This window comes from Chionomys nivalis, chromosome 9, assembly GCF_950005125.1.
Source record: "Chionomys nivalis chromosome 9, mChiNiv1.1, whole genome shotgun sequence".
Taxonomy (NCBI): domain Eukaryota; kingdom Metazoa; phylum Chordata; class Mammalia; order Rodentia; family Cricetidae; genus Chionomys; species Chionomys nivalis.
The window spans coordinates 13,966,615-14,036,356 of NC_080094.1; the positions used below are offsets into that span (position 1 = coordinate 13,966,615).

Sequence of the window (69,742 nt, forward strand, 5' to 3'; positions counted from 1 at the left end):
AGCCTGGGGAGCCCTTCTGTCCCCAGTCCTTGCTTCTGAGTAGGCACCTAGTATAGCCATTTGCTCTTACTGTAAGGGATACAGCTATGTGAGAACAAACAGAAGCCACAAGCAGGGACTCCACACTGCCATTTTCATGACACTCTTGTCCTTGGGGATAACACTGGTGGTTGGGGACACACTTCAGCGTTTATACCTTGCAGACGCCTCGGTATCCCCTTTGGTTTGCCTAAGACCAATTTGGATCCTGCGGAATCACACCAGGAAGAACATGTTGAGAAGCCAGCACTGGCCTAGGCTTAAAGTGGGAATACAAAGTGAATGAGACCTTGTGTGTGGCTTTAGCCCAAACTGAAACACTTAAATAGAATAGACAGGCACATGCCTACTTGCTGGTCCCCCCCAGACGCCTTTCCTATCTGCACTTTCCCGCAAACCCTGCTTTATTCTTCATAACACCTGTGCTGTTATCTGTCTCCTTTGCTGGACCTGGGTGTGGAGATTCCCTGTGTCATTCATAGCCCAGTCCCCAATACCTAGAACAATGCTTAGCATACAGTCAAGGCTAGATGAAGTGTTTGTTGACTGCATAAAGAATGGATAGGGGCCATGCAATTGTGGGGCACACCTTTAATCCCAGCACTTGAGAGGCAGAAGCAGCTGGATCTCTGTGAGTTCGAGGACAGCCTGGTCTACAGAGCCAGTTCCAGGACAGCCAGGGCTACACAAAGAAGCTCTCGGAAAAACAGAACAACAATGAAAGATTGGATAGAGCCAGGTGGTGGTGGTAGCTGCGCACACCTTTACTCCCAGAACTCAGGAGGCAGAGGCAGACGAATCTCTGAGTTCGAGGTCAGCATGTTCCAGGGTGGCCATGACTACACAGAGAAACTCTGTCTTGAAACACGCCAAAAGAATGGATAGGAAAAAGAAATACAGAAATATTGTAGCACCCGTGCAACTATGGGATGGTACGTGAGCCAGGAACTAAACTGGAGACTTAAAAACATATGCACACAGATGACATGGGTCATCCTTGATATAAGAATGCCAAGTTTATTGTGCTCCAGGGAAGCTTATGTTGGGTTCTTTAATGGAGAGCCATGCCCCAGCTCTCCAGATCTTTAAGCTGCAGGCCTCACCAGAACCTACTCCCCTGCCATCAGGGTCTCATGCTCAGAGCAGCTACAGGCACAGGTAAATAAGTTGTTTTGCTCAGTTCACTCCAGCAGGCAAAGGGGCTGAGGCAGGCAAAGAAAGTCAAGGGGCCAGGGGTCTGCAGCCCCCAACAAAATATGAGCAGGGGAGTGAAGTGATTATTGTGTGACTGTAGAAGCCCAGGTGGAGATGGGACGCTAAAGGAGTGGGAAGGGCCAGTGAAGGCTTCGTGAACGTAGAACAAAACGAGCCAGGCACTGGAGGCGAGAGCACAGGCGCAGTCAGGGACTCTGGAAATATGAGATAATCTAAGCAAGGTGGTTCCGCCCTTCCTCCCTCTCCTACCCTTCCTGCTCCAGGCAGGGGCTCTGCCTCAACCCAGACTTCTGTGCCTCCTGTTCTGTGGTGCTGTGGATGCAAAGAGTTCTTTCCTGGACCAGGACAAGGCCTCCCAGACCATAGTTGCTCCCTGTGAGCCCTTCTAAGAGCACCTAGTCTAATGGGGGCAGCTGTGGTCAGCTGCCAGCCTCTCGGGTCAGTTCTCCGTGCTGCCTTCTGAGCAGATGGGCCTCCTAGCTCAACAGTCTCAACTATCCGCAAGGGCAGTCATTCACCTTCTGTTCCACCAAGGTCACTTCCCCAAAGGGTCACCACGTGAGCACCGGTCACAAATCAGGCCATCTGAGCTCTAATACCTGTCTCATCCCTCACAGATTATGGGTCCTTAAGCCCTTAGGTTCATCTGTAAACAAATGTAAAGCCGCCTGGGATTGTTATGAAGACAAAGTTACATGTAAAGTCCTTAGCCCAGGACCTGGCCACCGGCTGCTCAAGAAGAGGCATGAGTCTTACCTGTTGACTCCCCTGGCCTGGCAGCTGACTTCCTCCAAGGTGCAGAGTGTGTAACACAGAATTCCCTAGTGTTTGCTTGGCTTTGAACTAATACTTATATTCTTCATGCTGGGGGAGGGGGGAAAGGGGTGCTGGGCTAGCAGTGACAGAGTTCCCTGAACTCCTATAATCCACAAAGTACCCACTTTGCATCCTGCAAGAGTCCTGGCAGGCATGTAATAAACGCCCATGTCTAATAGCAGGGCGGTGTTTACTGGACAATGCTGGAAGCTGTGACCGGCTTCCACCAGCTACTTCCTACCTGCAGGCTCCTCGCTCCCGATTTCCCTAGGAGTTCTCAGGGATAGAAGCACTTTCCTTCATCCTCCCAGCCACCCCATCTTACACCCCAAGGGGCTGACTGGGCACCTCCAGCTCTTTCCCCAGATGCCATTGCCTTGTGTCAACTCTGTTGGAGAAGGACCACCGTCAGTCCCACAGCAGAAGCCATGGTGAGCTTACAGGAAATGCTCTTGTCCCACGCGCAGGGATAAATGGTTGTCCCAGTTTGGGCAGAGCAGGAATGCCAGGCGGCGTGTGCGGCTCAGCTTGGTCCTGACTGTACAACGATGGAATGAGGAAAGAGCAGACACACATACACAAATGCAGCCAACCACAGCAACCAAAACCTCAGCCTGGTTTATGTGCAGGGAGCAGTTGGGGTGCACTCCTCTCAGCAGGGGAGAAGTCTCAGGTTGCAGTCCTCTGGCGGGAGGGAGCTGCCGCTGCTAGGTTTTGCACGGGTGAGTCCTCGCCACTCTGGAGCAGAAAAAGGCTTTGCCACTGGCCACCAGCCTGAGGCATTTATGGCCCTCATCAGTGATACACTTGCAAGCAGGACTTCACCCGCTCCTTCCACAGTCACTCAAGGCTTCCCACACACCAAGACCCAGAAGCCTGACTTGCTTAGCAGGGAGCTTTCTGTGTGGCCGCGGGTCACTCACATTCCTCCACCCTTGAGAATGCAGACGCCATCCAGGTACTGCGGGCACGAGAGAAATTACTGTTCTCATATGCGAGAGGCAGCCAGGCTGGAGAGGAAAACCAACAGGAAAAGAATAAGCTTGGGGCTTAAGGAGCTAGAAATAGGGTGTAGCCAGGAACGCCCCTTAGAAAACCTGATAGTGGAGGGAAAAAGGGCGCTGGAAGGCTGAGAGATGGCTCCCCTGGTAAAGGCCATACTGTGTTGGCACCCCTAGAACACATGGAAAACAGGCACAGGGACATGTTTATGTAATCCCAGTGCCGGGGAGATGGGGTTTGCTCCTAGGAGGGATGGCTCAGGGGTTAAAAGCACTGGCTGTTCTCTGAGAGGACCTGGCTTTCATTCCCAGCACCCACACGGTGGCTCACAATCATCTGTAACTCATCACGGGGGATATGACACCCTCCTCTGGTCTCTGTGGGCACTAACTGTACGCATGTGATGCACAGACATACGTGCAGGCAGAACACTCATGCACACGAAAACAACTTAAATAAGAGAGTACGAGATGTCGCTGGCGTTGACATCCAGCTTAAATGTGCACCCATTCGCATAAAGGCGTCAGATTCTGAATTCATTTAGAAGGTGCATACTGGATGTGGAGGCGGAGATCAAAGATGACTCAAAGGGTTGGACAGATGGAAAGAGGGCAAAAGGCACTGACATATGGGGGGGCTTCGGGGGAACACATCTGGAGTGGAAGGGAATGAGAAATTCAGCTACAGGGATCCTCGCCATCCAAGCGGGAGAAGGCAGGTGGATGAAGGTAGCTGGGGAAATGAACCCTGGGAGAGACGAACAAGACGTGCAGGTGCTGTCAGCATGCAGGGGTCATTTCTAGCTGACTTGCTGGCCTGCTTCACGTTCTGATTTAGCCACCATCCCACACTACTTGGCTGCCAAGGCCATTTAGTTTTGGAAAGTCATCCGCCTACACTTGTTTTGTTTTCTTGTTTGAGACAAGGTCTCATTATGTAGCTCTGGCTGTCCTGAAATTTACTATATAGACCAGGCTGGCTTCAAACTCAGGAGATCTACTTGTCTCTGCCTCCCTAGTGCTTGGATAAAAGGTGTGTTCCAATATGCCAGCCTTTGTTCCTTTCTTCATTTCCTAAAGATGGGGTCTACATATCCCAATTGAGCCTTGAATTCACAATCCTAACTCCAGCCTGAAGCACTGAATTACAGGTTGTGGGCATGGTTCCTGGACCAGCTACACTCAGGCCCTTCACAGCTTGCATCTGGCCCAGACCAGAATTCACCTAGATGCTTTTGCTGCTGACTGAATGCCAGCAGAATGTCCTGATGGGCCACGTTCTCCTGAAAGACCTATGCAGCAAGCACTGTGTAATGGAAGTCAACAGGCATGAGTGGAAAACATGGGACAAGATAAGTGCAAGGGTCTGTGGGAGGACAGGCAGAGGGCACCAATGACATCCTGGTATGCCACAGACTTCCCAAAGGAAGCAATGTCTTATTTGGCTTTGGAAGAGAGTGAACCAGGCAGTTAAGGGGTGTGTGCTTGGTGAACAGTGCATTTATACCACGTAGAGAGAAAAATGTGGGGTAGGGTGGAAGGAACAAGTTAACTTAATGTGCTGAAGGAAAAGCGGGAGGCTTATTGCCTAAGGACCCGTTCTACAGGAACCCAGAGTGTAGTAAGGAGGACGCTAGTTTGTTCTCGGCCACTTAGCCCCGAAATAATCACACAGAAACTGTATTAATTAAATCACTGCTTGGCCCATTAGCTCTAGTTTCTTATTGGCTAACTCTTATATTAATATAACCCATTTCTATTAATCTGTATATCACCACGTGGCTGTGGGTTACTGGGTAAAGTTCCCAGGGGCTCCATGGCATCTCTCTGACTCCGCCCTTCTTTCTCCCAGCATACAGCCTGGCTTTCCCCACCTAGTTCTGTTTTTCCCTGCCATAGGCTCAAAGCAGTTCTTTATTCATTAACCAATAAAAAGCAACACACAGACAGAAGAACCTCCCTCAGCACCAGAGTTCTCTAACAAGGGGAGGTAGGTAGGGGGCAGTTTTGGAGCCAATGGCCTGACTTCAGAGCTTGTGGGCAGTCTGAGTGATCCTTGATATCAAAAATTTCCAAGCGCCAGAGTGAGCCCCAGCCATTCTGACACTGCAGTTAGCCACTCCTACCTCTGTTCTTGCTGACAGGATTCATTTTCATGATCACAGATTATATTTACAGAAAAATTCCCAGCCAAACCCAGAGTTGGAGAATTACTTTGAGAAGGGTGGGGAGAATACACAAGACCAGGAATTTCTGGCAGGAGTGGGCAGAGCACTCATCACACAAGCTTCTGCTGGGAACTCTTCCCAGGCCTCAAGGAGGAAGAAATGACCTAGGAAGGCAGCCACTTTATTACAACGGTAATCTCGACCCACCACACAGTACCGCGAGCTCTGGTGCATTCCATTACCTGAGCCATCAGACACCCTGCAATGATAGGAACGTCGTCAGGCTGTCCAGGGTGCAGCAGCGCCAGCCACTGCGGGCCACAAGTGTGGCTGCTGCAGGCGAAGAAGGGAAACATGAATCCCCACACTACGTCTGCTTGAGGCCACCATACCGGACACCACAGTTCTGACCCCGGCCAGGCCTAGCAGGAGCTTGTTTCAAAAGCTAACTCTGGGGACAGAGGAGTGTCCCGTCCCTGCTCCCTTGGACAGGGGTGAGTGGGTAGGGGATGCAGCTATAGCTGCTGAAGAGGAGTGTTAGAGAGGGGGGACACCACGGGCACGCCTGATGAGGTTAGCCAGTCTCTTGGCCAGGCCACCCGATTTGGGCTCCTCAATGTGGAAGGTTCGGGTGAGAAGATTATAGAAGGAACCATAGCACACGGCCACCACAGTGCATGTGAGGCAGATCACATTGTAGGGCATGCTGAAGTCAGGTGTAGGCAGGTTTACTAGCAAGGGCTCTGTGTAGAGTCGCACAAAGTAGCTGGAGCCATCAGACACTGGGAACCTGGGGATGGGAGAGAGTGGTGAGATGGGACTGGCTGTTTCTCTGTCCTTCCCAGTCTTCCCCAATTGAGCTGCAGTTTGTGCTGCCTCCAGAGCAGCTTCCAGAGTTCTAGTCTTGAAACCTTGTAAAGAAGCATGCCATAGGAAAGTGCATGCATGTGTGTGCATGCACATGCCTGATCAAAGGAAACCCACCAGTACTGAAGGAAAGGGCCTGCCTTGTCTACTGCCTTAGCCTAGTCTTCATAAAAATAAGTAACCCACTACATACCACCACAACCACCAAAACCACCACCAAACCCAAACCACCACCACCCAGATCTGCAACAGTCTGCCCCTTGAGCTGTGAGCACGGGGGAACAGGCCAGGTTGTATACTGGCGCTTTCTGGAGTGCATGGCTCTGCTGCTGTTGAGGTCACTGGGCACACACTACTGTCTCACCTCTCTACAAGTTCCAGAAGTAGAAACGGGGAAGCCTTTTTTACAGTCTTCACACATTTCACACTAGGATTTTCACAAGGGCTGAAGATGCCCAGTTGACAGCTGAGGACCTAACCGCAGGAGGGTGTGGTCACACTTACAAGGTGTTGAAGAGAGGACTCCCTTCCCAGTCTACTGGTTTGGCTGCCACCACACTGGGCACCAGAGCACTGAGGACAGACGGGCTGCGGAGAAGCAGACAGAGGGGCTATGTTCTTTACTGGCTCCTCCCACCATAGAGCAAGAGCAGAAGTGGGGGCAGTCTTTTGGGGTAGACCCCACCTGACATAGAAGCCATGGTTGGGGTCTGGTGTGTACTCGGTCCACTTGAGCAGGGCCCGCTCAAACTGGATGGAGACCTTGGTGACGGAGTTGGCTGGCAGCTGAATCAGCATCTCCAGGAGGTGGGGCTGCTGCCGGTCCTGGGCAGGTTGGTAGTGGATGTAACCTGGATGGAGGAAAGAACCCATAGACTCCATTCCTAAAATCACACTACCCACACCTCCTCCCCTGCCTTGGGACCAAAAGGAAGTCAAGCTAGGAAAAAAATGGTCTCAAAAAATGAAGACCACGGCACCAGGCAGCAATCCCAGGATACAGTCAAGGGAGGCTGCCGTGGATGCTGCAGACCATCAGTCTTCGTATCGCTAAAACTGGGGCATCTTGGCTGGCGAGGTGGCTAATGGGTTAACACCTGCTGCGGAGCCTGGCCATCCTGCCTGTTTTGATCCCTGGGACCCAGTGAAGGAGAGAATCACTTCCTGCAAGCTGTCCTCTGACCTCTTCACATGCGCCCCACAAAAAATACTCCTCCCATAGATAGATAGATAAATAATTAATAAATAATTAATTAAACCAGGGCACCAGCCATCACTGTCTGATGTAATCCAAGAGGAAGTCCACAGAGTCATTTGGGAATTCTTGCCAAAAATATAGGACATAAATCTAATCAAGTTTCTAAATCTAATACCAGCTCACATTAGACAGTAGCACAAGGACAAACCCAGAACGTCAAACATTCCTTACACACATTATATAACAGATGACCCAGTTTTAGCAATAGCACTTTTTAAAAAGTATGTATGAGAGAGCCATAAGAAAACCTGTTACTTTGTAAGCAAATTAAAAAAATAAAATTAAAACAAAAAGCTGTGAACTGTTACCAAGCATGAGGTTCTGGGATCAGTCTCTAGCAAAATCATATTTTTAATTATTATTTTTTGCTTTATGTTTATATATGTCTGTGAGTGGGTATGTGCACATGAGTGCAGTACCCAAAAAGGCCAAAGAGGTGTCAGAGTTCCCTGGGAGCTGGAGTAAGAGGTGAACCACCTGATGTGGATAATAGGAACCAAATGAGGTCCTCTAGAAGAGCAGTGAGTGCTCTTAACCTGCTAAGTCATCTCTCCAGTCACCTCTACCACCAGCATCAATATTTAAAAAAAGAAAAAGCTGGGAGGTGGGGGAAGCACACTTTAATTCCAACACTCTGGAGGCAGACGGAGGTGGATCTATGTGAGTTTGAGACCAGCCTAGTCTACAGAGCAAGTTCTAGGACAGCCAGAGAGAGAGAAATCCTTTATAGAAAACCAAAACAACAACAAAAAAAGGTGTGTGTGTGGGGGGATTGGCAACTGAGCTCAGTTGTGAGTGCTTACCTCACACATACACGGCCTGGGCTGACCCCAGTGATGCTGGGGGATGGGAGACAAGCACACAAGCAACATGTGAAGAACAGAACTGAGTGCAAAGAACACATGATCTCTGAACTTCTTGCTTAACTTCTGCAGGCCTAAAACTCTCCTTAAAAAGCCCACAAAGAGTGACGCTCAAGAAGTACAGTGTAAGAGCTCGCTAGAGGCAACAGGACAGATGAGATACAGACAAACCAAACAGCAGATAAAGGAGTGTAGGCGGAGGCTGCTTATTTATTTCCCAGCCGCCCAGACCCAAAATAATTACACAGAAATCATATTATTTAAAACAGTTTGGCCAATAGCTTAAGCATATTGCTAGCTAGCTTTTATATCTTAAATTAATCATTTTGAATAATCTGTGCATCACCATGAGGTCGTGGCCTAGCAGGGCTCTGTCCAGCATCTCCTGTGGAGGCTACATGGGTCTCCCTGACTCTGCCTTCTTTCCTCCTCTATCTGCTTGGAATTCCCACTTTGCTCTATTCTGCTAAGCCACTGGCCAAAACAGCTTTATTCATTAACCATTTTGTTGTTGTTGGTTTTTTTTTTTTTTTTTTTGGTTTTTTGAGACAGGGTTTCTCTGTGGTTTTGGAGCCTGTCCTGGAACTAGCTCTTGTAGACCAGGCTGGTCTCGAACTCACAGAGATCCGTCTGCCTCTGCCTCCTGAGTGCTGGGATTAAAGGCTTGTATTCATTAACCATTTAAAGCCACATGTAGACAGAAGGACTTCCTACACCAGATGAGAGTACAAACCAAACACAAAAAGCTATTGCTAGGGCCCTGAGAGACGCTAAGTGAAAACGTACGAAGATGCTGCTATGAAACCAAATGTGTTGTATGCTAACCCGGAAATAGAGCGATGATGGCTTGATTTTATCTATTAAGAATATATTCTGAAATATTTAAAGTCAAATTGATATAATGTTTTAAGGGTTACCTTTAAATATTCAAGAAAAAAGACAAAGCAACCAAAGCAAGTGAAGAGAGACAAAGAGACAGATAAAATGGTAAACTGAGAGGAAGCTGGAGACCTCTAAAGGTGAGCTAGGCAGGTGGGAACCTGTTGTGCTTGGGTGTGTTCAGAATTCCCCAGGGTCAAAGATTAAACACAGCTGAGAGTGAAAGAACAGGCCTGTGTTCCTAACTGCTTGGGAGGTTGAGGCAAGCAGATGGACGAAAGTTCAAGGCCAGCCTGGGCAACTTCATAAGCCCCTGTTTCTAAGTGTAAAAGTCAGATAAAAGCTGAGCACAAAAGCAAATAACAGTGATCCAGTAAGCCAGCCAAGGCTATGTAGAAAGACCTATCTCAAATAAAACAAAAACACAAAAACAACCAACAAAAAACAAAACAAAGAGGGCTAGGGTATAATTTAACAGAGAGCACTTGTCTACACTTGTCTAGCATGTACAAGGCCCTAGGTTAAAATTCAATTCCCAATACCCTAGTAGAAAAAAAAGGCACAAAATTCACCCCGAGGAATGTATAAAATATACCCACATGGTGTGTCTGAAAAAGTTTTGAACAGTACCAAAACAGCCAAAATATTAACCACAGGTTTGAAAACATGGGAAACATGACTTAGAAGTTCTTCAGTTTGTCCTGACACGGATGTTATCCTTTCTTCACCATCGGGGCTTCTCATACCAAAGAAAACCAAGTGCTTTGGTTTGGTGCTATGCCAGGTACCCAGTAGGAAAGCATCAGCAAATGTCAATGCTTCTTTAAAAACAACATTTCTTTCTTTTTCTTTTATGGTTTTTTTTTTTGGTTTTTTTCGAGACAGGGTTTCTCTGTAGCTTTGGTTCCTGTCCTGGAACTCCCTTTGTAGACCAGGCTGGCCTCGAACTCACAGAGATCTGCCTGCCTCTGCCTCCCGAGTTCTGGGATTAAAGGCGTGCGCCACCATCGCCCGGCTTCCTTTTCTTTCTTTTCTGTTTTTCAAGACAGGGTTTCTCTGTAGCTTTGGAGCCTGTCCTGGAACTAGCTCTTGTAAACCAGGCTGGCCTTGAACTCACAGAGATCCGCCTGCCTCTGCCTCCCAAATGCTGGGATTAAAGGCATGTGCCACCACCACCCGGCCTAAAATTTCTTTTTTTTAAATTTTTTACTTGGGGTCAAGGGTTTCTCTGGAACTCACTCTGGAGAACAGGTTTGCTTCAAACTCAGCGATCTGCTTGTCTGAGCCTGTTAAGTGCTAAGATTAAAGGTATGTGTCACCACACCTGGAACAAAAAGGAACAAATTCTAAACTTTACCCCTGTGCTGGCTTTATGTCAACTTGGCACAAACTAGAGTTACCTGAAAGTAGGGAACCTTAAATGAGAAAATGTTTCCATAAGAACGGGCTACAGGGCATTTTCTTAATTAGTGATTGACGGTGGAGGACCCAGCCCATTGTGGGCCGGTCATCCTGGATTCTATAGAAAAGCAGGCTGAGCAAGTCATGAGGACCAAGCCAGTAAGCAGCAGCCTTCCATGGCCTCTGCATCAGCTCCTGCCTCCAGGCTCTGCCCTGTTTGAGTTCCTGTGCTGACTCCCTCAGTGAGGAAGAGCGATGTGGAAGTGTGAGCCAAGTAAGTCCTTGCACCCCCAACCTGCTTTTGGCCAGTGTTCCTCACAGCAACAGAAACCCTAACTGGGACAGAAGTTTGTGTCAGGAGTTGGGTGTTGCTGTGACAGACGTGACCAATATTTAGGGAGGATAGTAGAAGGACTTTGGGCAGTGGGCTGTTCTGTAGGAGCTCGGAAGATACGAATGTTGAGACCAGTGCAGGCAATGGAGGCCTGGCTTGTGGAGTTTCAGAGGGAAGCAAAGACTCTACCAGGCCAACTGTGTGAAGAATCTGCGTGTCTGCTCAGCTGGAGCTGAAGAATCAGCTGTGAGTAACAAGGGAGCAGAACCACTGAGGTAAAACCTTTGCTTTTCTGGGACAACAAATGCTGTCATCTGGGGTTGAAGAACTAGCCGTGATTAAGAAGAAAACAGCATCAATGAGGTGAAGTCTTCTGGGAAGTGTTTTCTTAGAGTCAGCAAACAGAAGCTGTGGTCCAGGGGCCAAGGCAGCACCTTGTGCTGGGTAACTAAATTTGGTCATAAAGTGTCACCTAGGTAGTGCTGGTTTTGAGGGTATAAAGGTCATAGAGAGCACATGAGACTTTGCACTGTCTGGCAGGGTTGGAGTCCCTAAAGAGAGCCCAAGAAAGGCTATTGGTGAAAGCATAGCTGAGGGTCAGCAGAAGACCCCATATTTGGAGATGCCAGTACCATGAAATGGTCACCAAGAACGGCAGCAGCCGAGGAGTGGAAGCAATGGAGCCTAGACGACAAGCTGTATGTGTACAGAGGGCGGAGCCAGAGAAGCGACCCAAGTCCTTTGGAAGAGCCCAGAAGGCCACAAGTGAATCCTAGACAATGGATATTGAGTTATTTACACTGCTGGAGTTTGGTTTTGCTTTGCTCATACTGTGACTATGCCTGGTTATTTCCTCTTGAAGTGAGAAGTATTTAATTTATTTCTGATTTTACAGGAGCCCATAGCTGAAAGACTTTGAATTATTTTCCCCCAAGACAGGATTTCTCTGTGTAGACCAGGTTGGTCTCAAACTCTGAAGGTGTGTGCCACAACTGCCTGGCTAAGACTTTGAAATTTAAAAGAATCTAGCTATTTTAGAGAGATGGGATTTTGGGATTTCTTTTTCTTTCTTTTTTTGTTTTTTCAAGACAGGGTTTCTCTGTGTAGCTTTGGAGCCTGTCCTGGAACTTGCTCTGAAGACCAGGCTGTCCTCGAACTCACAGAGATCCATCGGCCTGCCTCTGCCTCCTGAGTGCTGGGATTAAAGGTGTGTGCCACCACCGACTGCCGTCTGCTGCATTTTTTAAAGCCGTCCCTAAGCCCCTCTTTCCCTCTTCAGAGCCCTTCAGGTGTCCAGGAACTATGGAGACGGGAGTCTGGAGGCTCTAAAGAGAGAAGGAGCTGAGGTGAACGGGGATCTGCCTGCGACTCAGCTCCTTACTTGGTTTGTTCTCCTTGCCCTTGGAGGTAATGGTGAGGGTGTGCACATACAGCCGCAGGTACCAGGGCACGGCATCCAGCAGCAGCACAGGGAAGGCCCGGTAAGGATGGGAGTTGTACAGCAGTGTGCTCAGCTCTCCCTTCTGCAGCCCGTAGCCACTCACATACCGCTGCGCATGCAGGAAGGGCACAGGCAAGGCCTCTGCTAAGGGAAAGAAGAATCAACACTAAATCACTCTTAAAGGAGAGTCACTTTCCACCCCAACTCCCTGAGCCATACGCAGAGCCCCAGATCAGAGAACGGGGGCGGGGGGGGGGGCTGTGCCATAAGAACTGGGGCATGTGGGCTCTGGGATCATCCAATTTCCTCCGATCACAAGGATAAAATGATGACTATTACTATTACAGTGCTCATGTGACTAACACTGTGTCCCCTCCTGCCCGCAGCAGCACTCTCAGGATGTTCCTCCCTTTCCTTGGGTAACAATAATGTACCTATGCTACTCTCTCACAGCGTCTGAGCCATAAATAAGACTATGTACCACTCTATGCTTACAGCGTGTCACAAATTCAAAACTATCTGAACACGAATGAGCTCTATTTTACATTAATTATGACAGCCCATCCACTAGGTATTAGTGCTGTCTGTTATAGACACTAAGGCTCAGTGGAGGTAGAAACCTGCCCAGTCATAAAGCTGGAAGAAGTGAATTTAGAACCAGCAACATGGACACAGAAGACATAAAATTGAGGGTCTGCTGTCCTCCTCCACCCCTCATCCACTCACCATTATCTGGAGGTCTCTTCCATTTGAGCTGGATGTTGAGGTTGCGGGAGTTATTGATCATGGCTGTGTCAAACAAGTCATAGACAGCATAGGTCTTCCGCGTGCCCAAGATGACATCCTGGTATGTGGAGCTGGGAGCAGGGCTCACCTCCAGTGTTCCATTGTCCTGGCAACACAAGGGTAGCATTCAGAGACAAGCAGAGGGACAGGCTGATGTTGGGGGAGAAGGGTATGTGTGCAGCTAAACACCTTGGTACCTGGCCGTAGCCTGTGATGTCCACGTAAACCAGGCTCTGCGATGCCAGTGGGCAGGCCTCTGTGAGTGTCCGGGAGAACATGCGGAAGAGGGACCAGTCTGAGAAGAAAGAATAGGGCTGAGCAAGGGCTGGGGAGTTGGGTCCAGACAGAGAGAGCAGGCCAGCGACAGGTGGACAGAGATGAGGTACCAGGGCAGGCAGCTTACCTTTCTTCCCTTGTCCTGTGATGAAGGCATCAAATACAACCGAAAGGGTCTGCCTCAGTTCCCAGGAGACGCTGGTGCAATGAGCATTCTGCCATAAAGACCAGATGGTAGCAGTCAAGGCCTCACTCTTATCCAGCCCACACCCCAAGAACTAACTTGGACATAATCCCCATCTGTTTATGCATCTCCACTTCTACTGACTTGCTACCGTTCCCTTCGGAGCACTTGACCCTGAGCCAGATCCCATGTCAACAGCGTTATGTGCATCAGTGTGATGAGCCATTACAACCACCCCCAAGATAGACTCTATTATTCTCATGTGACAGATGAGAGAATGAAGTGCAAGGAAATGAAATGATTTCCTCAAGGTCACGCCAGCTGGCAAGCGACTGAGCCAGCAGCTGTACTCACATGGCTGCTGTTCCTGATTTTGTGCTCCACAATAAAGATTTATTGAGTGCTTCCCAGCCAACCGCTCAGTTACCCTGGTGCACAGCCAGTGCCCCACATAATGAGCATCACTTCTGCTTCTACTGCTCACTCGGCTAGAATCACACAGATTTACCGGCACTGTCTCTCACAGCCTCTGGATGACCCCCACCCGACTCCCCCTGGCTTACTCTGCAGATAGGACGGATATGCACCGCCTGGGAGTGGTAACTGGTGTGGAACAAGCGATCTGCCTTCAATAGCACAGAGAGACCTGCCTGGAGGAGACAGAAGCGATACAGGGACAGTTAGTACCCTGCATGGGGCACCTGACACGGGGCACAGCTTCTCTGAAACACACCCTGGCCGCCTGGCCATGAAGGGACATCTGCCAACTCCCTTCCCTTTGTGGGGCTCCCACCCACACTCACCTTGGAACTACAAGGCAAGAGCTTCTTCCATGGAGTGAGGTTCTCAGTGCAGACAACCTCCCGAGGTAGCACAGCATAGCGCAGGAAGTAGTGATCGGTGTCTGAGGGAGACAGAGGTTTAGTGAGAGTGTACCTGGGCCCTACCTCCCAGGAACCACACTCCAAAGATGTGCGTGACCCCACCTTGTCCCTGAATCACTTCTAGTACCACTGCCAAGTGGTCCCACCTCCAATCAGAGAGTAGGTAACGCAGAGACAGTGTTCTTAGGAAACTAGCACACCCACAGGAGTTAGGATCTAGCCCAGCTGTGGGAGAAGAGCCCAAGGGGAAGGAGGTACGTTGGGGTAGAAGGTACAAGGAAGAACGACCTCAAGGGCTCTCTCACCATTGGCCAGTCCCAGAGGTTTGAAGGAGGCAGTGGGAGTGACAGTATTGGTGGAGTCGATGAAGTTGAGGGATGCGCAGAAGATACCCGAGAGGACATTGCTGAGCTCCTTCCAAGATTTATCCACACTAGACAGAGACACAGACCTACTTACTGTCCTGTGGTTGTGGTTATACCTTTGTAACTCCAAATCCTGTGTGGCCTCCTTCATACAACCATAGCTAACTGCCAAGTCCATGATAGAACAAGAGACACACCAGGTGATGGAAGTCAGGATGTCACTACCCCTGCTTAGGGATGCCCTTGCCTCATCTTATCTCCTTAGCTCCTTCTCTGGGTATCACGGCAGCTCCGCAGGTCTCTGTTCAAGTGGGTCACCTTGCTGGGAACACTCTGCTCATGGAATTTTGCTGCCTTCAAAGTTCTGCTCTATTCTTTTTGTTTGTTTGTTTTGTTTTTGTTTTTCGAGCAGGATTTCTCTATGGCTTTTGGAGCCTGTCCTGGAACTAGCTCTTGTAAACCAGGCTGGCCTCGAACTCATAGAGATCCGCCTGCCCCTACCTCCCGAGTGCTGGGATTAAAGGTGTGCGCCACCACCTCTCGGTTCTGCTCCATTCTTGTCCCCTCTGCCAAGGAGCCTATACAGTTCTCCTCAAGCTCAGCTCCTTTGCTCTGTTGTGTGTCCGAGCACTCAAGACCCCACTAAGTCCTTTCTAGGAGATGGCTAGGTGGTGGCAGTGTCTTGCCCATGCTTCAGTTGATGTGCGTAACACCAATCCATTTAGCATTTCATAAATTTTAAAGTTACTTGTTGATATTTAGATGTCAACTCTATGCTGAAGTCTGATCTCTCTTGAAAGCAATAGGTGAACACTTATAACATACTGTCATATGGTAGCAATCCATAGGAACTGAGTGGTGGTTACCAAATTCAAATTGTTCCAGGGGCTCTTTCCTACCATTCCCTATCGCTGGTAATATCTGAGCTACTCATCCTTACAGGGCGGTTAAGAGTAAGAAGCATATGAGACACCTTCTTAAACACCCTTCTCGCTCCAGAGCTTCATCAATGGTTTTTTTCTTTCAGTCATGTGCTATCCCACAAGTATGTTTTGCTAAGCATGGATATTTTTTCAAATGCAAGTGAATATTTGTCTTTGAAAAACATTTAATCTGCCAATTATTTGTGGCTTTATGTGCCAATAGTAGGCACCAATTGCCTGTTATTTGCCTCTTTAGGGAAGTACATGTAGTATCTCAGACTTGAAAGTATTTAGGATAGAACGTTCACTCATCAAGGTAAAGAACGCCACTCTGTGGTTATGTAATTTCTTTGTGTTGTATGCACATGCATACCAACGCACAGTTGCGGAGGCCAGAGACCAGCATTGGTCTTCTTCATGCCCTCTCTACTTTCGTAGATTAGGGTCTCTTATTGAACCTGGAGCACACTGATCCAACTAGACTGGCTTGTCCAGCAAAACCTGCTCCTCCTGTGTCCACCTCCTCAGTTCTGGGATTACAGGCCTGCATCAACAGCCTGGCTTTCTAAGTGGGCTCTGGAACTCAGGTCCTCAAGCCTGAGTGGCAAACATTTTCTGACTTGGCATCTCCCCAGCCCTGTAATATCATCCCTTACTTCCAAAGCCAGCTTGGTGGGATCGCCCCTATTAGAGCAGCTGATACCAGGGCCAGCGGCAAGATGACAACACCTTCCCCTGCCACGCTCCCTCCACGACCTGGAACTGGACCCAAGGTGGGAACTCACTCTGTGACAGTGTCTTGGAACCAGACCCAGAGCTCTGCACCTGATGGAGCCTGAAGGATGGGTGGCCCCCAGAATCGGGTCCTCCAAAAGCCTTGCGTGAACGACAGGTGTAGCTCCCGCAGAGAATACTTGGAGATCAACTGCCCCAGGGCTTTGGGGAAGAGCCTGTAATGAGACACTGCAGAAACCAGGGCAGGTGAGTGGCGACCCAGCCCCCCCCCCCCCCCCAGGGACTGCTCTCTTCACGAACTCCATAAGGTGTCACAGAGGTTTCTCTCACGTCCTGAACTCACCTCCTTCCCGCTGCAGATCCGAATCCCAACGCGTACGGAACTGGAATGTGGCGGCCACGTCGCCGGAAGGCAGCGGAGTGATAACGAGCTCCTCTCTCAGGCTGTCGCGTGGGTGCTCTGCGTGGCTCCAGCAGCCCGGTCCCACCAGCAGCATCAAAAGCACAGCGAGCGGCAAGGCCGCTGCCATACCTGCGGCCGCTTCCGCCTCCCGGCAGCACCCGCGCCCACCAAAACCGGCATCCAATAGGAAGAGTGTGTGAGGAAGGACTTCCGGAGACGTTCCGGAAGTCACAGTGCGGTCACCGCGACCGCTGCACAAATCCTACCCAGTGTGGAGAGGCTTGGGCTTGTGCTGGGGAGGGAGCTGGCAGAAGGACCCAGGCATCTCGAGATGTTTCCACACGCTAGAAAGTGCTCAATATGCAGTATGGCCATTTCGTAGTTGAAGGAACGTACTGAGAAATTCCAGTACCGAGGGCTGGGATTACAGGTGTCTTGGCTCTAAACCTAGCCAGCAGCTCTAAAGGCAGAGCTGTCCTACAACCCCCTCCCCGTGGTCTTTTATTATAAATAAACGGTATGGCAACATTGAAAAAATGAGCAGCTGTTAAACATGTTTCTCCAATCATGTAAATTCATTTCCACTATGAAGACGTCATGGCTACACACCAGCAGGTCCACTCATCTGTCTTAGCTTTGATGCCACCACAGAGTAAATTTCACACCCAGATGTGCTCTATAGTCTCAGAGTCGTTTTGCTCACATTCTCTCTTGTAAAATCAGCTGAGTTTTGACTAATAACCATTGTAACCCCCAATCTTACACAAGATATAGAACGTTCCAAAGACCTGGGACTGGGAACGGAACTCAGTGGTAGAGTGTCTAACATGCAGGAGACCTTGGGTTCATACCCAGCATAGCAGTGTGTGTTCAGAGGGAACCCCCAAACTTAAACATAACAACCTAAAGCCCCAGAAAAGCAGCTCGTGCATTTTCCTTGCCAGTCTATCTCCAGAACACATTCTAGAGGCAACCAGTGTTCTTGTAACAGCTTCATCTGTTCTAGCACTAAAAGTAAATGATATCATAATATAACTTTTGTCTGTTCTTTCTCAGAAGGAATGATTTTGCAACCACATCGTGGAGACGGAAAGCCTAGCTTCATCGGAGTTGGCTCTACATCGTCCTCTCATCTCCAGAGACAGGGATGTTTGGCCTCATGTTCCCATATGTTCCCATTGGTTATTGCCATGCAGTGCTAACATTGTGTAGATAAGCCAGTTTCTCCATTCTGTTGGTGGGCATTGGATTTCTGGCAGTTTTGGTTATAGTGGACAAGGTTGATTATAGTCTGTACAAGTTGCTTTGTAGATTTAGGTTTATCATGTCCCTTGGAAGAATAGTTAGGAACAATATGGGTGAATCAAAGAGAAAGTGTATGCTTAATTTTTAGTAAGAAACAGACCTTTCTCCAAAATCTGTCATTTTATTTGTCTATTAAAAATACTCAAAGTTATGGCCAGGCAGTGGTAGCCCATGCCTTTAATCCCAGCACTTGGAAGGCAGAGGCAGGTTGATCTCTGAGTTTGAGGCCAGCCTGGTCTACAGGAGTTTCAGGACAGCCAGGGCTATACAGAGAAACCCTGTCTCAAAAAACCCCAAGGTAAATAAATAAACAACATAAACAAACCAAAACCCAAGACTTCTGGTTGGTCCACATCCTACTAAACATTTGGTGTTTTTGGATTTTGGACCCAGCTATCTGGATGGTCTCACTGTGGGACTACTTTGCATTTTCCTCACTAGTGTTGAGCACCTGTTCATAGTCTTCATTCATTCATGTATCTTCTCTCATGAAAGATGTTACCTTTTGGTACACTTTTTAAAAATCTTTATTATTGTTCTGTAGCTGCTCCAATATGAAACTGATTTTTTTCCCACGTGTCCTCTAGGAAATACATTTATGACTCTTGGTTACGTCTCGCAGCTGTATTTCTAGGAAGAGCCCAAACTTGGTCTTAGGAAGGCCTACCTATCAAGATAGACTTCATCAAGGCTGTAGAGATGGCTCACTGGCTAAGAGCACTTAACTGCTCTTCAAGATACCTGAATTTGGTTACCAGCACCCACAATGGATGACTCACAACCACCTGTTAGTTCAATTCCAGATTCACTGCCTCTACCCTTTGAGGGCCCTTGAATTCATGTGCACACACCTGTTGCAGACACACACATACATATAATCAAAAATAAATTATTGAAAAGATGACCTCATTCTCCTACATCGAGAGTTTCTGATCCCACTAGACTTGCAGTAGTGGGGAGAGATTAGATGTCAGGTAAGGATTCAAAGCCCTAGTCCATCTAAGCACGAACAACCTAAGTGTCACTTTTCCTTAGCTGTAAACCCCACTTTTAGAGGGCTGGAGAGGCTTCGTGTTGGAAGCACTTGCAGCTCTTGAAGAAGACCTGAGTTCTGTTCCCAGCACCCACCCCAGCTGCCCCATAACTGCTTACTACTCCAGTTCTAGGGTATCTGGTGCCCTCTGTGTCTCCATGGATATACACACACAAATAAAAGGAACTTAAATTTAAAAACCTACCTCGTTTCAGGGTCATTGTCAACACGTTCGATATTAATAGCCAATGCTCTTCAAACAGCTCTGTAAGTTGAGGACTGATAAGTAAACTAAAGTATGGAAACTGAATTAATTTAAGTTCACAGTGAGTGATGGAGCCAGGAAAAGTGGCTACATTACCAGCATTCAAATATTTTCTTACAAAGGCAGCTGCCATCATGGTTATTTCATGCTGTTTCCTCCTGAAATTGTCCTCATCATCAAAGCCCACCCACCTCCTGTGAAGACTCCCTCCTGCAGCAAGCCTTAGTCATCTATGCAGTTGTAGTGTGGCCTTCACTATGTTCTGCTTCCATATCTGCAGCAGAACTTGTCTGTTCCTGGGAGAGCTCTTGGTCACCTTGGTACCATGCCAGCACATTGTAGGTATACTCAGTCGTCTACAAGAACGGTCAGACACGATCTCACAGTACTGTTGTCCTCACATTACCGAGCTGTTTGTAGGGTTCTGCACACTCCTGGGGACCGTTAACAGGGTAAGGTTTCAGGGACTCTCCTGACTTGGGATCCCTTCTGTTTCCTCCACAGCACAAAGTTCTGCAGAGACGAGTTTATTCTTCCCTCTTCAGAGTCTATCAGGATGTCTACCCAGTAAGCCTTGCAATAGAAAGAAGCCACAATGTGGCTTGGAAGACTGAACTCTGGGCTCCTTAATTTGGAGTTGGCTATAAATCGGCATGTTGTCTCCAAGGATACTGTGTAGCCCGAGGAAACAGTCAGCTGTAGATGAAGCCTCTGAAGGCTGGCCAGACCCCTGTGGTTTGGCAGAGGGAGAAGTCATTGTCCCAACCAGGAAGTGGTCTTGTGGTCCCACTGACCCTAGTCTTTTCCAGACAGAGCTGGGCTCATACTAACTCAACTGGACATTTCCCAGAGACTCACAAACAATTCTATTTCTCAAGAGTGCTATAGATCCCTCCCCCAAGAAGGCTCCTGCTCCAAACTCCACAATCTTAGCATTGTGTGTCTAGAGAACTAAAAGATTTATTGGAATGTTGATAGTAACCAAGCAAGTACAGCTTCTCATCCTTCACCCTGAATAGGGGTGGTCCCAAAAAGCTCTGTATAAGCTTAGGTGGGCTCAGAGGCCACAGTTCAAGAGAAGAATGGGCCCATCAAGAGAGGAAGCGGAGCTTTGCTATGTTCAAGGAAGGTTGGCACGGACAAGGATTGTTATCTATATACAGCAAAGTCATAGGCAACTTAGAGAAATTTTAGGATTTAACTTCAGGCGGGGTCCCTAGCTCAATTTAATAGATGGTATCAGCTTGAACCCAGAGACTTTTGGGCAGAAGGTATTTATGCTACAAGTTCATAGAGACAGGGGAAAGCTGAAGGGTTCTCTAGGTTCCTTGGAGATGCCACAAACTTCTCAGTATCCTTAGGGACAGTAACTTATAATGGCTTCCAGGGGGCGGGGGACAAAACTGTAAGCCAAGTATCACCTAGCCTGAAGAGCTTTGGGATTTAGGCTAAAGTCACCGATCCTGCAGGTAGTGTTGTGATATATGAAGGGAGGAAAGCCTAACGACTTATGAGAAATGAACTAGGGAGCCTTAAGGCCTGGTCCTGAAGTTTCTTTCATCCAACATTTCCTGGGCAAGTCTGTCCTCACTATGGTTTCACTTCCCACCCATGTATTAATTCATATTTGTATGTTTATTTTTCATTCTAATCCTTTTGCCCAATTCCACACTTACCACTCCAGGTGCCTGCTTATCATGTTGTCTTGGATGTATCAAAAACACAAACTCAATACATCTAAAACAAATTTATTACAACCTCCAGTCCAAACCTACAGGATGAGATACAAACAATGCTGGTTGGTACCTTTGTCCTCTGTTTCCAGATTGGCTTCTGAAGTCTCCTCAATCCTCCACCTTGCTCTACCCCATCACTTCTACCCTGGCTCCTAGCTCTCCTTTAGGTGAATGCAATCTTCTGGTTTCCAGGCAATTGATCCCTTCCAATCAGTATGCCACAAGGGGCTGTTAGCACTTCTTTCTTCCCTAGCTTATTCCTACTTGTTATTCAGACCTCAGCGCCAATGTCGCTTCCTCAAGGGAGACTCCCTGGTGACCTCTCTGAAGAAGCTGGCTGCTTTGCAGCTCTAGTCATGGCTGCAAATTTACACTTGGGCTCCATTACACTGAGCTCCAGGACAGAACCGACTTTTTCTTTTCCTTTCTGTCCAGTACTGTATTTGTGTTTACACTTGTTAAATACCAGTACGTAATGTTTATGGAACGATTATTGTCAGTTTGTTTACACCCTGCTCCAGCCTAAGTAACCACTGCCTACTGGACTACCATTTTTGCTTTCATGCATTACTGCATTGTTATTTGTCTGTCTAGAGTCCACCTCCTCCAGCATATTCTCTAAACTGCAGTCAGAAGTACCTTTTTAAACATGCGAGTCCAACTGATGAACTAGCTTACCTCCATCTTAAGCTTGAAAGCCATCTTATAGTAAAGACAAATTAGGTTCATTCCTGTTTATGATTAAACCTGTTGCTCAAGAATTGGGCTATGTCCCACCTGTAACCTTTACTACAAATGACTACCTATATTGCCTTTTCCAGGAACTGGCAATCATGTCTTTGTTAAAAAAAAGTTGTTAATGACTATTTTGCAACCCTACCTTTGTTTCAAAAGGTTACAATGACCACCTGTTGCTATGATTACCTTGTTATGGTCTGCTTCTGTAACCACACCTATTTCCCCTGTCAAATCCCCTATTTGGAAACCTCCTACCCCTGAGCTATAAAAATCTTATCTTCCCCATTTCCAATACTGATCTCTGGAACCCTGCCTCATGGAGGAAGACAGTCTGTGTACATAAATAAAAAAGCTTGCTTTAATTGTTTGCTTTAATTAATTTGGCTGTGATAATTTGGGTCAGTGGTCTTTCTCCTCACATCTTTGAGATTTAACACAACCACTTCTTTTTTAAAAAATATTTATTTATTTATTTAGTATACAATATATGCCTTCAGGCCAGAAGAGGGCACCTGACCTCATTATAGATGGTTGTGAGCCACCATGTGGTTGCTGGGAATTGAACTCAGGACCTTTGGAATAGCAGGCAATTCTCTTAACCACTGAGCCATCTCTCCAGCCTCTAACACAACCACTTCTAATCCTTCATTATTCCCAATAAACTCCAAACTCTAACAGGATGACCTCTTACCACGTAAACCACTAATGACTGCTATCCTCTTGGCTCCTTAGTAGCAAAACCCTGACCAGTCAAGACAGCAGTTTGGCCTATAAGAAGGGATGTCTCCCCGCTGGATGTGTTTCTCAGAGATGTCGGGTAGTACTGGAATCCGATGCACTGGCAATTCAGTGATTTGAAAGGGTTACTGTCTTTCCAAAAGCTAGAATTTCCTCTTCTAGAAAATGCTGTGTCAAGTGTCTATAAAATGTCTAAAATGAAACATTTTCTGTTACAAAATTCTGGGCAATGAAACCAAGTGGGTACCATTTCTTATAGCTCCAGGTGAGAACAGACCCCAGGCTGTGTCCTTTGTGCCCACTCCCCACGTTTTCTCTTGTTTTCTGCAATTTCACAGCCATGCCGGCTGATGCTTTGTCAGCCATCCTAAATACAAGGTATGGGCAAAAACTGATGTCATGTGCCTTGGATGGCTAAGGAAAACAACCCAAAAGTAGCTTGGTACTCAGTTACCACAGAGCTTCCCCATGGCCCTGTATTTTGGACTTCTTTAGTATGAGGAAATAAATTTGTATCTTAAGTCATGATCTTTTACTAGCTGTCAAACTGAAACCTAATACAGGCTTCGAAGCATTTCACAATCTGACCTCTGTCAAGTTTACCTCTCCCTGTATATTTTCAAATCCAACAATTAACCCAAACGAAATGCTTCTTAGCTCTTTACACTCGGTCTCTTCAGCCTCCTCCTCCTTTTTTTTGTTTCCTTAATTTTATTTTTTTATTTTTTGAAACAGGGTCTCACGAAACACAGACTGGTCTCAAATATGCTATGAAACCAAAGCTGTTCCTGAACCCGATACTCCTGCCTCACCCCTCTCTTGTGAGATTATACGGAGGAGCCCCCACACCTTTCCACTTAGTGTTTACAAGCTGCAGCTTCTCCCTGGATAGGATCCCTCTCCCTCTGCCCAGCTTGGCTACTCCTGACTGTCCTTCAGATCTCTGCTTAGGAAATCATTCCTTCAGTTTTGTTTCCTAATACCAGAGGAGAACTTGATCATACTACTTACTATATTGTGAATTATATTTACCTGGTTTTCTCCACCACAGACACTAAACTCTGTGAAAACAGGAAAGTGCTTCATCTCATCAGAACTCTATTTCAAATGCCTTGCAGAGATAAAGTCTTAATTAAGTATTTCTTGACTAAATGGAGTAAATGAATGATGGAGATATGGCACCAGTTAGTTAAGGATGGCAGGCCTTTGCAATATGAAGAATAAGGTGAAAAGAGTGGTATATTATAGTTTATTATTTATAGTTTATTATTTATACTATATCCTGTTCCAAAAAGGACTTAAAGAGGCAGGACTACTGCAGTACAACCTCACAGAGTGGCAAGTGGAACTCCTCAGACCTTCCCCTCAAAGACACTGACTTAGGAGACTCTAGTGCAAGACTACAGGTCATTTGGGGGCAGGAGGGATACTAAGAAAGCAGTGGTATCTTGTCCTACCTCATCTTCCAGCTTCTCATTTGGAAGTCCTACCTCAGGAGAAAAACACTGGTGGGAGGGTTGCAGCAGGAGAAAGTTAGCAGAAGCAGGAAAGGCTAATTCTCAGGTACAGTATCCACCGTCCTTTACCCCTCTGGTGCTGACGGCAAGTAAAGGGTCAGGTCTTCTCCAGGTGCTCTGCTGGGCCTGGGATCTCCTCTCCACGGAGAATGGCCAGATAGATCAGTCTTCAAGAGGCCCACTGCTAGCTGCAGGGTCCAGGCTCTGCCCCTCCATCACCCCCATCCTCCTCATCTGACTGTGCCAAGGGGGTGTCTGCTCCCCCTTCACTTGGATTTGGACTGCGCATATTGGATGAGTCAGAGGACAAGGAGGAGGTCCGGGATGTAGTCCTGTCTGGCGTGGGTACCGGCAGGCTCAGCTCCTCTGGATGGCTGTCCACTCCTACCCAGAGAGAAGGGCTGGTCAGGGCCACACACAGGGCTTTAGAGAACTCAGGGATGTATCTGGCCAGGGAAACCGAAGTGTAGAGAAGAGTGGGCACCTGTCCAGAATGAACTTTCCCAGTCAGCAAGGGGCCAGGATTAGGACTGCCAGCCCCTTCCATACCATTATACTATCTTGTGTGCTGGAGTCAATCAAGAGCTCAGGCTCTACCTCACTGTGTCCTGAGCAGCTGCAGGCAAGTCATTTCCCCTCAGTTCCTGCTGTGAGAAGGACACCTCCATTTCTAAGTTTTTAGAGTAAAACCTCAAGAATGCATATCAAGCATCTGAGGCCATCAGGAAATACTAGCAATTTGTTTCTTTCAGACAGAGTCTTGCTCTGCAGCTGGTCTCAAGCTCACAATCATCCTCCTCTGTTTCTGAACTTGTGATGAGAGGGAGCTAGCCGTCTCAGGAGCACGTTCCAGGGCTTGGAGCCAGAGACAGGGTTTGAATACCAGCGTTTCCACTTTCCGCCTATGTGACTGAACTTTTCTGAGACTAATTTTCTTTTCTTTTTCTTTTTTTTTTTTTTCGGTGCTAGAATCAAACTCAGGACCTTGCACTTGCCAGGCAAGCATACTGTGTATACTGTGTTTCTGAACTCAATCCCTAGCCTCTAATTTTGAGACAGGGTCTCTGTGTAGCCCTGGCTGTCCTGGAACTCACTCTGTAGACCAGGCTGGCTATGAATTCAGAGATCTACCTGCCTCTGCCTCCTAGTGCTGGGATAAAGGGCGTGCACCACCACTGCCCAGTTTCTAACTTCCTTCTTTATGAAATGAAGAGTCTACTCTGTCCTCCGTGTCCTCATAGAATGCTGTAAGGATCAAGAAAAAAATACATGAAGTACTTTAGCACAGTATTAAGAACCCAGGAAATTGGTAAAATTTAGTATTATGACTAAAATTGCTTAGGTTGTCTAACATGATCATTATGTTTTATATTATTTTAACTACGGTAATTTCATGAATTTCACAAATATAAAAATCTGAATGCTGAAGTAGTTAGCTATTACTAGACCAGTTCCCCCTGAGTCAGCTTCCCTAAATCAGAACAGCCAGTCGTTTCTCTAGCAGAGACACATTTCCAACTTCTACTTAAGATTCACCCCTCGCTCAGACTTGCGCTCTCATTTCTGGGCCCAAACATCCAGCCCTGGCTATATGGTCCCTAGTTCCCTAAGCAGAGAGGCATACCAGACATCTGGGGGGTTGGTGGAGAGTCCTCACACGGCAAGAACACATCTGCTCCATCCTGATCGGCAAGGTCAATAAATTCCACCTGCTCCAGTGTGTCCACATTCACTTCCATAGACGAGATGCTACCTATGGGGGCTGCAGACAAGAGGGTGGAGGGCAGGCAGATCAGGCTGAAGCTGAGAGGACAGTCAGATATGCCTGCAAGATCTCCATTTCAGAGTTTACTGGGTCACAAAAACAGGAAGGGAGATGGCCCCCAAGATTTGAGAGCCACAAGGACATCTTCCCCAACCCACCCTAATTCTATTCCTCAGGACTTGAAACTCACGTCTTTGGGACTCGAGATGCAGATGGGACAAGGGGAAAACAAACTCTGTCTCTGGCTGCAAAATGTCTTCGAAGAATTTCTGCCGCTCCCTGAGACGTAGCTGCTGGCGTTCCAAGGCTGCTCGTGGATTCGGGTCCATGTCAGCTCCTGCGGGGTAAAGGAGTAAAACAGTTGTGGGGACGAGAGAGAAAAAAGTGGGTGCCTAGGCTTAAGGAGCCCCACGACAGCCAGCATCCCGGCCTCTGCTTCCAGTCTGGACAGCTCTGGCCTTGGCAGCCTCTTTCCCTTCTGTGAGACAAAACTCATCCCACAAACTTCAAGTCTCTATAGCGAAAGGGCTGGTCCTGGTTCCACAAAGGGGATGTCAGTTCCAGGCACGGCAAGAGCCTGCTGCTAATCAAGGCTGCCAATGGCTGTCCAACTGCCTATAATGCCCTTCTGAGAGGCTGGGAGGGGCTGGCCATTTCAAGGACCCAGCTCCCCTCAAAAAGCCAGGGAAGAACGGGGTGAGATGGGAAGTACAGGTTGCTGCAGCTCTGGTTCTTCCCACCCCTTCAAATCCCAAAGAAAGACTCTAGCAACGTTCCTCCCCCACACTTCTCTTTCTCTTCACACACACCATCACCATGATCCTCGTCACATCCAAATCCTTTCTCTGAAGTCAAAGACCTAACTCCCTGACTTGCCTCTGCCCTAAAAACCATCTTTCTGGCCCAGGCTTCCACCTGAAGGCATTACCCTACCTACTTGAGCACTACACGACAATACTGTGAAGGGGAGCTGTCTAGAGAACTGGCCACCTTTCCTCTAACTCTAAGACTTGTTTCCCTCCTCTTACACATCTGTGTGGCTTACCTCCCCTGCTAGCAAGTACCAATTAGAAAGGTGGGGCCTGGGTACAGTTCAGACCAGGCCTCTATGTTCCCAGTGCCGAATTTCTCCGAACACCAGAGCCCTGTGCATTCATTCTCATTCCTGGCACACTGCTCTGAACCCATCACCAGGAGCAGGGAAATTTCTAGGGTGAGAACCAAACTGTCATCCTCCAAAAACCCCATCTGGGCACAGTGCATCCCAGCTCTTGGCCAGTTCTTCAAGCACTGGGGTAGCTCACAAGGGACCCGAAACTAAAGAGCCAGGCAGGGGCAAGGAAGTGCGGGAGCTGTTGTGGCCCAGTGGCCACGGAGAACGGAGACGCTGACGCGGACTCCAGAGAAAGACTCTTAGAGCTGCCGCCCAGGTCACACGCTAAAAATACCCAGGGCCCCAGGGGCGGTCTGCGGAGCTGCGGGGAGGGGGGAGAGCTTCCGCGGACCGGGGCCACCCGGACGTCTCTCCTCGCCGCCCCCCCCCCCAACGCTGTGGTCTTACCAGGTTGAAGAGATTGCCCACCAGCGGCCGCGGAGCCGAGACCTGGTGCTAGGTAGTTGTTTATGCGACCATAGGTACTGGGAAGAGTGGAGATTTGGAGAAGGGCGTCTGAGACCCAGGCAGGAGCCAGGAAAATGGAGAACGCCCTCTGCCCCAGCCCCACCCGCGCCCGAGGAGGCAAGAGGCAAAGAATTCCCTAAAAGGGGACCGGCGCGTGGGCGAAGACGGGGCGGGCAGAGGAGGGCGCCCCGCGTTCCCGTGCTGCGTGGCCCCCGTCCGCCCGCACCTGAGCCCAGCCCGTGTACCCCTACCTGCAGCGCCCGCGCCCCGCTGGCTCACTGGAAGCGCTCCCGACAAGCGGCAGCGGGGGCGTGGGAGCGATCAGCGCCGGCCGGGTGGGGCTATGCCTGCGGGGCTCCCTGGGGACCGGCGGCCCTGGGAGTCGGGAACGAGGAAGAGGCGGGAGGCGGAAGTGGGGGTGGGGCGGGCACTCGGGGCCGGCGGCGGCGGGCAGCCCCTCCGAACGCCGCGACCCGGACTTGCGGGGCGGGCGAAAAGTTCCCGGACGCATCCCTCCTTGCTCTGGCGGCCGCGGGCGCCCGCGCGGGGCTGCGCGCGCCCCGAAGCACTTGCGGCACCCCCGCCCAGCGCGCAGCGGCGGCGGGCACACGCGCCGGCTCCGGCCCACGCACACTTGATGCGCTCCGACTTGCGAGCAGCGCCCACGCAACGACCACGCGCACGCACCCGTTGCCCGCCTCTCCGCACCTCGAACACCCTGGCCACGCTTACGCGCGTCCTTCTCTAGGAGGTGCGGGATGCGAAAGCAAGGGTCTGCTGCCTCCTGATGAGACAGGTGCATTGCGGTTGACGACCCCTGGGCCTTGGATTCCCTCAGCTGGGTCCAGGAGCACACCAGCCGCCGCCCTACCGGTCAGCGCACTGGGCGGGTCAGGGCTGGAGGGGACGAGCCGGTGCCGCACCCTACACGCCGGCCGGGAGCCAACACCTCGAGGTGTTAGCAGGGACGCCAGATGTTTGGCCTGGCGTGGGTGGGCAGTCCAGATGGAAACTGCCCCCTTCGCAGCTAAGACCAGTGCTAGCGGTGTCCAGTATAGCAGCTTCTGGATCAAGACTCCGTTCCCATTCTCCCCCCACCACCACCACCACCTATTCCCTTGCTTTCTGGCCCCTGAAAGCAGTGTTGGGATAGGCCACAGACTGTGTGTGTGTTCTATTACAAATCTGTGTTGGGGTCAAGCTGTCTGCAAGCCATCCTTGGCATCTTCCTCTCCTTTGAGGCCCATATAAAAATAAACCTCCATTTCATGTCATTTCTGTTTCCTAAGTATCTTTCCAATCCACCATTCCTGTTTCCACCACTCTCTTGGCTTCGGCTCCTACTGTAGTAGCCTCCATCAGGTTTTCCTGTGCCCTCTCTAAGTTTAGCTACAGTCTTCACAACAGCAGTCAGCTTGGGCAGTTCAGAGCTCAAGTGTCGTCCTTTGTCAGAATAAAATCTATGCTCGGCTATTGTAACTCAGTTCTCTCTCCTCTCCTCTCCTCTCCTCCCCTCCCCTCCCCTCCCCTCCTCCCATCCCCTCCCTTCCCCTCCACTCCTCTCTCTCTAGGGTTTCTTTGTTTAGTCCTGCTGTCCTTGAACACAAGAGATCCTTCTGCCTCTGCCTCCCAAGTGTGCACCAAGCTCAGCTTCAAAGTGAAGTCTTGAAAAGCAGGGAAGGGGATGGGCACGTGCAAAGGGATGGCCTTGAGAACTGCGGGGCACTTCCCTTGCACTTCCCCTGCAGATCGGACTCCAGCAACGCTCAGGCACTGACTCCTCTGTGTAAGTAGGTGAGAACCACCCTGGGAGGTAACTACAGCAGGCCACTTTCCCCTTCGGAAGAGTGGAAATAGTTTATGGAAGTGAGTTCAGTGGCTAAGATTACTGGATTGTGGCCAGGCCCCTTCTTGAAGCTTCTGGCCACCTAGGCAAACAGCTGATCCTTGATCCTGTCTATTAACTTGGAATAATTGATTCCCCTCTTATAATTCATACAAAATGCTTAGTGTAGGACTCTGGATACAATGGAAATGCTCCGTAAACCTTAGCTCTCTTGGTTGTGATGGGTTCTGAGAAAGGGAAAGAACTGCATTCTACAGTGAACTTGTGTCAGGGTAGGGATGGAGTCCTAATTGTCAGAACTACCTATGGGAGTTACTGGCTTCAGACGCTACTTTAAGTGCTTTACATATACTAACCCTTAATTCTCTGGGGTAAAGACTGTTATGTCTCCTTCCCTACGGAGAGGGGGAGGGGCTGTTCAAGGTCCTACAGCTAGTCTGTGACTGGGCTGGATTTGGAACTTGGGCAGGCTACCTCCCGAGACGGCTATCACCGCAGCTGGCAGCATGTTCTTTTATCCTGTTGTAATTTTCATTTTTCAAGAAACATTTTAGTAAGTTCGAGTCTTATTTCTTATTAATGGATGAGGTAGATACCTGGTCTCATTTTCTACCACAGAAAAATAAGTCCACGTCTAGAGTACAGGGGCTGGAGTTCAGCTCCCAAGGTCACATATCACCATCTCCCACCCCTGCCCTATTTTCAAACTCATCTCTGGAAAAAGGACTCCAAGGACTCTCTTTTCCTTCCTTCCTTCCTTCCTTCCTTCCTTCCTTCCTTCCTTCCTTCCTTCCTCCCTCCCTCCCTCCCTCCCTCCCTCCCTCCCTCCCTTCCTTCCTTCCACTAGTCAGTGCAGTACTGAAGGGGGTATAATAAAACAGGAGTCCATCTGTAACTGATTGTGAACCATCAACTGACCACAGATTATTTTCAATCAAAGATGATGAAAGACTATGGATGTCTGTTCCTTCTTGTTGCCAGATACTTGCCAAAAACTCTTTGGAAGAGTGGGACATCCAATCTGAAATTAATTCAGTGAGCTACACTGGAAATGTCATCAAGAAGAATGATCCAGGCTGACAAGGAACGGAATGGCCAAGAGAGATGAAAAGAACAGCAAAAAGTAGACGGCTGGATACTCCGGCTTCCAGCTGAGACGCAGGCAGCAGGGAGAGCATTACCACGCTAATAACAATTCGGAAAACTTGGACGGGCTCCAGAGCTTTTGTCAACCTTCAGAGAATCCAGGTTGCAAAGCAAGTAATTAATGTGAATTCTAAAGGACAGGAGTCTCTAGGAAGACATAGAATTAAGCACTGATTTACTTCTGAGGGGGAATGAAATCTCCATGCATGAAGGGAAGGAGAATTAGAAGAACTAGCTAAAATGTTTATTGAACTGTTGGCGGCCCACTGTGGCTCGGACAGGAGCAGAATCTGTGGGATTCCAGATGACAGAAGAGCGGAGAGACAACTCAGTCCCTTACACTGGCCTAGCACAAGACAGAAATTTCAAGGCACAGAGAACACTGTGCTTAGTGCCTAGCATCCTGTGTCCAGAGATAGGTACACACATGGAAGCATATCCTTAAAAACTTCAATTCCAGCACTTGGGAGGCAGAGGCAGGAGGATCTCTGAGTTCGAGGCCACCCTGGTCTACAGAGTGAGTTCTAGGGCAGCCAGGGCTACACAGAGAAACCCTTTCTAGAAAAAACAAAAACAACAACAGCAACAAAAATCCCTTGTCAGGAGTCAAAGTAATGAGGAGGCCCAGATGCTGTAGCTATCAAACAGAAAATTTAAGAGAATGATGATTCATGGAAAGGTCTCATGGAAAATATAGACAACGTAAATGAGCAGAATTTTAGCAGAGCAAGAAACTATCACACGTCATATTCAACACTAGAAACAGACGTGCTCCGGATTTGAAGAACACCTCTGACTCATCAATAAGCTCAGCACAGCTAAGGAAGAAATTAGTGGTCTTGAAGACTATTCAACAGAGGCTACTTAAGCTGAAACAGATAAAACGAGTTCAGCAGAACCACAACTAGGGCTGGGGATGCCACTCGGTAGATAGAGTGCCTGCTGCCCGCCTTATGTGTGCAGGGTCTTGAGTTTCATTGCCTGCACTGTGTGAAAGCCGGGCCTGGTACCCTGTACCTAAAATCTCAACACTTTGAAGGTGGGCACAGAAGATCAGAAGGTCACCCTTTGTTTGCATAGTGATTTTGAGGCTAGCTTGGGCTACAAGAAACTTTACCTCAAAAAAAAAAAAAAGATAATTGCATGTCTAGAGTAAAAAATGATGTAGGCCGGGTATGTTGCCACAGGTCTTTAATTTCAGAATTCTGGAGGCAGAAGCAGGTCAATCTCTGAGTTGGAAGCCACCCTGGTCTACAGAGTTAGTTCCAGGAGAGCCAGGGCTACACAGAGAAACCTTGTCTTGAAAAACAAAAATAAAACAGAACCAAAGAAACAAATGAAAATATTTAGGGTTATAAATAACAAGCTAATGGAGTCAGTGTTAAATTGTTAAAGTGTAGGAATAGACAACTGGTTTGTCTCACTATTGCTCTCTGTGTGTGCGAGCGCATGTGTACATGCGAGAATACAAGTGTGTACAAGTGTTCTTGCTGGGGCTGGAGAGATGGCTCAGTGGTTAAGAGCATTGCCTGCTCTTCCAAAGATCCTGAGTTCAATTCCCAGCAACCACATGGTGGCTCACAATCATCTGTAATGAGGTCTGGTGCCCTCTTCTGGCCTGCTGACATACACACAGACAGAATATTGTATACATAATAAATAAATAAATATCTTTAAAAAGAAAAACAAAAAAACAAGTGTTCTTGCTGGTGTGTGCTTGTGTGGCCAGAGGTATCTTCCTCCATCACTTCACCTTATTTTTTAGAGAGGATCTCCTCTCTTGGCCTGGATCTCACACACTGGCTAGCCTGACTGGCCAGGGTGCCCCAGGAATCCACTTGTGGCAGCCCTTCCCTGCCGCCAGCTGTCGGGGTAGACTCTGGCCGCTACACCTGGCTTTCTCGTGGTGCTGTGGATCCACACTCGGCTGCTCATGCTTGCACAGCAGGTACTTTCTTGGCTGAGCCATCTTTCCAGCACCTCACTATCACAGTTTTACTATCTGTGTCCTATAAACATCAGATTGTATACCTTAATTATATTCAATACAATTTCAAAAATTGCCTGTTGAACATTTTAAACATAGATTACCACTAAAAACTAATGTTGTCACCCTCCTTGGGCCTCTTGTTTGAGCCTGCCCTCATGAGTACGTCAGATTCCAAAGGCCCTGACTCTTGACTGTCAGGACCCAACTTAAAGTCTAGAATTATTCCTGTGCTTCTTTTTGTCTGTTTGTTTGTTGTTTTGATTTATTTGTTTGTTTTTTGAGACAGGGTTTCTCTGTGTAGCCTGAATGTCCTACAACTCACTTTGGAGACCAGGCTGGCCTCAAATTCACATAGATCCTCCTGCCTGTCTCCTGAGTGCTGAGACTAAAGGCACATACCACCACACCTGGCTTCCTCATACTTTTTTTTTTTTTTTTTTTTTTTTTTTTGGTTTTTCAAGACAGGGTTTCTCTGTGGTTTTGGAGCCTGTCCTGGAACTAGCTCTTGTAGACCGGGCTGGTCTCGAACTCACAGAGATCCGCCTGCCTCTGCCTCCCGAGTGCTGGGATTAAAGGCGTGCGCCACCACTGCCCGGCTTCCTCATACATTTTTAAAAATTTATTAAGTGTTAGGTTTTCACGAGACTCACTTTGAGTTAATTTTTATAAATAAGATCTGGATTAAAGTTCACTTGCATTCGGCACAACTACTTCAATACAATTTACTGCAAAGACGATCTTTTCCGGCTGAATGTGTTCCACAGTGCCTTTCTAACACTGCACAGCTAGCTGCACAGGAACACTTCAAATCAGAGATCCTGCAACTTCCAAAGTCATGGCGCGTTGGCCTTTCCTCATATATTTTAAAATAAGTTAGACTGTTGATTTCTATGCAGAATTCCAGTAGGATTTTGATTCTGTTCTGTTTGTCTTGTGAGCATGTTCTGTAATACAGTTCTAGCCATCCTGGAAGTTATGGCAATCCTCCTGCCTCTGCCCCCAGACTTCAGAATTCTAGGTGTGTGCCATCACACCCTGCTGTGGACTCTGCTCTTGAACTCTGTTCTCAGCTACCCCACCTTTGTGTGTATTCAGTCCCAAATGAGGTGTTTTCAACCTCTACAGCCAATAGACTTGGGCAGTTTGGGGGCCTTTCCTCACCGTTTAAAAATGTTATTTATTTATTCTAAAGGTTTATTTATTTATATATAGTCTTCTGTGTGCATGTATGCTTGCATACCAGAAAAGGGCACCAGATCTCATTATAGACGGTTGTGAGCCACCATGTAGTTACTGGGAATTGAACTCAGGACCTTTGGAAGAGCAACTAGTGCTCTTAACCTCTGAGCCATCTCTCCAGCCCCTAAAAAAATATTTTTAAACAGTCATAGCCAGAACCTGGAAACAACCTAAATGCCCCTCAGCCAAAGAATGGATAAGGAAAATGTGGTACATTTACACAATGGAGTACTACACAGCAGAAAAAAAAACAATGACATCTTGAAATTTGCAGGCAAATAGATGCATCTAGAAAACATCATATTGAGTGAAGTAACTCAGACCCAGAAAGAAAAATATGATATGTGTTCACTCATAAGTGGCTTTTAGACATAAAGCAAGAAAAAACAGCCTGCAATTCACAATCCCAAAGAACCTAGACAACAATGAGGACCCTAAGAGAGATATACATGGATCTAATCTACATGGGATGTAGAAAAAGACAAGATCTCCTGAGTAAATTGGGAGCATGGGGACCATGGGAGATGGTAGAAGGGGAGGGGAAAGGAAGGGAGGGGAGAGAAGAAAAATATATAGTTCAATAAAAACAATAATAATAAATTTTTATCTGGTCTTGAAAAAAAAAGAGGAAGATGTGCATCGAAGAGGCTCCTCATGGACTTTGTTAACCATCTGGGCAAGAAACCGCTCTTGCCTGAACTGTTTGACTGGACTTGCAGGACCCACAGAAAAATGACTGCTGAAGCTGCCTGAAGAAGGTGAGACAGTCCTTCAGGGTTCCTGCTTCATGAAAGAGTCTGCCAGACATTCTGTAGGACACAGAAGAAAGCAACTGATGGACTTTGCCAATACAAGGCAGAACAGATCTTCAGATTTCCTGCTTCGTGGGAAAGTCTGTTGGATACTATGGACCTGTAGGCTGAAGGTGGATGCTCCAATGATACAGAAGAACTTTGGGTGACTGTCCAGGTAGTGAGATGTCTCTGTCAATTCTAGAGTTTTGGAATTTGCTTACAATCCACTTCCTGTTTACTTAGGTAATATTATATCCTTCTGGAGTCTTTGATGTAGTCGAAGAATAGTTATAATTATAGTTTTCCTGTTATGATAAAAGATAAAGTAGATATAAATACTGTAACTGTAATTTTTGCTTGATAGCTGTTTTGTTATATGTAATTTTACTATGTTAAAGTTAAAACCTTTCTTTTTATTTAAACATAAAAAGAGAAAGGGAGTGGGAAGTCCTTCTATATATGTGTTGCTTTTATTGACTGTTAATAAAGAAGCTGTTTAAGCCGGGTGGTGGTGGCGCACGCCTTTAATCCCAGCACTCGGGAGGCAGAGGCAGGCGGATCTCTGGGAGTTTGAGACCAGCCTGGTCTACAGAGCTAGTTCCAGGACAGGCTCCAAAACCACAGAGAAACTCTGTCTCAAAAAACCAAAAAAAAAAAAAAAAAAAAAAATAATAATAATAAAAATAAAGAAGCTGTTTTCGGCCAATGGCTTAACAGAATATAGCCAGGCTGGAAGGGATTTAAAAAAAAAAAAAAAAAGACATTGCTTTACTTACTTCCAGCTTGCCACAGTACACATGTGGAGGTCAGAGAACAAGCTGCAGGCTGCAGGATTCTTTCTACCATGTGGGTCCAGGAAGCAAACTCAGAGCAAGCATCTTTACCCAAACCCATCTTGTCAGCCCTAAAATTATTTTTAAAAATTTGAAATGATTATAGATCCAAAGAAAATTGAAAAAATTTGCAGTTCTTTGGTTTGAGAAAGATTAACTCATCTTTCAAAGTGGCCACATGTATTATAGCATTCAGAGCACTGGTCCTGAATACAGTTAGGAATTATGCTGGTTTAGTAAAATGGGGAACAACTGATAGGTTCTATAAGGCCCATGACCTCACTACAGCACAACTCCTACACCCAAGACTCAGAAGGCCTGTTGCGGTGGCACACAACTTTAATCCCAGCACTTGGGAGGCAGAAGCAGGCAGATCTCTGCTGAGTTTGAGGCCAGCCTGGTCTACAGAGTGAGTTCCAGGACAGCCAGAGATACACAGAGAAACCCTGTCTTGAAAAACAAATAAAAAGACTGAGAGAGAGGCTGGAGAGATGGTTCAGTGGTTAAGAGCACTTGACTGCTCTTCCAGAGATCCTGAGTTCAATTCCCAGCACCACATGGTGGCTCAAAACCATCTGTAATAGGACCAGATTCGTTCTTCTGGTGAATAAATACATAAAATGCATGAATAAATAAAGCTTAAAAAGTTTAAAAAAAAAGATTCAACACAATGCCCATCAAAATCCCAGAAAAATTCTTCAAAGACCTCGAAAGAACGGTACTTAACTTCATATGGAAAAGCAAAACACCCAGGATAGCCAAACAATCCTGTACAATAAAAAAACTTATGGAGGCATCACAATCCCTAACTTCAAACTCTCCTACAGAGCTACAGTACTGAAAACAGCCTGGTATTGGCATAAGAACAGACAGGAGGACCAATGGAACTGAATAGAAGACCTGGATATCAATCCACACATCTTCGAACATCTGATCTTTGATAAAGAAGCAAAAAATATCAAATGGAAAAAAGAAAGCATATTTAACAAGTGGTGCTGGCATAACTGGATATCAACATGTAGAAGAATGAAAACAGAACCATATCTATCACCATGCACAAAACTCAAGTCCAAATCGATCAAAGACCTCAACATAAAGCCAGCCACACTGAACCTTATAGAAGAGAAAGTGGGCAGTACACTTGAACACATTGGCACAGGGAACCACTTCCTAAATATAACCCCAGCAGCACAGATACTGGGAGAAACAATTAATAAATGGGACCTCCTGAAACTGAAAAGCTTCTGTAAAGCAAAGAACATAGTCAAAGACAAAACAACAGCCTACAGAATGAGAAAAGATCTTCACTAGCCCCACATCAGACAGAGGTCTGATCTCCAAAATATACAAAGAACTCAAGAAACTGGACACCAAAAGATCATATAATCCAATAAGAAAAATGGAGTACAGACCTAGACAGAGAACTCTCAACAGAGGAATCTAAAATGGCTGAAAGATATTTAAGGAAATGTTCAATATCCTTAGTCATCAGAGAGATGCAAATCAAAACAACTATGAGATTCCATCTTACACCTGTAAGAATGGCCAAGATCAAAAACACTGATGACAACTTATGCTGGAGAGGTTGTAGGGAAAAGGGAACACTCCTGCATTGCTGGTGGGACTGCAAGCTGGTACAGCCTCTTTGGATGTCAGTGTGGCGATTTATCAGAAAATTAGGAAACAACCTTCCTCAAGACACAGTAATACCACTTTTGGGTATACATCCAAAGGATGCTCAATCGAGCCACAAGGACATGTGCTCAACTATGTTCATAGTGGCTTTGTCATAGCCAGAACCTTGAAACAACCTAAATGTCCCTTGACCGGAGAATGGATAAGGAAAATGTGGTACATTTACACAATGGAGTACTACACAGCAGAAAAAAAAAATAACGACATCTTGAATTTTGCAGGAAAATGGATGGAGCTAAAAAAACATTATTTTGAGTGAAGTAACCCAGACACAGAAAGACAATTATCACATGTACTCACTCATAGGTGGTTTTTAAATATAAAGCAAAGAAAGCCAGCCTAAAAACCACAATCCCAGAGAACTTAGACAACAATGCGGACACTAAGAGAGACTTACATAGATCTAATCTACATGGGAAATAGAAAGTAGAAAAAGACAAGATTTTTTGAGTAAATTGGGAGCTTGGGGACCTTGGGGGAGAGGCAGGGAGGGGAGCAGAGAAAAATGTAGAGCTCAATAAATATTAATAAATTTTTTTTAAAGTTAAGAAAGAAAAAAAGAAAAAGACTCAGAGAACATCAAGGAAGAAGAGATGGGAAGATTCTAAGGCCAAAGGATGGGAAATCTGTGAGACCATGGTTCCTAGAAATATAGGGGAGCTTTACTCATGATATTTCAACAGCATGGCTGCCTAAGAAAGATCTGAAGAATTACAGCACCAATAGGCATATGAAGACAGAAAGGGCAAATCTCATGAGGCCTGGCTCACACACAAAGAACCAAGTAACGCTGACAGTGAGAGAAACAGTCTTCCCTAGGAATGAGCCCCCTAAATTGGTTAACTAATACCACTGGTCAGCCTTAAAATCATATACTGGCAAGTTGCATTTTTATACATATAGTGTGTAAAATAATTTTAAAAAGAGGTTATGAATATGAGAAGGAGCAAAGTGGGAGGGGACATAGAGGGCAGAAAAGATGTAGTTATATTTTAATTTTAGACAAAGTGTAAGGACAAAGTACACAGTGTTATGGATGCAGGAGGAAGAGTCGTTTTCTTTGGGGTGGTGTTAGATACCATGAAAAGGGAACTCATAAAAGAAAGCACTTAATTTGGGTACAGTTGCAGTTACTTGCTTACAGTCAGAGAGTACTAACTGTTACCATGTGGCAGGAAGCAGGCAGGTATGGTACTGGAGCAGTAACTGAGAGTTTTATGTCCTGAACCACAGGCAGCAGCAGGAATTAGGCCTGGAGTGGGGTTTTGAGACCTCAAAGCCCAATCCCAGTGACACATCTCTTCCAACAAGGTCACACTTCCTTTGACAAGGCTGCACCTCCTAATCTTTTCCAAGCAGCTCATCAAACGGGGACTAATCATGCAAAAATATAAGCTTATGGGAGCCAATTCCAGTCACCCATCAGAGGTGGCAACTGGTAGGTGGTCCAAGCCCCAGTAGAGGACTTTGTACCCATGAGCATATGGACAGCATTACTAACAAAGAAGATGTTTAAATTGGGAGGGAGATAGGTTGGGAATGGGCCTGGGGAAAGTTGAATGGGAGGGGATGGGGGGTAGATATGACTAAGATACACTGTGTATGTATATAAAGTCTTCAAAAAATAAAAAGAATTAAGATGATAAATAGTATGTTCTATACACTATACTTTTTCTGTATGTTTGTTTTTAGAGACAGGGTCTCTCTGTATAGTCTTAGCTGGCCTAGAACTTGCTCGGTAGATCAGACTGGCCTTGAACTCACAGAGATCTGCCTTGCTTCCCAAGGGCTGAGATTAAAGGCTTGCATCACCTCTTCCTGGCTTCACTATACCTATTTTTAAAGTTTTCTTGTATTTATTTTTCAAGGCTTACCACCTGTGTCACTGGATAGATTTCTCTCCCCCATGAAACTTGTATTTTCGCTGTGTATATGGAAAGAGCAAGCAAGATAGGATATGGAAAACTGCTCATGAGCCCCTGTTACTGTACAATCTGGTCTCCTGGGTATGAAATGCTCAGGTGTTCTAACTCCAGAAGGTGGCGAAACAGTGACAGCATGGACTAAGATGGGTGTGATGACTCGCATCTAGAGTTCCCAGCACTCCCAGCACTCTGGAGGCTGAAGCAGAAGGATTGCAAATGTGAGACCAGTCTGCACTATATAGTGAGTTCCAGGCTAGGCTGGGCTCTGTAGCAAGATCCTACACTAAAAAACAAAACAAGCCAGGTAGTGGTGGTGCACTCCTTTGATCCCAGCACTCAGAAGGCAGAGGCAGGTGGATCTCTGTAAGTTCAAAGCCATCCTGATCTACAGAGCAAGTTCCAGGACAGGCTCCAAAGCTACAGAGAAACCCTGTCTTGAAAATCCCACCCCTGCTCCCCCAAAAAGTCTGAAAGAAAAACAAAACAAAACAAAAATTGTAAAGGTTGTCTCAGGTACAGCCACTTGGAAAATGGCTTGCTGCTGTCTTATGAAACTGAGCAGAGAACCGGCACTTGCAGTCTCAGCCACTTACCCAAGGGAGTGGAAGTGTGTCCGCATAACACCTGAGCACAGATGTGCACAGCAGCTTTACTCATAATTGCCCAGACCTGGGGTCACAGAAGACGTTCTCCAGTAGGAGAGGGATAAATAAACTGACATAGAAAATATTATTCGGCACTAAAAAGAGACGAGCAGTCAAGGTATGGACAGACACGCAGTTTGTTTAAATGCTGTTATTAAAGAAATGCTGATCCAAAATGACTAGAGACACTTAACTTTTTTATTTTGATCGCAGGACATACTAGAAGGCAAAACTATGAAGACAGTAAAGATTAGGTCAGTGTTTGCCAGGGCTTGGTAAAGATGGAGGGGTGAAAAAAGTAGAGCATGGGATTTTTTTGGGCAGTGAGACAATTCTGTGTGATGTAATATCAAGGACACATCATTAAATACTCCTCCAAACCCATACAGTGGCCGTACAAGGAATCCCCTGGGTGATAATGCTAATGTATCACACAGTGTGTTTGTCAGAAGCTTACTGGTAATGCTGATGGAGTGAGGGCTACTCAATACAAGGGCGGGAGGGTCAGGGAAAACTACTGTGCATTCGATTTAATTTGTTTTTCTTGTTGAGACAGGATCTTACTATGTAGCTATGGTTAGCCTGCTATGTAGTCCAGGATAGCCTTGAGCACCTAGATACCTGCTTCCCAAGTGCTAGGATTAAAGGTGTGCACCACTACATCCAGTTATTTAATTTTGATATAATTCTTCTAAAATCTTATAAACATTTTAAAAGCTGTATGAACTAGAACAGAATAAGGCAGTCAGCCAGGCTTGCCTCAGCACAGAGCCCTCCTGATGCTCTCCGAGCTGACTCCAAGGCTCTCAGCCTGGCTCCTAAGCACACAGCACCTAAGCCATCCTCACTTTTCCAGGTCCACCCTTCCACACTTGGCCCCACTTACTTTCCCAGTAAAACACAATGGCTTAGAACACACCTACGCCCTCTAAATTCCCTCTTGTGAGAAGGCCCTGCTACCTCATGTCCTTTACTTGGCTAACTTCTATATTTCCTTCCCTAATTCCTCACTTACCCAAGTTGCAGTTAATGCTATATATTTGGGGGGTTGTTTTTGTTTTTAACCTGATTTTGATCTATAATCCTGTCAGAGACAGTTCTAAGTCCCGAGGAACTTATCAATGAACGAAACAGACAAAACTCCTGCCCTGGAGGAGTCCACGCTCTAGAGTTACTTTTCTCCTTGGCCTACGGGTTTGAAAGAGGGCAGAAAGAGCATGCCCTGCCTATGGTTACTGTCCATGTGCCTAGCCTGTAGCAGGTCCCAGTCCCTGCAGTGGATGGAGCTGATGGAGCTACCAGGCACCAAGGCCTTGGAGAATGTGCAGGCCAATACAATCCACATGATAAACACCATAATGGCTCTAGCAAGGAGAAGGAGGCCTGGGAGCACAGGAATCCACAGAAGAGTGAGCACAAAGGGACTGTCTTTGATAACTTCCTTCCCAATTACTCCTTGTTATCCTCCCTGAGCAGATTAACACCCCCACCCCTGTATATTACGGATACAGGACATTTAAGAAAGTGTAGTATGGCGTGGGTATCAGACTGGCCAGTGAGCAGGACAGTGCCTGAGAAGCTATTTCTTACACGCTCTTTGGACCATTCTGACGTAGCCAACTACACACCAGGGGTCCAGACAGTCCGTTATCCTTCAGGGTGTGCAACAATCTGTCCTTAGCCCACTGTAACTTCCTCTTCAATCTCATGTTCTGCTACCACAGCATCCATTTCCTTCAGGGCTATGCTCAAACCCCACCTTCTTGATAAATGTTTCCCAAACCATACTTCTCTGTCTTAAAGAAAAAGATTATGTGTATGTGAATGCGAGTGCAGGTGCCTGTGGAAGCCAGAGGTGTTAGAACCCTGTGGGCTGGAGCTACAGGCGGCTGTGAGCTGCCGGGAGATAGGTTCTGAGAATTGCCCGGGTCCTCTTTTAAGAGACGTGCTTCCAACCACTGAGCCATCTCTCCAGCCCTGTTTTGTCTTGTCTTGGAGATAGGTTTTCTCTGTGTAGCCAGGCTGGTCTTGAACTATCCTCCTGCCCCAGGCTCCAGCCTTGCATTGTCACACTTGTTAATACAGCATACCCCTTCCTTATCCTTCTTGTCCCCTTCCCTGTTTACTTCGGTCCAAGTGCTTAGCTCTATCTGTTCTAAGTGACATCTTAAATCTGCCTCAGAGGCTCAGGAAGTCTACCCCTTCATGCTGAGAAGCTCTGCAAGCTGGTTCATAAGTGCAACCATCATCAAAAGTTAAATGACTAAACTTATAATTACATGAATGATACTGAACACACACGAAGGTAAAAATGCTCTCGCTTGTCACTTTCTAACCTTGAAAGCCATCATTTTTGTCTCCCTGAGTGCCTTTACCCTGCAGCCCTGCAGAGCGGTACACATGGTGTATAAAGATGTACTCCTGGGTGTTTTGTTCTCTACTCTGAGTCCGGTGACCCAACTACTGAGCTGAAATTAACTGCAGAAGGGGTACATCACAGGAGAGGGGAGCATGACAAACTGAGTTTAACTGTGTCGTTTTATTGATTTGTCCCCAGTTGCCATGGGCCATATTCAGCTCATCGACTGTATTTGTGAACAGTCTTCTTCAGTAAGGCCATGGTCGCTCACTTACAAACTATCAGTGGCTATAGAATTAAAGTAGGCAGTCACAACTATGGCTGAAAAGTCCCACAGTAGTGGCCCTTTACAGAAGAAAATGGCTGGCCACTGGTCTGGCCTTAAGAAGCTATCTATAAGGCCAGGTGCGGTGGCACACACCTTTAGTCCCAGCACACAAGAGGAAGAAGCAGGCAGATCTCTGTGTGTTCGAGGCCAGCCTGGTCTACAAAGCAAGTTCCAGAACAGCTAGGGCTGTTACCAAGAGAAACCCTATCTTGAAAAACCAAAAAATAAAAGAAAGAAAGAAAGAAAGAAAGAAAGAAAGAAAGAAAGAAAGAAAGAAAGAAAGAAAGAAAGAAAGAAAGAGAGAAAAAGAAAGGAAGGAAGGAAGGAAGGAAGGAAGGAAGGAAGGAAGGAAAGCCCTGGAGCAAATATTAGTAATGCAGAGCCCATCATTAGAAGCTGAGAAAAATTTCGGCACACTTTGCTTCACATTTTCATATTCTTACCCTTCAGTTTGAGTGCAAACACCAACACAGATGTGGATACCACATCTGTTTAGACATAACCACATGCTAGCCATACATGGAAGACGTAGGCAAGATTCAAAGGAAGTATAACACAAATGTCAGCTAAATTGTGACTGACACATGCTTGCAATTCCAAGTGAGGAAACTAAGGCCGGAAGAGAAGTTTGAGGCCAGGACAGCACAGCAAGACAATTATTTAAAAACAAAATAGGGGACAGGGGCAATGGCTCCGTGGTTAAAAGCATCAACTGCTTTTACAAAGGATCCAAGTTTGGTTTCCAGCACCCAATCAGATCTCCAGCTCCAAGGGATAACACTGACTGGCACCTCCACCAACACACACACAAACCCATAATGACTTTTAAACATGCAGCAGGTGCCCGGCAACACACGTGGCGTGGCTGAGTGCAGGAGCAGCTTGAGAGCTCGTCTTCACGGACTGGCTTGTCAGGCCCAAATCACAGTCCCAGCTCTACCGCCAAGCAGCCGTGTGAACTGGGTAAATTATGTAACCTTTTAAAGTCTTTTTCTAAACTTATTTTTATTTACATTAGTATTTTGCCTGTACGTATGTCTGTGTAAGGGTGTCAGATCTTGGAATTACAGACAGTTGTGAGCTTCCATGTCGTGCTGGGAATTGAACCCAGGTCCTCTGGAAGAGCAATCAGTGCTCTTAACCACTGAACTATCTGTCTAGCCCTACCTTTTAAAATCTTAGCTTCTTCTTCTAAAAGAAGGGGTCCACCATCTTACCTCACAGGGAGGTTGTGATCATGGACATGGGTGCCTGTCACCTACTGTGTTTCTCCAGATGGGAGTGGCCTTCTGACCCTCCAGAGACACAACCTTGACGCTGTCACACATTTTAGTGATGTCACAGCTCACTGCCTGGCAGGTCTAGCGCCATCATATATTGCTCAGTTCAAGTGCTGGCTGAAGTGAGAGGGGCAGGGTGCAGGCAGTGTGGGGTCCAGTCTTGCTCCTACAGCCCCAGCATGAATCCATCTACAAAGAAGAGGCCCAAGAATGGAGTGGTTTCTAAGGTCAGACTTTGTCTCGAAGCCCAGGCAAGTGAGGGATCTTATCAGATGATCCAGCCACACCAAGAAAAGGCTTTCCAGCCTTTTAGAGAAGGGAAAGGGGAAGGGTGAAAGGAGGCCGGCAGAGTTAAAATGGTCTCAGGGTAGAGTTAAAATGGTCTCAGTTTTGTTCTAAAGCCAAACTGACAAGACTCCCAGTCTAGGGTTGGTCAAAGCATGCTCAGTCAAATGGAGAGACACAGTGCAGGCATGCAAGGGGTTTCCTTCTATGCTAGCTCTCCCTCTCTTCCTATCTCTCAGATGCAAGATGAGAAACTGCAGGACAAGATAAATCAGCCTGTCAGCAAACTAATTGAGCGGAACCGACTTAAAATGGTGAGATGTTCCATTTTAGCCCCTGCTTAGGGGAACCAAACCCCCACTGAAGTGCTACCCCAGGTGCCGGACCCAGTGACCCCGGGGAGCCAGCAGACTTAGCCCTGAGCTGAGCCAAGCCATAGAAAGGGCATGGAAGGCGACCCTGGAGAGCGGCAGCCTCTAATTTTCTGGTTTATTGACCCTGGCAGGTATTAAAAAACTTGTCCCTCTTGAAGTTACTCAAGAGTTCAAATGACCGGATCCGAGAACTGCATAGCCTGGCCAGAAGGTGTTGGAATTTAATAATCAGAGTTCCAAAGATCTTCCAAATCTCCTCCGGGTGAGCTCCATCCACACCCCTTCCTCACACACACACAAAATACCCAGCAACTATCTTTCCTAGGAAGAGGCACTGTGGTGAGGAATTGGGGAGCAGAGGCCTGCTTTACACAAGGGCTCTGTGCAACAGATATTTATGCAAGGTGTTTTACTGGCAGGGACTGAGACTCCAGCGATGAAGGGATTTATCTCAGCCAACTGAACTGACAATTGGCAGAGTACCTGTTTGAAGTCATTCCCACCTGAAATCACAGTCATCTAGTGAAGGGCCCACCTATAACTGTGGTACTGAGTGTGCATGTGGGGAGCTATCTCTTCCTCCTGGGCCTGCAGCCCAACCCAGAGACAGTCTCACAGACTATTCTCTGAATCTGAAGATACATTATCCTGCTCAGAATCTGATTACTCATGGGCCACTCTAGAATTTGGGGAGCATTTATAGAAGTGCCTGCTAAGTGCCAGCCACTCTGCTTACATGTTACACATGTGCCCCCCACACCCTTAGATGCTTCTTCCCAACAACCAAGGTACATGAGAGTATCCATTTTTTTTTTTTTTTTTTTTTTTTGATTTTCGAGACAGGGTTTCTCTGTAGCTTTTTGGTTCCTGTCCTGGAACTAGCTCTTCTAGACCAGGCTGGCCTCGAACTCACAGAGATCCGCCTGCCTCTGCCTCCCGAGTGCTGGGATTAAAGGCGTGCACCACCACCGCCCGGCGAGATTATCCATCTTATGATGGAGACCTTGGCTGGGCTCTGGGAGGTGAAATGTCTTATTCCATCCAGATGCTGTCTCCAAAGACTGCTCTCCAGACTTCAGCTGTTTCCTTGCCTCCTACCTTGCAGATCTTGACAATAGGCCCCTAGTGGCCATCACTTTCATCAGCCAGGGTGAGCAGGCATGGGCTTTGCCTGGCTCAATCTGATACTCAGACTCCCGAGAACTGTTAATTCCTTCCTCAGGCATCTCTCTCTGATGTGGCCCCTGAACGACCGGGAAGCCCAGAACCAAGTTCAGGGTCATAGACCACCATAGTTCTCGAAGCACAGAAACATCTCTTAAAAACATTTGTCCCCAAATCTCAATGTGAGAGGTACCTGGCCCTCATCCTGCCTTCTACCTAGCCCAGGCGAGGGTATGGAGAAGCTTCCTCAGAGACCCATGGTTTCTTAGAATATAATTGGAAAGGAACACTGGGCAGTCTTCCCTCTTGGCTGAGACAGAAGCCTAGTGTAGTGGCAGGTGCCAACAAAATATATACCCTTGGGCTCCTCAAATACTGGTCATGCCTTCTGCCTTGCCAATGTCTCACATCCTTTCTACTAAAACTAATAGTACCTCCAGGCACTAGAGACGTTTCTTTCAGTCTAGCTCTAGCAGGCTCCCTGAACCAGCACCATAGCGACTGCTCAGGACTGGGTTAGAAGGACCCTTGCTCCGCTGACCTTTCCTTTCCCTGTCAGGGATAACGTGAAAGTGAAACAAAAGAATGAAGAGCAAGACGTTCTGGCCCTGGTGAAGAAACTGGAATCCAGGAAAGCAGAGTCCATAGAGAAACCTAATGAAAACACGTCAGAGGAGTGGAAGCCCACGGAAGGGTCAAAGGGGTCACCTGCAGCAGCGTCACGGAGAAAAAAGCAGGCAAAGCCTAAAGTCCCCAAGATAGCAAAGAATCATGGCTTGCTTACCAGAGCCCAGAAGAGGAAACCACATGTTAAGGAGCCCCGAATTGTCTTCCTGAAGATCTACAATCACAGAACTCCCAAGATGAACATGAAACCACTGGATGAAACTGACCAGTTGGTCTGGTTTGAGGGGCTTCCCACACGCATCCACCCCCCAGGGCGCCGGATCATGTGCAGATCATCTGCCTTACGCCGCGTCAAGCGCCCCTGTACCCGGTTCTGCTCAGTGTCACTTTGAGCTGCCTGTGTAGCATCCATATGAGGTGGGTATGACGACACCACTGCCAGGCCAAGGCAAGATGCAGCCCCTCACACAGGCCCACACCAGAGCCCTAGACTCAGGGGTTTGGGTCTTGCTGACTGTGGGTGGCTGGACTGGGAGGCCCCACACCCAGAGAGAGGAAGCCATTGACTCGGCCACACAGCAGGGTAATAGCTGGGCTGAGGATGCAGCTCAGTTGACTGAGCTCTAGGGAAGGTGCAATGGAAATGCGGGACCCAGTATATCATCTAGTTGTCTGGAGACCCCAGGAGAGTGGGAACCACCGCTGTGGCCCTGAATCCCAAAGGATGTTTAAGCTAGGGAGGAGGGAAGTAGCCACACTGGGCTTTGCTGCATCTCCTGCCCTTAGGCCAAATCAACTCTATTTGATTTAGTCACGTTTTGTTGTTGTTGTTGTTGTTGTTTTTATATTTTTCGAGACAGGGTTTCTCTGTAGCTTTTTGGTTCCTGTCCTGGAACTAGCTCTTCTAGACCAGGCTGGCCTCGAACTCACAGAGATCCGCCTGCCTCTGTCTCCCGAGTGCTGGGATTAAAGGCGTGCGCCACCAACGTTTTAAGTAAGACTTATGCTAAAAAGAAAAAGTTCTTAAACAAAGACAAGAAACTCTTCCCATCATAGCTTGAGGTGCTCATGAAGGGAAGAGGGCGACTGACTCCTGAGGTCCACCTTAAAGGGTTTCCTTTAAGTTGGAGATAGCTCCAACTTGCCACAAAAACCAAGGGTCCCAGGCCCTGTGCCCACTCACTGGACAACAGCGCCCCCTGGTGGTGATTTCTATGACTAACATGGAGATCTCTGCTGGCAGGTGGTGTAACCCTGGAAGGGAACTTGAAGCATAAGAAGTAGAGATCCTGCTATCAGCTAAAGGGAGGGAAGAGCGGGAATTTCCTGAGTTTACAATAAAATCGCTCATATGCCACTGAACAATATCACCACTGGCTCTGCCTGTCTAGTGCTGGCAATCACATACACATGGAGAGCAAGGATCCTGGGGGAGATGCAGGGGGGAGGTGGGGAGGGAGTGTATGTTGTGGGTCCATCCCTAGGCTCCTAAAGTCATTTCCTAAAACCACAGCAGAAAATCTACCAAGTTGTAATCCTTCAACATCCCCCACAAGCTGGCTCTTTTGGGCAGTGCACACTTCCTCTATGAAGTCATTTGTCTCCTGGGTGCAGGTGCCTCACAATGGTCCTGTGATCCAAGGAGAGGCAGAAACTTGTACACCTATATAGCAAATGACTTACCCCAGCTTCCTCAGAGAGGAGGCGCTGGAGCAAATCTACCCCCGCCCCCATCTCCTGGCTTCTCCATCCCACTTTCCCAAGAGAGGAAAAAGTCACATGCAGAGCACGCCTTGGCCAATGGAGTCATCCCAGAATCCAGCTCCCCATTGACTATCAATGCATGCGGTGTCAATAACTGGGCCTCCTGGATCTCAGATCATAGGAAACACCAGGGTAGGTGGGGAGTCGGCACTATGTCCTACACAGTCACCCTGAAGCCCAATCCCTGGCTGACTTTATCGGTCAGGAGCACTATTTGTCAGTAGGAACTATAGGGCCTTGCACATACGGTTGAGGAGATGGGGCAGGGGAACCCAGGTTTTCTTTGGACAAAGACTAGAACCTTCTAATAGTCTCCTGAGGCTAGCAGCAATCAATGGGTGTGCCTGCAGGTGAGGTACCCGGCCTTTGAGCCACTGAAGGGCAGGGTCGCAGAGCCCTTCTGGAGAGGCAGGGCAGTGATGACAAAATCTCATTTGGGAGGGAGATTGATGGGAGGACCGGCGTCTTAACCTTCCTCTTGCACTGCCCCACCTACTATGCCTGGCACTGCCGTCTACATTGGAGGGGCAGCCTCACATGGGCCAGTCAGAGCCAAACCTGGCACCAGGGCTGTCCCACTATCCTGCTTCTGCTCATGCTTCTTCCTGTGGGCACAGCCCAGTGCTATCTGGGCACTCTGTGTGGCCCTTCTGTACATCACCGCCCCTGCCATTTCCCAGCAACCTCTTCCCCAGTCACTCCTTCCAGCTGTTTCCTGCTCAGTGGTCTCCATCTTGAGTCCCCTCAACCTTGGTAAACTTTTCCTCAATTTCTTTCCAACCTCCAGCTTATCAACTGGTGTGGTGAACTTGTGACCTCAGATGGGTATCCCTCAGTGGGTGGCCAGGGCAGCAAGCTCTGTCTTCATGGCAGCATGTTCAGAGAGGGACTCAAGTACAGGCCCCAGTGGAGAAGGCCTGCTCAGGGCTGGCAATTTCCATCCGTGCCCCGAGAGAAGAGGGGAGCTGAGCCGTGTGCGCAGAGCCTGAGGTCTAGCATGGCCTGTGGAAGGAAGGCCCAGGACTTCTTCCAGCCTCCCCACGCCCTTGACATGACCGCCATCGACTTACATCCCACTGCCCACTTTCCTGTATGTAAGTAAGTCCACTTAAGTCTGACGTTCTTCTGGGTTTGGTAAACCCATTATTTGAGGAAAGTGTATCCCAGAAATGGCTTCCTAAGAGTAAAGTGGAGGGGTGTGTATGTGTGTATATACGTGTGATCAAACTGAACTCAAGCATCGACTCAACAACTTAAGTCATAGGACCTCTGAACTTGGCTTCTTCTAATTTTGGGGTGTGTGTGTGTGTGCATGCACAAGTGCGCAGGGTATCAAATCCACAGTACCGCACATGCTAGCCAAACACTCTATCACTACAAAGAGCCAGATCCCTAGCCCCCCCACCCCCCCACACACTTTTTTTGAGATAGAATTTCATTGAATAGCATTGGCTGGTGTTAAACTTGCTATGTAGACCAGGCTGGCCTCAAACTCAGATGTGCCTGCCTCTGCCTCCAGAATGCTGGGATTAAAGGTGTGTGCCACCACAGCTTACTATTTCAATTTTTTTTTTTTTAAGGGACATAAGCTGGGAGTAGTGGCACAGCTTTAATTCCCAGCATTTGGAAACAGAAGATGGATCTCTGTGAATTCAAGGACATCCTGGTCTATATAGCAATTATCAGGGATACATAGTGAAACATTGTCTCAAAAAAGGGGGACACTAACACACATTTCAGAGAGTCTGAAGTGATGAGGCTTATGCAGGGAAGCCAGTTTGTGGGGTGCTTAAGAACTTCAGCCTTTCCCTAGACTTCCCCAGTTCTGTGCCAGACTTGCTCGGTCTTGGCTCCGCCTCTCCCTGGTGAGCTCCTACTTAAGTGCCTGCAAACGGACCTTGCTGTCAGTTTCCCAAGATGTCCCAATTATCTGGCTCAAGTTCACTCAAACGTGCAGGACATGAAAAGACGAGGCTTTTGAGCAGCTGTGTGATGTTGGGGTGAACTGTTACCTCCCACGTCTATCAAACAAATAGTGGTCCTGATGCAGGGATTGAGAGAGAACTCACAATCAGCGTCCTGCAGGTTCTGCCAACAGGAGAAAGCAGGCTGCGGTCCCCTCCACTGTAAAGCGGGGAAGGGGGAGGGAGACTGGGAACTCAGAATCACGGGTTACTTCCTACCTGCCAGACACTGTGCAATTCTCACAATAATCAAAGAAATGAGTACACTCTGCCCTTCACAGTCCTGCATGCATGGGTTCTATACCCTGGGATTCAGCCAGCTGTAAATGGAAAATACTCAATAAAGATGTCCATCCATACTGAGCATGCACACTTTCCCTATTCCCTGAACAATACTGTATAGCCCCCACCACCATCCTAATATTGTACCATCTGAAGTATGAAGAACATGTATATAGTTACACGGAAACACTACACCATTACCTTTTGCAGGGATGGGGGTTGGAGAGTAAGATCCAACACACCCTAGCCAAGCCAGCCACCAACTCAGCAATTCTTCTCGACCCATTGCAGCTTCCTAGTCCTCCATCCTGCCACCATTCCTACAGACTCGAGGACGGAGGGCCAGGACGACTCAGCTTCTAGTCCCTTCCTTGCCTCAATACTCTTTTCAGTAGCTTTATCACCTTCCTCCAAGACGTGCCTGCCCTTTGGTCAGAAGGAAGTAACCCTGAAGCCACAGAGAGTCCAAGAAACTCAGCTTCCAGAAGACTTACTGAGCTATGAACCCTTCAGGACTTGAGGACCTAGAGCCTTCCTCAAAAGCCCTCTCTCCAAGATCTCTGTCAGCACATTCTGGCTTCCACATAGTTGATCTAGACAGGGCTGCCTAGACAGGAAGCATTAGAGGTGCCTCTGAGCCACACTTCCCTCCTTATCTTTTGGGGCTATAAACTGTTTTAAGTGGCAATTACACAGTTCTCCACATTTCTCTCCAAATGGTCTGAATTCAGATGTTAGGCAGAGTGAAGGAAGAGGCAGGGTCAAGACTTGAGCTCTCCAGAAAGGTGTATTCTTTCATCAGGAAGCTGGATGTAGGTTTCTCATCTAGATTGTAGCCTTTATCTTCCGGAGTTAAACACCCAGCCTGCGTTCCTGTGTCACTTGCTAATCTGTGGTCCTAATTTGTATGTTACCTATGCACTGTTCTTGAATAGCTAGTGATGTATATAAAGTTCTGTTCACGCACTGAGATTTGAAGGTCTAAGGTGATAGTCTGCTGAACCAATCAGAGCTTATACATCCCAGTTATTGACCTTTGCTGCACAAGCTTATCATTGCCACTTTCAGAGCCCAAATTCTGAGGCTGACAAATAACCACAGGCAAGTTCCATAGTTTCATCATCTGTAAGGTGTGGATGATGGAGCTGGGCGGTGGTGGAGAACACCCTGGCCACTATGGAGGAAGAGATAGGTGCACCTCTAGGAGTTCGAGGCCATCCTCGTCTATAGAGTGAGTTTCAGGTCAGCCAGGGCTACACAGGGCCCCGACTCAAACAAACAATAAACAACCAAACAAAAAACAGAAGATATGGGTGATGGGACTTCCTACTGAGATTGCCACATGAGAAAAAACAAGTCCTTGGCCTTCTGCTAGATAGACACCCGTTAAGCACTCAATAGAATAGATGTATTTGTTATGAAATTGACAAAATGTCACTGCCACTGCAGGCTGTAACTCAACTTCTAGAAACCATTCACATTGCTGCTTTAGAAACTGTACGCATCCGAAAGTCATAAACCGTGTGTATGCTAGCCGAATGTGTGTGTGCATGTGCGGAGCCCAGAGCAGGACATCAAGATGTTATTTTCTAACACACTCTGCCTAGTATCCTGAGACAGGTATCTCACTGACCTGGAAACCTGTTATTTCAGCTAGGCAAGACGGCCAGCAAGCTATGGGGATATGCCTGTCTCCATACCCTCAGTTTCTGTCTCCATGCCTTCTGGGGAAGTTCATGCAATTTTTAGTCAACTGTCACTCAGCTCAGTCATTATATTACTGGGTTTAAAAAAACAAACAAAAGGGGCTGGAGGGATGGCTCAGTGGTTAAGAGCACTGGCTGTTCTTCCAGAGGACCCGGGTTCAATTTCCAGCACCCACATGGCAGCTCACAACTGTCCAGTTGCAGGGAATCTGACACCTTCACACCAATGCACATAAAATAGTGCTAAATAAAGCATAATTTAAAAAAAAAAACAAAAAACAAACAAACAAAAAAGTCACCTTGGTTCCTTTTGGTGCTTTTTCAATTTCCAAAAATCGAATGGGCATCAAAAGACATAGGTTTCTCATCAAAGGAGTTACGCAGGCAAAGCTGGCACAAGCAACTGAAAGAGAACGCCGGCACTGTTCTTGCCTGGAGCAGCAGACTCCTCAGCTCCAGGGAGACCACAGCCATGCTCAACGTTCTCGCCCTTCACTGTGGTCGTGTGCCCGAGGAGTGCGCCAGAGGAAACCCAGCAATGCAGCTGGGCCAAGGCCCTGCAGCCGGCGTAACCACAACCCCGAGTGACCAAGGGCCTCATGCTAGCTCACTCACAGCTTTTTGCCCGGGCACTTTCATTCTCAGATTTTCATTCTGGCAGTTGCGACTCCCTACTCTACAAGGCTGAGAGCCAAGAGGCAAGAAAGGCTCCCTAGGGAGGAAGCAAAACTCATCTTTAGCTGTGAGACTCAGCTCTCTTGGGCAAGCTCCAGAAACCAAAGAAACACAGCCTGCTTCATACAAGTGCATGCCGTGTACGTGCTTAGGGACCACACGTGCGGCATCGCAGGGGCAGATGCAGGCCGAGTGCAAGATACACTATTTTGCTCTTGTTTTGTGAGACAGATGTTCACTATAACATCTGCGTTGATCATGCAGACCAGGTTAGCCTCAAACTCATGATCCTCCTGCCTCAGTCTCTTGAGTATTAGGGTAACCAAGTGCTACCATACTTATCCTGGCAGTTAGTACTTCATTTGATTGGAGGAATCACTCTGGGAAAGGAGGAAATACTAATTCTTATGACTCTTGTGCACAGCTGCTTTCTCTTGGTCCTAAAAGTGACATCATAAAGTAAGTACAGGCAAAAGTGTGGAAAATACTGTATTTATGTACCTAGAAAGGACAGCCGCCAGCACCTCACAGAGGAAACGCTAGTAGCAAACTCTAGCCTTCACAGCAAATTCCTGTCTCCTCCAGTACCGTCAGTGGAGCCTGCCATGGGGAAGCTGGACACCCATCATACCCTCCCCCACCACAGAGTTCAAACAAGAGAGGAAAAAGAAACTCTTGCCACAACTGAGGTCCAGTGGGAGCTGGGGCCTGGTCATTCCTAGAGAGCATACCGTGGCTTTTATTATGAAGCTAAGGCTGCGAGGAAGGGGTGCTGGGATTCTTCTCTGGGTCCTGCAGCCTGCTGTGTTGAGAGCTGGCAGCAGGGTAGAGTCCAGAGGTTCTCGGACACACAAACACACTTTTGTGTCTAACGGGTCACAGGCTGTGCATTGCTCTTGTGCTTGAGGCCTCATACTTCGTCCTCTGACAGCGGCCTAGTACTTTGCACCTACACCTCTTTTGTGGCTACGAACCCAGAAGTCAAATGTTTCTCCACACAGAACCACTGTGGTTTGGCAACAGGGCAAAGGTACCAGCTGTCCCAAAGGGCAAGACAGGCAACCAGAAGAATGTTTGCGCCAATCAGATATCCTTGATTTTTTTTCCTTTTTAAAAATAACAGGCTGGTGACGGTATGATGGCTCAAGAGTTGACATGGTTCCAAATCTGTTACCCCCTCTATGAGGTCCCCGTCCTGGCTTCCAGATCAAAGCTCCAGCAGGCAGAGGCCATTCTTGCAGCTACGATCATGACTGCTACCTGCCTTTGTGACAGGACCTCACTATCACTCCACCAACAGACTTCACATTTCCAGGGTTCCTCTCCGACTTAGGCTGGACCCCATCTGGAGGTCTGAGCAGCCCAAGGTGACAGGGGGCCCAAATGCCAGCAGAGTATCCGAAGGGCTCAACTCTAGACATTGGATTTAGGGGCTGAGCTGAGGGGGATCTCCTTGAGTTCCGTCCGCATGCACAGGTATTCCCCGATGACGGCCATGAGTGCAATGCACACAGCCTGGACCAGCCACCAGGTCAGCGCCGAGGGGAAGCGGGAGCTGTAGAGCCAACAGCCCAGGAGGTGAAAGAAATGGACAGTCACAGTGAAATCCAGACACTGCTTCCCTCGCCGGATGAAGTACAGCAAGCCCAGGGCACTGTGGGGAAAGGACATCAGCGCGTTGTCACTGGGTTGTCCTGGCCTTACATTAAGTCCTTGGGGACGTGGGGGACAATTAGGATGATGACAGCACAGTGGTCAGAAGCGAGCAAAGTGAGTGAGAAGCAAGGGTTGTTATCTCAGATGCTGAGAGACCTGCTGGGTGACATCAAGACTGGGTCTGACAGAATGGGGGAAGATGAGTTTGATGACAAACACCCACCAGGAATGGTACACACCAGTCTCGGTGTGTACCAAAAAGTACACATGCTCTATGCAAAATGCAAACAGAAGCTACTTGCACCCAGGCAAATCTTGGCACTTGGAATCAATCCACTTTCCCACTATTCAAGAGAAGCCAGAAATCTAGACATTCCCCACTGTCAGCGTAAAGTCATAATATAATGTACACGAGACTGTTTAAAGTACTACCCATGAATAAACCGTACAACAAGGAGCTAAGTGATCAGATTAGTCCCACTTTACTGAAGAGGAAAAGTGATAAAGCTGTCCAAATTTACTACACTTGTGGTAAGGTGGTGGATGACTGAAGGGCAGGTGAGTCTGCTTTAAGTCTAAGACCTTGGTCCCTATGCTAAACTGATCCTCAAAAAAAGGGCAGTGGTCATGAGTGACCTTAAATGTTACCTAGTCCAAACCCTGGACTATATACAAGGAGCCCGGGTCCCAGAGAGGAGGAAAGTAACTGGGTCAATGGCACAGAGCAAGAATGAAAGCCAATTCTCCTGGTTCCTGGTCTAATTCTTTCTTCAGCTCACGCCACATCTGGGTACACGATCAGGCAGCACACACAGTGACCGAAGAACTTTGAACTTAATTCAAAACAACGATGGAGGCCCAGGACAGGGCCAGTCCATAGAAATATGCTCTTCCACCCATCTTTCCATTCCCAAGAAGTGCCAACCTGCCTCTTGTTTACATTTAGGAAGTTAGTTCCAGTTAGACACAAAAGAAGTACAGTAGAGCTGGTGATACTCACCAGGTAAGGGCGTTGAGGACGAAGGACATCATTGAGAGCCGGCCTGGAGGGGTGGAAAAGCCCAGGATCTGAGGGGGAATCACAAAGGGAGATATGCTAGAGAAGCGACTTGGCGGAGCCCCAGAATCCTAACAAATTGCCTATGGCACAAGCACTCGTCCCAGAGTACAGAAGACAACACCTTCATCCACACAGAAGCCTATTTCCCACATGGTTCTTTCGCACACACCCACTGTGGAATCTCATTTGAGCCTCATGGTATGAGGGAAGGATACCATTTTCCTTTTACAAAAGAAGAAACAGGGTTTAGAGAAGTTGCCTGAGGTGATGCAATGACTAAGAAGCAAGAGTCAAAAAGGATGTCCAGCAAACTAATGCTCCGCAGGCCAGGCTTTGTTTTTGCAAATAAAGATTTATTGAAACATAGTTCACTATTTTCTGGCTTACTTATGATTGCTTTTGTACTATAAACGTAGAGTTGAATGGCATGACCAAAAAACCTTTACTACCTCATCCTTCCAAAAACTGTTTGCTGAACCTTGAGCTGGAACCCAGGCTGTGTGCATCAGGCCCCTCTGCAACAAAACTGGGTTCTCATATGCCCTTACAAGAAGGATGGCGCCTCCCACAAAGTGTTCAGCACCTAGAATGTGTGCAGTGTTTATTGCTGACAGAGTACTATTAAGTACTAAATATCTGAACATAATTCAGCTTGCAAAGGCCTTTGACATCCATGATCTCACAATGCTACTACTATCTCTTCTCAAATAATTAGTTATCCAAAGGCAAAGGGTGAGTAACAAGCACGAGGACCCCATGCCAGGTCTCCTGAACCAAGAGCTCTGCTCACCACTATCACAGCCCCTTCTCCCAACAACCTCCTAGGCGCTCACTATTCCTTACAAAGCATTTCCCTTTTTTGTTGGTTTTTGTTTGTTTTGTTTTGGGAGACAGGTTTCTCTGTGTATCCTGGCTATCCGGGAACTCACTCTGTAGATCAGGCTGGCCTCAAACTCAGATCCACCTGCCTCTGCCTCCTGTGAGCTGGTATTAAAGGCGTGCAACACACACACACACACACACACACACACACACGGCGTTTTCTTATTCCTAGGCCCCTCTGGGACTTTTACCATTTTACTGTGGGTGACATGACAGGGTTATTCTGTCACTTTCCACAGGAGGAAAGGGCTTGGAAAGGTAAAACAACTTGTCGAGTTCCTCCAGCTCGACTGGACTCTAAACACGGGCAAGCTTTTTGTACTACAGTTTACCACCTAATGCCAACAGCATGATTTTGTCGACACGAGAGGTGACATCTGCCACAAGTCGCACAGCAAGCAGAGTGGAATTTAAATAAGATGCTCATAGGACCAGGTGCCCTTTTATCTGCTCCTCTTCCTACTGTGGTCCCTGGAAATCTGAGCTGAGAGAAGAGTAGTCTCTTTTCTGGAGGGTCTCAGCAAAGAGACTTTCCATGTTTGCCTGGGACACAAGCCTGTTGACTGTAGTATCTGCCTCTGCCATGTGTGTTCAACCTCGGGCTATGCTACATAGCTAGCTATGAGCACAGCCCAACACAAAACTGTAAAGTTATTTAAAACTCTATGAGATCCCCCCCCCCCCTTTTCGTTTTGTTTTGTCTTAACTCAAATGCGCAGTTCCTGACCGTGGATACGTCGTTTCCCAACATCACAAGACTGGACACGCCTGAGAGTGAACTCATCAGCCTCCCTGCCCTCAGTCATTCCACTTCACAGATGGGGGTGGGGGCCTGGAATCCCTTCTTTCTTAGGTCCCCCAAATGAGAACGTGGCCTACCTGGATCTAGCGCTCGGCGGTGCCGGACCACAAAAACCCACTCCTACTCCATCCCTCCAAGCCTACCTCCGCGTCGAACATCTGGTCCAGCGAAGGGCTGCTGCGCACCAGCGCGTCCACCAGCGCCAGCCACAGGCCCAGCGAGCCGTAGTACACCGTCTGCATGAGCACGATCTGCGACAGGATCAGCAATGGATCCCACACGTAGCTGCGAAACTGACCCGCCATGCCGGCCCTCGGGGCTCGGCAGTCACTCGCGCCGCTCAGCGCAGCCACGCCATCGGCCGGCGGCCGCCGGGCTACCTGCGGGGAGACACACGGAGCTTCAGCCGGCCGGCCGTTGCCTTGGCAACGCCGCGGGAGGGAGAGCCTGGGACCCAGGAGCTGTACCATTCCGGGAGGTGGGGGAGGCGGGGCGGGCGGACCCACTCACGGAGTCAGGGGAAACCCTGCCGGTTCCGTCCGCCGGGTTCCTCCCGGGTTCACTCACCCGCGACCGACTCGAGGGTTTGAAGCGTCCGAGCGCGGTCCGGCTTCACTCGTGGATTCCCGACACCGCGCTGACAGACAGGACCATGGAGCGGAGGACCTGCCGGCCTAGAGAGGCCGAACAGCGGCGGCCTGCGGCTGCGTGGGAAGAATGCGTTTCCGGGGACAGCGGCCGACGGACCGTACTGAGATCGGCCAGGAAATCAACTGTGCACATGCGCAGGAGGAAGGCTGAAGGCAAACGGAAGCGAGGCACAAAGCCGTGAATCTTGCGCGCCCTCTAGAGGGAAATTAAAAAAAAAAAAAAACCAGCAAGTCCATTCCTAGGAGGGAAAGGGGTGGAAAGTCTAGGAATAAATAAAAGGGAAAAAAAAATTCACCATTTGAAGCATGGCGAGATGGCTCAGCGTGTTAAAGTCTTGCCAGACCTGTTTTCAATCCCTGGAACACACAATTTGGAAGAAGAGAACTGATTCCCTCCTGCAAGCTCTCATCTGACTGCTGTGCTCACACAACAAATTAAATTTAACCAAAACGAACTTTTTTTTGAAACAGTCTCACTATGTGGCCCTGGCTGGTCTGAACTTGCTTTATTCCAGACCCATCTGGAACACACACACACACACACACACTTTTTTCAAGGGAAAAAATAGGTTAAACATTGACCAGCTTCATGTTAGATTCTCAGTGTTTTCTCTCCTTAGTTAATCCAGGACTTTCAGGCTTTTCTACATATCTTCTTTTGGTCACTTTCTCATTATCATGTTTAAAGGTCAGAGAAGGGGGCAACATACTGTCTTAAAGACATAAAGTTAGTGAGAAAACAGGCCTTTTGTTTGTTTGTTCATTTCAAGACAGGTTTTCTCTGTGTAACCACCCTGTCTGACCTGGAAATTGCTTTGTAGACCAGGCTGGCCTTGAACTCACAGAAATCTGCCAGGCTCTGCCTCCTGAGTTCTGGGATTAAAGGTGTGTCCCCATATACCCGACAAACTAGGCATTGCAATCCAGGTGAGGCTCGGAAGATTTGGACACATGAGACGAGACATTGCCCTGCACTTTGGACACGGTTACATTAAATGGCCGAGTAGTGGGTGCCGAGGTGGCCATCCAACGGAGAGAAAAAGACAGCTCCTGAAGTCACAGCTGGCATCAAACCTGACCTTGCCTACCTCCATGTTCACTTTTATCTCTGCCTTCCCTGAGACGGAATAGTGGACAGTCAGTAAATATTTGCTGAATGAATCAAGAGCAGAGAAAGGGCAAAGGCAAACCCATGACTCATTTGATTTCTCTTCCCAAAGACCCAAGTTCCCCAACTTCATAGAAGGGCACAAAGGAAGGAAGTAGGAGGTCCTAGGAAGAGTGTGGGCTTTCCACCGGCTCTGTCACTTGCTAGCAATGTGACCACTGAGCCACTCCCGTCTTTAAACCTCAGCTTCCCCGTCTATGAAATGAGGAGCTGGACTACATGAATGTTTTCCAACGTCTACTTCACACTGCATGAATTATCTTCCCGTTTAAACACTTTACGAAAGCCCCACATAATCTGCCAGTCCGAAGAGCAAGCGATGGTCATGTGATCACTTGGAATTGCTAGAACCCCAGACAAAAGTAAAGAAACGAGGCTTTGGCCAGGGTATGTGACTTCTCTTGTTATTTATTTATTTTTGTTTTGTTTTGTTTTTCGAGACAGGGTTTCTCTGTGGCTTTGGAGCCTGTCCTGGAACTAGCTCTTGTAGACCAGGCTGGTCTCAAACTCACAGAGATCCGCCTGCCTCTGCCTCCCGAGTGCTGGGATTAAAGGCATGCGCCACCACCACCCGGCTCTCTTGTTATTTGGAAACTGTAAATAATTCACTTGGAGTCTAGCCCAAAGATTGCTGAGGTACTTCTCAACTCAACCATCTTTTAGGTACCTCAGTACAGCTCAGCACGTTTCAGATGCTTCTAGTCCTCTGATTCACAGGATACAGTGTCTGTGAGACTGTCAAGTACACATGAACGATATAATTCTCAAAGCCCAAGACAGTTGTTTGTAAAGAAACTGAGGTTGAGAAGGGCATGGTGGTACAAGCCTTTAATTCCAGCACTTGGGAAACAGAGGCAGACAGATCTTTGAGTTCGAGGTCAGCCTGGTCTACTGAGCGAGTTCCAGGGCTACTCAGAGAGATCCTGTCTTGAGAAACAAAACAAAGAGAGAGAGAGAGAGAGAGAGAGAGAGAGAGAGAGAGAGAGAGGCTGAGGATGGACTCAGACGAAGGGTCTCTGGCTGCAAACACCAACTTCCTTTCCAGATGGCAGGAGAAGGGAGGGAGAGCGTGGCACTGCAGGGAAAGGGCCAGTAAATTCCTCCACTCAGCCTTGCAGCGAGGGGATGAGGGAGAGGAGCGCGTGGAGGTCTAGAGAAGGCACAGAGTGGAGAGGTTTGTCCTGGTTTCCCACAGGCAGGTCTCTTTATACCCGATCCACCCTCTTCACGTCACAGCTAGGTTCAGTTCACCCCATCTCGTCCCCCACAGCAGAAGTGCTCCCTGTCGTCCTGAGACAGGACTCACAAGTGGCTTTAGAACTGTGTGGACAGAGAGCGTCTGATGTCATTCTTGGAGCTTAGAGCTTGCCTCTGGGAAAGCCCCAGTGGCTGGCCACGTCCTTCTCTGCTCTGCTGTTTCCTTTTCCCTTCGAAGGCTCAGCTTTTGGGTTCTTACCTTGCTGAGTCTGGGAAATGGCCACCATCTATGTCTTAACCTGTCTCCAACAAGGAAGCCAAGAGCTAGAGGAACCCTGACAGTTCTCTTCACCAGTCCCTTAGCCTGTTTCTGGAATTAGATCATCACAGACTTGTTGTATGACCTTGGGCAAGTCCCTTGACGGGCCCTAATATCCGGGACTACAAAGGAAAAGCCAGGAATTGGATTCCAACTTCCAAATGCAATAATACCCTGTGATGTCAGAACCCCTTGAGAAATAAGGCGCATTTGGATTCCTCTATGAAAGCAGAGCATAGAGATCAGTCTCGTGGGACTGATGAGATAGCTCGGCAGGCAAAGGCACCTGCTGTCAAGCCTAAAGATCGGAGTTCAGTTCCTGGGACCTGTACAGTGAGAGGAGGAAATTGACTCCTTCAGCTTGTTCCCTGACCTCCAAAAGCATGTGGTGTGTGTGTGTGTGTGTGTGTGTGTGTATGTCCAGTGCTAAAGATCAAACCCAGGGCCTCACATGTTATACAAACACATTTAAAGCTAATCCCAAGGTAGGTATGGTGACACATGCGTGTAATCCTCATACTCTCAAGTCTAGAGGCTGAGATAGGATCATGAACTCCCGAAACTTTGGATACATAGAGATATTTGACAATAATAATACTACATTTAAAGAGTGAATCAGAGTTACATATTTAGCAACCACAAAAGATTGCCTGTAGGTGACCCCAAACCAACTCCTCCATCCAACAGACTGCTTCTCTGTGACCTTGATGTGTCCCTGGCTCTCTCTGGGTTTTAGGGTTTTTTTTCCATTCGTAATACGAGGGGGTTGGACTAGAATAGCTGGTCCCCAAGGGCCTTCCCTGCACTGCCAAGTCTGTGGTTACAAACTTATGAATGAAATCCAAACTTTGGGTCAGAAGCAGAGGTGGCAAATAGCCACAAGCTAGGACAAACTGTCCTCTGAGGGTCTAATCATTTGGTCACTTACCTCAGTCCCACACTGGGGCCTAACTACAAGCATTTAAGGGCAATTAGTACTAGGGTCAGCTCCTGATCTACCCTGGTAAGTCACTCAGGTGACATGGGATTGTTCAAATCCTGGCTCTACTACAGTCTTGTTGGGGAACTTATTTTGCTCCCTCCACCCCCTTCTCATTGGTCTTCTCTTCCATAACAAGGATCACAGTAGCACCCTTATAGTGGACTGTTCTGAGGATCAAATGTGTGCTTAGCCTGATAAGCAGTCAGTGTTGTGTAAATGTTGGCAGTATTAATTACTGCTGTTATTTCTTCCTTTGGAATGTGGGAGTGGAAATACCTAAGCTTTCAGAGCTGAGACAAGGATCTTACTGTAATAAGTACCAGACAGAATGAACCTAGAGCCTAGGACATAGTAGGAGTTCAATAAATGTGGCTCCTTCTGTGTCTGTCTGTCCACCTTTTCATACTGAGACTGAACCTAGGGCTTGCTCGTGCTTGACAAGTGTTCTGCTATTGACTTGTTTCCTTGGCCCTATTTTCACTTTTTATTTTAAGGCAGAGTCTAGGTGGCCCAGACTGGCTCTGAACTCTTTCTGTACTCCTGACAGCCTCTGAACTTGTGATCCTCCTGTCTCAGCCTCTGGCATAGCTCAGATTACAGGCCTGTGCCACCAGAGCCAGCAGCTTCTCTTCCCGATCCCAGCCCCACACCTCAGCTCCCCTCCTCCCTCCTATGGATGCTCCACAGCCTGGCTCACGTTTCCTTTTGGGGAATAGTTTGTAGAAGTTCTCCGGAGACAGGTTATGCAACAGTGTGCTCACACTTTTTGGAAACTCCATGTAGGAGGTTGGCATTCGTTTCTATTCTCCACATCACTGACGAGCCTGGACTCTGGCCAGTGAGTGCCGTTCTTAGAATGGAAACTAGAGAGCCAGCCCATTGGCTGCCTGTTTTCTCCTCCACACTGAGAACACTCTGTTACTCTGGCTGCATCAAGGGCTGTGTGTGTGTGTGTGTGTGTGTGTGTGTGCGTGTGTGCATGTGTTTGAAGAGGAACATTTGCTGGGCACCTACTGTATGCCACAGGCTTCTGTTATCTCATTTGGTCCTTATTTGACTTCTAAAATAAGCCCGTGAGTAGTAAATACTGTTAGTATTCACACTTAGCAGATAAGGAACCTGAGGCTCAAAGAAAGGCTTGATTTGCCCAGAGCCACACCTCCAGAAAGGGGCAGAGCTGAACTCCAGCCCAAGTCAGTCTGACTCCTCTCCACAAAGTGCATCGGGACGGTTACAGTTTACATAAAACTCTCGCCTACATAACCTCCTCTATTTTTCCCAGCAAAGTGAGCATAACTGTTGCCCTATTTCACAGATGAAAACCTCACAGTCAGCTCGTGTGTAGAGGGTCTCCTCAGCAGGAATAATCAAACTAAGAACCACAATGGCCAGAGCTGTCGCTCTGAGAGAAAGCCCTAGATTAACACACAGAAGCTTTTGGATTCTGTCCCCAGCACTGCAAACCAAACAACGGTAGCATAATTAAGAAATATCTGGAGAATGTGTGTATCTGCCATCACTCCACAAATTTCCAGGTTATCCCTGTATACTAGAGGAGTGGAGAAACAGGTTTCTGTGCTCTAAGCCTGATCATTGGTAGTTTTTCTGTAAACCATCTCTCTATGGTGAGGGGTGATGCCAGGCATAGTAGTAGTTGGATGGTACCATTTCCCTAAACACAGGACTCTGATCCAGGCTTTAGTTACGGATGCCTAAGACACCTTGGAAAGGAAAAGGAGAGGTAAAATGGGTGCCTCCCCATTTCACATGATTTAATTCTTTTTCTTCTTCTTTTTGGCTTTTTGAGATAGGGTCTCATAGTATAGTCCAAGCTGGCCTGGAACTCATCATGTAGTCCAGGCTGACCTCAAACTCATCTTCGTGTTGAGCTGCTCAAGTGCTGGGATTACAGGCATGTGCTATCATGCCTGGCTCTTAGCATTCCCGACCCTGTCATAGACGTAACTTCCTGTCCCTGCCTAGAAATGATTCTATGCTCTTAGCTTTAACATTCAGACTTTTTAAAAGCTGTTCGTTTATTTGATAAATATTCATTGGGCATATGTTGTTTGCCAAGAACGGGTTCAGATGGCATAAACGAACAAAGTTAATGAACTGCTAGCCTCATGAAGGCCACGGACAAGCAAGCCAGGAGGTAATGGAATATTTCATATCAAGTGATGAAAAGCGTGAAGGGGCTGGTGAGGCAGAGCAGTGGGCAAAGCACCTGCCTCTATCAACTCACAACACCCCTGGGACGTGGGCAGAGGAACAGAGTTGGGGGGGGGAGGGAAGGATGAGGGGACAGTGGGGGAGGGGAGTATGCCATTTGCTCATCTATGTTACAAGTACTTCTGAGTGCTTACTAAGTAGCTGGCACCGCGTTGGGCTGTGGGATACAGGGTGAATGCAAAACAGAAACAGCCCCTCCTCCTCGGGACCTCGGCGTTGGAGAGGGGAAATGGAGAAGGCACAAGGACACAAGCGCAAACACCCAGCTGTGGACGTGGAAGAGTGAAGGGCCGGTGGGATGGTTCTGTGGGTGAAAGTGTTTGCTGTGCACAGCAGATGATCTGAGGGCAACCCCCTGAGCCCACTGTACCACCACATGCCTGTTATGGCACACAGACTGCCACTCCCCACCCCCTCAAACTAATAATAACAACAAAGGAGAGCTGTGTAAAAGAATCAGAACAGGGAAACAAGCCGGTCTTAGCAGAAGATGTCTCTGAGGAAGTAGCATTTCAAACTCATCCTGAAAGGTGAGGAGTGTGAGCCAGGGCAAGGACAAGCCAGTCATTGTCGTCAGTGTTTCTAACAGCTGACTATAACCAAATAGATGTGTTTCTAACAGCTGACTGTAACCAAATAGATGAACCAAAAAGCAAGAACCCGAGACACGGGTTGCACACGATGAAGATTAGAACCAGGCAGGTTTAGGACTGTAGAGAGTTATGTTCCCTGCAGTTCCATGCTAGGGATGAACCCGAGGCTTCATGCACACTAGTCAAGCAAGTTCTTTGCCTGTAATCTTTACTTCACTTCCCTAGGATCTTTCTCTGCGAGCCTATTCTGGTTTCAGTAACATCTGCAGCACAGGTGCATGCACGGCCTCCTCTTTGACCAGATGTTCATTTAGGGAGGCTAAGGGAGGCTCAGCAAAATGCTTGGGTCACTGTTCCACAATCCTCACTGCACTCTGCTCCAGGAGCTGGGCATGAAAACTGCATGGCATCGTGCCCACCACACAGAAGTGCCCAGGTGATGGTCTATGTCAAGCACTCAGCACCAGTAGGCTGCTGTGGAATTACCCCAGGGATGGGCTTCCAAGTGAAGCTTTGCCTCCAAGACAACTCAGTGACTCCTCTAAGCATTTGTTTTCTCAGTTGCTGGATGATTGTGACCGTGAGGTGTAGCTCAGAGGAAGAACACTCTCTCGGTGCCAAGTGCAGAGAGGGGCAGAGAAAGAGGGGCTGTAACAGCACTGGCCCTTTAAAACGATTGTGAGTGTGTGTACATTTGTCCGTGTGTGTGTGAATGCATGTGTGCTATCTAGAGCAGGAAGCAGGGCTGCAAGCTCAGTGGGACAGAATGGGAAGGCAGACAGAACCAAAGAAACCTGGGTCTGAATCCTGTACTCGTCAGTTTTTGCTGCATAACCAACAGCCCCAGATCTCAGTGGTAAAGACAATTGGCACATATGACTCAGTGGAGGGTTTGCAGGCCAGGAGGAGAAGCTTTGCTGTCGTGTCTCCTTTCTCACCTGTAAAATAAGAGATGAGCTACTGACTTCATGAGGTCAAGGTGAGGATGCTGCTAACATTCTCTACTCAGGGGATCTCAGAAGCTGGGTGCCCACTCCTAAGCCAACTGATAATGCGTACTGTCGTCTCAGGTGCAGCTCTCTAGTCAAGGAACAACAGATGTTTACTGGAGAAGCCAATGAGAATAGCTGTCCCCCAAGTACAGACTGGAGGAGAGAGACTCGAGAGTTAACAGAAGGAAGAGAAGCGTAAACCCAGGGAAAAGAAGCCTCTCAAATAAAGACCATGCAGACTTGGAGCTAATGGCTGCGCACATCCCCCAGGTGAACGCAGAACTCTAGCAAGGTCTGGGGCAGGAGGAGGGGCAGAGGGAGAAGAATAGGGGGTGAAGCCGAGCGGTGGTGGGGCACGCCTTTAATTCCAGCACTCGGGAGGCAGAGGCAGGCGGATCTCTGTGAGTTCGAGACCAGCCTGGTCTACAAGAGCTAGTTCCAGGACAGGGTCCAAAACCACAGAGAAACCTTGTCTCGAAAAAACGAAAAAAAAAAAAAAAGAATAGGGGGTGAGGAGGAAGAGAAGAAGGGTCAGGCATGGCAGTGCACACCTTTAATAATCTTCCTGGCACTTGGGAGACAGAAACAGGCAAATCTTTGTAAGTTTGAGGCTAGACTGACCTACATAGTGAGTTCTAGGACAGCCAGGACTATGTGGAAAGATGCTGTCTCAGGGTAACAAAAAATGAAAGAAAGGAAGGAAAGACAGAGAAAGGAAGGAAATGTGTAGAGAAGTTTACAAACCTAGAAAATCACCATAGTATGTGTATTCTTTCAGTCTTGGTTTGGAGTCCAAGTCCTCTTTCTGTTTTCTCCCCTCCTTCATTTCATCTCTTTTCTTAGCCAGGGTCTCACTATATATACCAGGACAGCCTTCAGTTCTCCACGGTCTTGCCTCTGCCTTCTCAGTGCTGGGGTTGTAGGTGTGTGCCTCTGCATCCACCTTTATTTTTTTCTTAAGATGTTTGAGGATGTATGTTCCTTACATCTGCAAGAGCTGGTTTAGAGAGAGAAGAGAGCCAAGAGGATCACCCACAGTATTGTCACATGATAAAACTTTTCTGGAGGAGACGTCTACTCACCGTAGATAGGGATCTAGCAATGAACTAAAGTACAGAAACCACCAAAGTCTAACTTGGCGAGCCAATGGCTTTATTGGGTTGCTCACAGAAATGCAGGTGAGGGGTTACTTACCAAAGGCAACTACATCACTAAGGCCCACTCCAGTACGGGTGACAGCTCACAAAAGTTGGGAAACTTGAAGCACACTGCACAGCCTTACAGGCAGCTCCACAGGCCTGAGACTGTCTTTTCCAAGTAACCTGGTCTAAACCTCTTCTTCCAGGCAGCTGCTCTGGTCTCAGCTGTCTTTGCAGCTTTGATTCTTCTGAGTCTTCTTGCAGCTAGGTTCTCCTCCTTTGCTTTCATTGTTTACTCTGGCAGGGACCTAGTGAATCTAGTCAATTTCAGGGACTTCCTGGAGCTATTTTGAGTTGTTTGCCTTCCTGATTGAGGCGCTTTCCTGGAGGATGGAATGGTTTTTCGTTGTTGTTTTGGTTTGGTTTTTCGAGACAGGGTTTCTCTGTGCAGCCTGGCTGTCCTGGAACTCACTCTGGAGACTAGGCTGGCCTCGAACTCAGAGATCTGCCTACTTCTATCTCCCAGAGTGCTAGGGCTAAAGGCATGCACCACCACACCCAACACATGATATGGATAGATATACCCATGGGCAAGGTAATATCCCTGCCTCATGTAACTAATATCCGACAGGCAAAACAGATGACAAGTGAAAAACCAAATCCATGATGTCAGATGAGGAAAAAATTAGGCAAAGCACATAGAATAACTGGAGGAGCTATTTTCAGAACCTGCAAATACTTCTGGTGGCTGCTGACTCCCAGTACTGGCCTTGGTTTGCCTATCTCACAATGGGGGTACTGTTGGATTCAGTGGTCTAGAAGGAGCCTTCTGACCGGAGTGTTTCCAGTTTCTGTGGTTATGCAAGGCAGCGGCGGCTGGACATTCCATGAGCTCTGGAAAGTCCAAGCTGTCATTATGTGGAACTGGGGAGAGGTTTGTGTGGAGTGAGGAAGATCAGAAAGAGCAGCCACCATTCTGGGGGAAAGAGTGCCCTTAGCTGTTCTGAAAAGAGTGTTAAAATTACCTGATTGCTGCATGGGGGCTGCTACTGGAATGAGGAATATCTCAATATGTGTTACATGGGAGACCTCTTTGATTACCAGTTTATGGGCAAGGAATTGGGCTAACTACTGTCAACATTCTTCCAGTGACTCCCAAGTGGTATATGAGGACATGGAGGCACAGAGAAGTAGTGTCTTGCGCCAGATTGCACAGCCTTATTCTCTCTAATCAAAGAGCCTGTGCCATCTAACACAAGAGGGAAAGGGACAATCGCCCAAAAGGAAGTCCTAGACATCCGGGACTTCCAGGAGATGGAGCATCTAATGACAGTTTGGAGAACCTGGGGCTCGGGGAGTCTCTAATGTTCCAGGTACACACCTCACCCCGTCACAGGTTGTGCCTCAGCTGATCTTTCTAGTTCCGCTGGAGGAGGCAGCCTGATGATACTGCACATCACTTTCATTTGCTTGAAATGAAAGCTGGGGGATGGCATAAGTGTGTGGCCCACGACGGACTCCCCCAACCCAGGGATACAGAACAAGGGAACGGTGGCAGAAACCAGCACAGCTGAGTACGTGCTATGTGGCACCCCATCCTCGGTCTCCTAATTGCCCCAGGAGCCTGGGAACAAACTGGTTTGAAAACTTTGCTCCGTCCTTGCAATTCCTGGAACCAATTTCTGATTGTAAGAGCTATGCAAGGGGCTGGTGTGAGAGCTCAGTCATAAAGTGCTTGCTGTACAAGCCTGATGACTTCAGAATCCCATCCAGAAACTCACATAAAGATGGAAGGAGAGAACCAAGTCCACATACTTACCCTCGGACCCCTACATTTTTACCACCACACATGTGCACGATCTCTTTATTGCACCCCCACAATAATAATAATTAATCGAGATTTTTAAAACTAGGTTTTGTGTTGGCCAGCTCTTTGTTTTTTTCCTTTTGGTTTTCTGTTTTGTTTTTTTAAACTTCAGCTCCATGTAGGATACTGGGAACCTTAATTTGCTATTACAAATTGTGTGCGTGTGTGTGTGTAGGTCAGAGGTCAACCTTGGCTGTCATTCCTGAGGAGCTACTTTTTTTTTAAATAGAGTCTTACTATCTAGGTAGCCTGGAACTCACAGAGATTTGCTTGCCTCTGACTTCTGAGTTCTAAGATTAAAGGAGTAGACAGCCACTATTTTAATTCATTTATTTATGTTTAAGACAGGTTTCTCATTGGTGTAGAATTGGATGAGTCAGTTAGACTGGCAGGCAGGAAGCTTTTAGGTCATCCACTTGTGTCTGCTTCCTCTGAGCAATGTTTCCGCTGAAGCTGTCCACGCTTCATAGAGACTTTTCATGTGTGCTCTCTGCTCCCAATCCATGAAGCCCAGGTTCAGTTTCCATAAATCCACAGATAACTGCATCAAAACATATTTGTATTTTTTCAAAGAGATTTTCAGAACTTGTGAAAGGGATAATGAAGTCCATAGTTCCAGGTGATTGGGACAGTCTTTGCAAAGAACTTTTGCTAACTATAAGCTGGCCATTTTCAACCTGTTCTGGCAGTATTCTTTCCCAAGTTACTATCATTTTAAAGTTACATTTTTAAGTTAGTAGCTAAATTTTTCAGTAGTTGTTTGAATGTTGCAAGGATTGTACAGCCCAGTTTACTGTAAATTCATAACACTTACAAATAACATGTTTACATTGTTCTCTTACACGTATCTCATTGAATCAAATGCCTTAGCAGATGGCTATTTTCAATGGTCCATGTTACCTTGGAGCCTGTCCTGGAACTAGCTCTTGTAGACCAGGCTGGCTTCGAACTCACAGAGACCCACCTGCCTCTGCCTCCTGACTGCTGGGATTAAAGGCGTGTGCCACCACCACCTGGCTTCAACAGTTCATCTTAAAAATTAAAAAAAAAAAAGAGAGAGAGAGAGAAAGGAACAGGGCTGGAGAGATGGTTCAGTGGTTAAGAGCACTGGTTGTTGCTGCAGATGACCCAGGTTTGGTTCCAGGGGCTCTGATGTCCTTTTCTGCTTCCTCAGACACCAGGCACACATGTGGTGCATGAAATTTTGTTGGGAATGTCTGTCTTACTGCAGACTGGGGCATTTTCTTTCTTTCTAACTCTATCATTTTTAAGCCTGGATGAATATTGCTCACACTTGAACGGCATAGATTTTACCTACAACTTTACCCCTATTTTTTTTATTTTGATGTTTCCTAGATGTTGGCATCAGTAAATGCTTCAGCAGAATCAAATCTGGACAACTCTGAGAGCTACTTGTTAAACCCATACTATAAGTTAATTTACATAAATTTGTAATTAAACTATATATATAATACACACACATACACACACATGTATATAAACAGCTGGCAGTCTATCTCAGTGGTAGATGTTTACTTAGTTTGTATGCCTTGGTTTAATCACCAATGCAAAATAAATTGTTACGCCTCTGGGGTTTTCAGAGGTTCGCCAGGCTGACAATGAATACATTTTAACAAAGAGGAAGATACATATGTAACTGGAGATTCCTGAGTCCAGCTCCTAGCCACATTAGATTATATGTAATTCAAGAGAAGAGCAAAAAGTTA

At 47.5% G+C, this 69,742-nt stretch overlaps 4 protein-coding genes across 6 annotated transcripts; 1 reads left to right on the forward strand and 3 right to left on the reverse strand.

Annotated features, from left to right (window-relative positions):
* Positions 1-4,754: 4,754 nt before the first annotated feature.
* On the reverse strand, positions 4,755-17,010 carry Pigt (phosphatidylinositol glycan anchor biosynthesis class T). Of its 2 annotated transcripts, none has more exons than XM_057781690.1 (12): positions 16,779-17,010; positions 16,486-16,663; positions 14,718-14,845; positions 14,332-14,432; positions 14,092-14,178; positions 13,472-13,559; positions 13,266-13,363; positions 13,009-13,174; positions 12,223-12,423; positions 6,792-6,957; positions 6,611-6,694; positions 4,755-6,029 (listed from the first exon to the last, which is right to left on the reverse strand). In XM_057781690.1, exons 1-12 carry the CDS (start codon positions 16,963-16,965, stop codon positions 5,777-5,779), a joined length of 1,737 nt encoding a protein of 578 aa, XP_057637673.1. In that variant the 5' UTR covers positions 16,966-17,010; the 3' UTR covers positions 4,755-5,776. The 2 variants fall into 2 exon arrangements, with proteins under 2 accessions (XP_057637673.1, XP_057637672.1); XM_057781689.1 differs by having other exon boundaries at positions 12,223-12,426.
* Positions 17,011-21,173: 4,163 nt separating this feature from the next.
* On the reverse strand, positions 21,174-28,197 carry Dbndd2 (dysbindin domain containing 2). Its single transcript, XM_057780702.1, has 5 exons — positions 27,808-28,197; positions 27,497-27,573; positions 26,126-26,272; positions 25,795-25,932; positions 21,174-24,554 (listed from the first exon to the last, which is right to left on the reverse strand). The coding sequence occupies exons 1-5, from the start codon at positions 28,065-28,067 to the stop codon at positions 24,355-24,357; spliced, it is 822 nt and encodes a 273-aa protein (XP_057636685.1). The 5' UTR covers positions 28,068-28,197; the 3' UTR covers positions 21,174-24,354.
* Positions 26,133-57,644, reverse strand: Sys1 (SYS1 golgi trafficking protein). Of its 2 annotated transcripts, none has more exons than XM_057780705.1 (4): positions 57,444-57,644; positions 57,020-57,256; positions 55,133-55,200; positions 26,133-26,272 (listed from the first exon to the last, which is right to left on the reverse strand). In XM_057780705.1, the coding sequence occupies exons 2-4, from the start codon at positions 57,179-57,181 to the stop codon at positions 26,266-26,268; spliced, it is 237 nt and encodes a 78-aa protein (XP_057636688.1). In that variant the 5' UTR covers positions 57,182-57,256; positions 57,444-57,644; the 3' UTR covers positions 26,133-26,265. The 2 variants fall into 2 exon arrangements, with proteins under 2 accessions (XP_057636688.1, XP_057636687.1); XM_057780704.1 differs by lacking the exon at positions 26,133-26,272 and adding an exon at positions 52,775-54,130.
* Tp53tg5 (TP53 target 5) lies at positions 43,815-46,477 on the forward strand. Its single transcript, XM_057780703.1, has 4 exons — positions 43,815-43,862; positions 44,160-44,234; positions 44,426-44,556; positions 46,018-46,477. The coding sequence occupies exons 1-4, from the start codon at positions 43,815-43,817 to the stop codon at positions 46,475-46,477; spliced, it is 714 nt and encodes a 237-aa protein (XP_057636686.1).
* Positions 57,645-69,742: the final 12,098 nt, after the last annotated feature.

Coding starts and splice junctions, on each gene's coding strand:
- Sys1 (XM_057780704.1), bottom strand. CDS start 57,181: ATGGCGGGTCAGTTTCGCAGCTACGTGTGGGATCCATTGCTGATCCTG. Junction 55,201..57,019: donor ACCAGATGTTCGACGCGGAG/GTAGGCTTGGAG, acceptor ATTCCCCCTCAG/ATCCTGGGCTTTTCCACCCC. Junction 54,131..55,132: donor GTCCTCAACGCCCTTACCTG/GTGAGTATCACC, acceptor CTTTCCCCACAG/TGCCCTGGGCTTGCTGTACT.
- Tp53tg5 (XM_057780703.1), top strand. CDS start 43,815: ATGAATCCATCTACAAAGAAGAGGCCCAAGAATGGAGTGGTTTCTAAG. Junction 44,235..44,425: donor AGCGGAACCGACTTAAAATG/GTGAGATGTTCC, acceptor TGACCCTGGCAG/GTATTAAAAAACTTGTCCCT. Junction 44,557..46,017: donor ATCTTCCAAATCTCCTCCGG/GTGAGCTCCATC, acceptor TTTCCCTGTCAG/GGATAACGTGAAAGTGAAAC.
- Dbndd2 (XM_057780702.1), bottom strand. CDS start 28,067: ATGCGTCCGGGAACTTTTCGCCCGCCCCGCAAGTCCGGGTCGCGGCGT. Junction 27,574..27,807: donor GCGGGGCGCGGGCGCTGCAG/GTAGGGGTACAC, acceptor CACTCTTCCCAG/TACCTATGGTCGCATAAACA. Junction 24,555..25,794: donor ACCAACCCCCCAGATGTCTG/GTATGCCTCTCT, acceptor CTCTCTGGGTAG/GAGTGGACAGCCATCCAGAG.
- Pigt (XM_057781689.1), bottom strand. CDS start 16,965: ATGGCAGCGGCCTTGCCGCTCGCTGTGCTTTTGATGCTGCTGGTGGGA. Junction 13,364..13,471: donor CACAGGACAAGGGAAGAAAG/GTAAGCTGCCTG, acceptor CTTTCTTCTCAG/ACTGGTCCCTCTTCCGCATG. Junction 13,175..13,265: donor ACATCACAGGCTACGGCCAG/GTACCAAGGTGT, acceptor TTGTGTTGCCAG/GACAATGGAACACTGGAGGT.